We start from the raw sequence: 72,089 nt of genomic DNA, 5'->3' as shown, positions 1-72,089 counted from the left end.
TAACGGGGAGAAAAGAGGGAGAGACCTGTGGGAGAGCAACAGAGGAGGGATCCCTCTCCCAGGATGGACAGAAGTGCAATAGATGTCATGTGTAGAACAGCATAACAGAATTACAAGACATTCAATGTATGACAGAGCCACGGCAGGAGGAAAGACCAGGTTCCAGGTATAACCTGGATCCAGAGGAACGTGCGAGGCGAGAGAGCACAGAGACTGAAGAAGCAGGTCAATAATGTGCATTAATGGTACCGGTAATATGAATAGTAATGTAAGTAATAATAAGTTATTTATTAGTGGGAGTCAGCAGTGTCAGTGCATTAATGGTTTCGGTAATAGGGGTAGTGATGTTAATAACATAAATTGGTAGTAGGTGTCAGCAGGGCCATGGCGGGTGGAAGGACCAGTGTCCAGATAAAACTGCGATCCATGAGAACCTGTGAGGCGAGAAAGCACAAGGACTTCGGGGAAGAAGTGAAGTTAGTAGTGAGCATTAATAGGACATCAATTCATACAGACAGAGATGAAGTCTTAGGGAATCTTAGGGATTCCCCCTGTAGTCTAAGCCTATACCAGCTTGTCTAAGGGCTGGTCCAAGGCAAACCTGAGCCAGCCCTAACTATAAGCACTGTCAAAAAGGAAAGTCTTAAGCCTACTCTTAAATGTGGTGAGTGTGTCTGCCCCCCGGACTGAAACGGGAAGCTTGTTCCACAGAAGAGGAGCTTGATAACTGAAGGCTCTGGCTCCCATCCTACTTTTTAAGACTCTAGGAACCACAAGTAATCCTGAATTAATAGAGCGCAGCTTTCTAGTAGGATATTATTGTACTATAAGCTCTTTAAGATATGAAGGTGCCTGAGTTCGGGCTTTGTAGGTTAGTAAAAGGATTTTAAATTATATTCTAGATGTTACAGGGAGCCAGTGCAGAGAAGCTAATCCAGGAGTAATATGATCTATTTTCTTAGTTTTTGTTAGTACACGAGCTGCAGCATTCTGAATCAGCTGGAGAGATTTAAGAGACTTATTAGAGCAGCCTGAAAATAAGGAATTGCAGTAATCTAGTCTAGAGGTAACAAATGCATGAACTAATTTCTCTGCATCGCTTTGAGACAGGATGTGCCTGATTTTTGAAATATTACGTAGGTGAAAAAAGGCAGTCCTAGAAATGTGTTTTATCTGAGAGTCAAAAGACAAATCCTGATCAAAAGTTACTCCAAGATTCTTTACGGTGCTGCTGGATGCCAGCGCGATGCCATCTAGAGAAACTATATCATTAGATAACTGATGTCGGAGGTGTTCTGGGCCGAGTAGAATAACTTCAGTTTTGTTTGAGTTTAACATCAGGAAGTTGCAGGTCATCCAGGTTTTTATGTCCTTAAGACATGCTTGCAGTTTAGCGAGCTGGTTGGTTTCATCTGGTTTGATCGATAGATATAATTGAGTATCATCTGCATAGCAATGAAAGTTCATAGAGTGTTTCCTGATAGTATTGCCTAAAGGACGCATACATAAGGTGAACAAAATTGGTCCGAGCACAGAACCTTGTGGAACTCCATGACTAACGTCGGTCGTCAGCGAGGCTTCATCGTTTACGTATACAATCTGAGATCGATCCGATAACTAAGATCCAAACCAGTTTAGTGCGGTTCCTTTAATGCCGATATAATGTTCTAGTCTCTGCAGCAGGATGTGGTGGTCTATGGTGTCGAACGCAGCACTACGGTCTAAACAAGACCAGAACAGAGACGAGTCCTTTGTCTGATGCAATTAGAAGGTCATTAGTCTCTGTGCTGTGATGCTTTCTAAATCCTGACTGAAAATCCTCAAATAAGCTATTGTTTCGCAGAAAGTCACACAACTGATTTGCAACTGCTTTCTCAAGGATCTTGAAGAGGAAGGGAGGTTAGAGATCGGTCTATAGTTGGCCAACACCTCTGGAACGAGAGTGGGCTTCTTAAGAGGTTTAATTACAGCTACACTGAAGGACTGCGGTACATGGCCTGTTAGTACAGACAGGTTGATCATATCTAGCAAAGACGTGCTAATCAATGGTAACACTTCTTTAAGCAGCCTAGCCGGTATAGGGTCCAAAAGACAGGTACAAGGTGTAGACCCAGAAACCACCGAAGTCAACTGGCCAAGGTTGACGGGTGCAAAGCCATCTAAGCATACATCAGGGTCTACAGCTGTTTCTAAGGTCACTCCACTCGGGCAAAGATCAGCACGAGTCGAGGGCAGGACATTGTTAATGTTCTCTCTAATAGTTATGATCTTATCATTAAAGAAGTTCATGAAGTCATTACTACTGAGGTCTATAGGAATACACGGCTCGACAGAGCTGTGACTCAGCATGCGTGCATTGTGGCCCCCCTTGCTTCTTATTATGGCGCTCTTGGTAACAAGTTAGAGCGGCAACAATGCCCGCGTGAGCAGCGTGGCTCAGGCGCGGAGGTCTCGTCTATTTTTCTTCCACGTATGAAAAGTGAAAATATTTTTTTCAACAGTATATAGACATCATGCCAGCAAAGCCAGTTTCAATGTCCATATCTGTAGAGCATATCTCAGACATCAAAAAACACTTTGTGTTCTGTTTAAAAAATAAAACCCCTCTTGAGATTCAGATAGAATCCCTTCATTTATCAACATAAAGGCTTTTTGAATGTGTGCATGGCTACATAAATCTTTTTAATTGCTAATTGTTACGATCATCATTATTAACAAAGCACATGCTTTTATCATAAATTGAAAGGAAAGATTCTGACCAATATGGAAGGCAAACTGTAGAAAGAAAGCAACGTTGTTTGTGTGGACACGACTCGCTGGAGAGACGAGTCCAGTTCAGCGAGGCGGCAGGCACACGCTGCTCACACAGGCAGGGTGGCCCCGGGGCCACAGAACTACCGGGTTACAGTTGGTAAAAACATTGGGTTGTAATAGTAACATACCAATGTATCAAAGTAACGTAACAATGATAAGTAACAATGTAACGGAACGAAATGTAACAACGGAAAGCTAATGTAACAACGTAGCTAAAATAAAAAACAACCTGCTGTAGCGAGTTTCTTACTCAACGCAACAGATGTAACAACGTTACGAGCGGAAACACTCCACGTTCACACTTAATTTCATGCAGCACTCGTTATTTTACCACGCAACTTTCATTAACGGCCGTTCCATATACGACGTCACCCGAATTGCAAAAAAACCCTCAAAAACATTCCACATTCAACAAATCTGTGGTTTGCAGTCACGTACAAGGCCGACCATTTCTCCTGTCCATATCTTTGCATTGGTTTTCAATGAGCCAATGTTGTGGACAGGGATAAAGGTTTTATTCCTTTAATAAATGATTGTTTTGTCCAAAGAAATAGAGAGAAGAAGAGAGAGAGTTCTATATCAATAACTCACCTGCTCATATAATACTGAATCATTTGAAAATTGAGTAAAATATGCGTCATAGCAAGCCTGATAATAATGCAATGCTAAATGAAGCGGGTTTAAATGAAGTCTGAACACTGGTTTCTTTTTTTTGCCTTTAAAATATTCAGTCATAATGTATTGGCAAACACAAACAGCTGACGCAAGTGTTTGCTCGGGGATATCGGGCTGGAATGGGAGCAGCAGCTTCCCCTCGCGGGAGGGAGAAATTCAATTGAAGGATTTGGAGAAAATCCTGCCGGGTGAACTGTGTCTGCTCCAGTTGCAAATGCAGTGTTCTCTGGCTTCCTATTGTTTCCCTCTGGGCTCTGTGTGTGTGTCGGTGTGTGTGCGTCTGTTTCTCAGACACTGTGAGGTGAGGGGGCGGGTTATAAAACCAACTTCCCAAGACCTTCAGAACCGTAAAGAGAAGTGAAAGTACCAACTGCTCCGTTTCTCATGGAAATAAGGGCTAGTGTTGTTTTCCTCTATTGTTGTGCACCAATCGATGACCACAAAGCTGTTGTTGTATTTGCGGTTGAATATTACCACTTTAGTCAGACATGTACTTGTACATGTAAAAAAAAGAAAAAAATCATATAATATATGAGCAGCATGGAATTATAATAGACTCTTTGCTTGGCTCACAAGCTCTTGAATACACCTATGAGCCACAATAAATACAACCGTATCAGTATGCTTGTGACCAGAGATGGGCAAAAATACATAAGTAAGTAAGACAAGTCAACGTATTTCCACCTCTTCCCTAAGCGGACTTTCTATCTCTTTATTCTACGTCGGCTGCTGTAACTCCCTGATACTACAGATGGTTTAGATTGGAGTTAGTTGAAAGCCTGGTGTGTCTCATACAGATGAGAATGGTGCCACTGTGTGTTGGTATTTGATGAGTTGGGAGTGAGAATATGTTAAAAAAATGTATTCATAAAAAAACAATTGCCGACATCCAAGTCCTAATTCTGACCAGAAAAGTCATAGTTTTGCTTCCCCAATATTCATTTCATTTAGTCCAGAACAGAGGCAGTGAATAAAACCCTTCATCTGTGTCGTTGTAGATCATAAAAACACAGTTCAAACTGTAATAATAAGTGCTGAGGTAGACACTTAATTATCTCTGAAAATACGTTAAAACAGCATGTCAGGCCTACGAAAGAAACTCAATGAGAAGGATCGCATTGAGTCGCAGGAGCCACTGGACCAGCAGGTAGCCCGGGTGTAACATCCGAACCTCCGCTATCTGAACAACCAGCGGAAATCAAACAACCGTTGACGACCAGCTGGCTTTAGTGCACAACTGAAAACACCTGTGTATTATTGCAGGGCTTTTAACGAGCCTCATGACAGTGACTCTGGACCCACAGTGTGGCGCAGACCCAGTGTGAACTTCAATGCAAAGACCATCAAAAATGAAAAGCCTTTGTACAACTCTTCTTAAGTACAGCATGGTTCATTCACCGAACTCTGGGTAAAAGGATGTTCATCCTTAAAGGCTTAAATGAGGATTTGGATGAGCCATTTGGGCTTTGAAATTAGTAAGGGTTCTTCTCAAATGTTCAATGGTGGAAAGGATTTGATTGTAGAGTGTTTTGAAAAGCTAGTCTGCCTTGTGAGGTTGAAAGGATACAGAATATGTTTCCTTCTGTTGAGAGGTGGACATTCATATTGTTTTACCCAAAATAATGAAAAGATTGTATTTACTAAAGAATATTCTGAGAAGATTATCGTGATTCTGTGTTTATGGTCGTTCATATTTCTTTTACGTTTATATCAGCTAAGAGTACGTGTTATTTTTACAGAAAGGGATGTAAAGAATGTCGTTTTGAGCACATGGTATCCATGGTGATTTATCAGTCACATGAGCAATGGATTGCGTATAAGGAAACCAGAAACGACCTCAGACATGATGAGGGCAAGATGGGCCAACATGTTTTTCTATAAACCCAACAATGTTTTTTTACATTTTTTAGTTTTAGTTTCGACTTTACAATTTCATTTAAATCTAGTTTCACCATGAGATTTCAGAGTGTTTGGTTTCAAAATGCAGCACCCAGTTTGCAACAGTTAAAAATGTCCTTCTGTGTTGAACACAAAGCGAGAAATTCAGCTCAAGAGATGTAGCCGCAATGTTCACAATCCTGCCTACATCAATGCACCTGTGAACCGTTTCACGCATGCAACATGGCAGCAAGCAACAGACACGGGTTTGTGCACATTTCAGCCTCAGATTCTGGGATCACGAACTCTCATGCTGCCAGTACCAACAACATCTAGACTAGCTGTGACTAGTGTTGCGTGTACCACTCCACATATAACCCTAGATACACTGTACGCTGGCGAGGGGTTTAGTGCTGTTTTGTGAATAAATATTTTTACATATGATTGAAGCCCCACAGCGTGACACACTGTGTGCTGCTGCGGCGCTGTCCGTGGTGCTGAAACTAGCTCGACACAGACAGACGGAACACACTGTGGGTTCCCATTGAAGCAACCCACAGCTGTCTGTGGATTCTGTCCGTCCGCTGTAATCTAGCCATGCATATTGATGCAAACCTCTTTGTTGAAACTTCTCTGCTGATTCCCAAATGGCCTTGCAGGGTGTTTTTTGAAGGAGTCTTTGGGATGATTGCTTATGTCTGCAATGCTAGAATCCTCAGCAGCAAATGCGGCGGACAGGTCCCTTTCCTCATCTCCTGGGTGTGACCACTAGCTTCCTGACACCCATTAACCCATCACCTGTATTAATCCTGTCAGATTCACAATACCCCTTTGTTCAAGGTGTTGATTGAGTCTCCACACGTTTGTAGAATTGATCCATTATTGATCCTCCGGTTTTGAAAAATGGAGCCAATACGGAAGTGTCTTAAACCTGCCTTCCCTCTACTGGCCAGCAGGGGGAGACTCTTCTCGTTACAAAGTCAGATTGTATAGAAGTCTATGAGAAAATGACTATTTCTCTCTTGATGTATTACCTCAGTAAACATTGTAAACATGAGTTTATGGTTTCAATCTCTAGATTGAAGTCTTCTTCCATACATGATGTTCATTTAGTAAATGATGGTCCATTTAGAGTCAATAGGGGGGGGGGCAACTAGCTCACTGGGCTAAGAGGGTTGTCTGGTAACCGGAGGGTTGACGTGTTCTGAGTCGATTTTGGCCGTTACAGTTCTGGTAACGGCCAAAATGCCAAAGTCATGGCTTCAAAACGTAAGAACTTTGCCAATGCTTTCGCCGCTCAGGCTAACAGGAAGTGGAAGTAAGTTCTCTGCCCATTGGCCTCTTGCAATTTACCTGTGTTGACTTTGTTTTTTTTGTCTGAAAATAAGGGGTTTGTTTAATGTATTTATTCATTTTTCAATTAATAAATTATAGCATTAATACTGAAAATAGAAATAAACCACAGAAAGTCCCTCACCCATAGACCCAAAACAGACCATTCTAACCCGTAACTTACATCTTCAGCATTTACAGCATCTCTGACTGTGACGGTAGAAAAAGATCAAAGTCTTCAACACGAATCCAAGAAGCAGACACACTCTGTTTCAATGTTGGACCTGGAAATACAAGGTATTCTTTAGATCCTGGAATTGTGTATGTGTGGTTTAGCTGCAGAGGAAAGCAGGAGGTACAGTGCCTGTCTTTGTTGTTTGTCTTAGATGAAGTAGAAGAGGAAGATGTGAGGGGGCGGTTCAAGGGTTTAGACAAGGACGTGGGGGATTTTGTAGAAATGGATTCCCTTATGTGCACTGTATAAAAGAGACAGTATTTGATGTTCCTTATGGAATATTTTATAAGGCATTTAGCTGTTCCACAGTTGCTTTATTCTTTAGAAAACCACACAGCGCTCGGACTGGAGTTGTCAGCCCGAATGAGGAAGCATGGCTAAAAAGATTGCCTGATCGCTGCACAACAGAGACAACAACGTTAGCTCTTTTTACTCTTCATCTGCTCACTTCGATACATCAAGCACAGAGTAAGGTTGTGTGGATTTTACCGACATAATGTAACATTATATCTTTTGATGTAGTATCCCCTTGTAAGAGTAATGTAAGAGTTTTGAAGTTGTTTGAGTTGTGAAAAATCAAAATACAAACTCACTGGAATGTGATTGAATCAAAAAGGCTGCTGACATTTGGCTTCCATTGGTGCTATCATCTTTGTGATCCTTTTCTGACTGTGTCTCAGAGCTGGTCTTCAGTGAACTAAGACAAGCTCAGGGCTCTACGGCCACAACGGTGTCCATAGGAATTATTTCCTTATCGGTCAATTCCGCACCAATTAATGTCCCTTGCGGCGAGGTAGAAAGTCAAGGTGTGGAGGTCGGGGTGTTGGATGGGTGTGACGCAACTATGGCTTTCATTAAAGTGAGCGTATGTTCTAACACAGACCTGACATATCTCTTTAAACTGTACGCACATCAATCCCCAGCCTGAACCGCGGGTTTTAGTTGTGTAACTCTGCCCGTTCAATAACCAGTTTATTTCCCTTGAACGCTTTATTTTTCCTCATCTTAACCATACTGCAGTTGCCATTTGCAGATATTATCAACCCAGTTGCAAGAAAAAAAAGTTGTCAACTCTGCAAAATGTCGGCTTTTTTTTTAACCAAAAATACGTTTCATGAATATGATTCATATCACTCTTGTATCAAGCTTACAGTAACGCACAATGCCACGTGGTTAACGTTGTGAAATGATTGGTTCGGTTTAGACAACAAAACTACTTGGTTACGGTCAGTAAACACATTATATATTGTGTTCAAATGATGAACTCAACAACATCATGTTACAACCATATCGACGCAACTAGTGTAAAAATATAATTATCGCCCCGAGCAGACTTTATTACGTAGCGTTATATTACAACAGAGATGTCAGCATTTGCTTTTGGTTTTACACGGTACACAAACGGTGGTCTTCCGGGTGAAAGTCCTGTGTTTGTTTGACCTACTCTTCCTCAGAAGACTTCTTAATACTTGTTATTATGCAACGTAACTTTCAATAACAGTCGCTCAATATACTTTGTCACTTGCTCTGACCGACTGCAAAAATGTTGACATTCAACGTGTCCGTGGTCTGCAGAAATGTACAATGCCACCACTATTTTCCTGGCGACTGGGCTGATATTATGGAACGTGACCATTTTAAAAAACGTGAGCATATGGTGTTATCGTTGTCATTGCGGGGAACAAAGGCGTTAATGTGCTGCTGGGACTTGGGACGTGATAGTGAGAACAGAATGGGTGTGTTTTTGGAAGATACTCACTTGATTTGTGTGACTCAGACTGCTGAATCCTCATAGTAGCTTCAAATCATTTTTGAAATGTATTTTTAATCTAAACGAGCTTGGTCGATCTTGTCACTTTCAAAAAGGGCTCTCTTTATGGCTAGTAGGAACAGGAGGAACGATTACAGCAAGAAAACCGTGTTTCAATGCAAATTTGGACACCTGACTTGAAAATGTATGGACCATCCTTTAATCTAACCCGACATATAGATTGCATACCTTGTTTTTTAAGAAAGTGCAAGGAGCCAAATTGCTTCAGGTTGCTGGTCCGTGGGTTTGAAGACTCATCAGATACCAAACACTGCACAGTGGTTTGAAATACTGCGAGTAATACTCCAACTGTCCAGTCTGCTCAAAGTCCTCTGCTTCTACCATTGAAGCAGCTTCTTTCTCATTTCTGGCTGTTATGTCTGCTCGAAAAAAATCATTGACTGGCTTTGGAAGAGACACGGAATGCCAACAATTATACTCAAACCCCCCTCTTCTCAACAAACAGACAGCGAGGTGCCAACACAAGGCTTTCGCAGTCTGTTTCCTTCTAACACTTGTGTTCAAAGTAAACTGTTTCACAGGAACTCCGGAAAATGCCTGCGGTCGTGCCGTAGCTCCCCGTGAAATCAACAGAGAGGAGGTGCTGCTGCTGCTGGTCTCGGTCGGCGTGAACACAAGGAACAGGTGGAGGCTGGCTGCCACCCAGTGGCTTAACCACGGCATCACCTCAGCCATCTTTTCCTATGCATCTTACCCACACACACACACACTAAACGTCTTGAGCAGTTTGACTGATAACACCCTGTCATCTTCGTTCACCCCTTGTTGGACCGACAGGCTTCTAGTGATGCATTACGGGACACACAATGTCCATTCCAGAGGCCACAGTGATTGTTTGAAAGAAATCTTGATGGCTAAATCATTATTTTATTACTTTTCCTCGTTAACTATGATTCATTTATCCGTAGTGAGGTTTAAAGGTGCTGGGAGGTGGATTTGATCACCTATGGACAGAGACTAGGCGAACTGTTTCCCGAAGCTTCCAGTTTTTAAGCGAAGCTAAGCTAACCCATGTGTGCTGTACAAACATCAGATCAGCATCGATTTTCTCTCGCACTCTCTGCGAGAAAACAGTAAAACCTGTTTCCCCAAATGACCAACGATTCCTTTAATGGAAAAAGCTATGATGTGCTTGCAATAACGCCTGGCCTCTTGTTGTTTCTCACACAAGATAGCGGCATATAATTCCCAAACAAACCATTTTCTGAAAGGTATCATTTTAAAATCAAGTTTTACTCGAATAAATGTAACAGTAAAAGGTGAGAAACCCACAATACACACAGCCCACCGTGGTTAGCAGCCCGCAGTAAATCCACAGATCAATCACTGGAGTTATTGCCCGTCCCGGCTTGAATTAGCTCTGTCAACTCCTCTTCCCAAGGAAGCATGGAGTGTGTAATTTGTGTTGCTAATAAACTCACTGGCCACCAGTTGACCTCCACCAAGGACCTGCCTGACACTGGAGCACATCATTGCTGACCCTGCATCTGCAGATGAACAGCCCTATTTCATTAAAGTGGCCCCGTGGCACCGCCTGTCAAAACTACGTGAACCATTACTGGCTCTGTTTAGATTTCCATTGCCACTCCGACAAAACACGTTGTGTGTACATAGCCGGTAGCTACATCATTAATGAGAACATTAGAGTTGTAAATGAGTCCCAAGGCTGTTGAAGGTCAATTTGAAATTGCCTGTGGGGCAACAATCCAATATCTGCATATCGTTCAGGCTCCTTAGCAATTTAGACGAACATTTGGCAGAAAGTTTGTGTGCTCATTCAGTGTGATGAGCGTGTAGAAGTGTAGGAACCAGCCAAATATAACAAACATAAGGAAAGTGCATCGTAAAAGGGACAATGTTAACATTATCTTTAAGAAACAACAGCCATGTACAGGTGTTGGGCTCTAAAAAATGCCAGCAGGAAAATAGGAACCCAACGCGCCAGATGGTTTGTTACTCCACACCGTCTGAGAAGCCGTCATTGGAAACAGTTTGGAAAAGGGCAAGAACTCAGAAAAAAAGACTTTGGATGAACCACATGTCTGTCAAAGTCAGTCAGGAGAATAGTGAAAACGTCTTTTCCATGGAGAAAAGCCTTCAGTGTCGTTCTTTGCTCTTCTTCAGATGAGGAGAAACTCACCAGTTCTGATTGGACTGATGCTATTGAAGCTACGCTAAGCCGCCATTGTTGTTTAGAATGAACCTCTCCAAAAACGCCAAAACCATGCCCTGCCAGGAGCATAACGTACATTTCTTTTGACAAGGACTTCTTATATTTATCGAATGCAGAGTTTTGACCGCGGTGCACTGAGGGGGACGCAAAGCAGCTGAAAAACAAACAGGTTTTTGCTGTAGAAACGTAACTTGAACAGCAATTTCAACCATCAACTTCACTGGAAATCAAAGTCATATTAATACTCACATTCCTCGAGGGCACTGGCCGAGAAGCCAGAACCAGGTCGAGGGTGTGGTTAAAACAGTGAGCGGGTTTCTGTACACTCTGACAGAAGCCAATCGAATCTCGTAATGAGATTAATAATATTAATAATTACTTTATCTGTGTAACATGTCCCTGTTACCATGGGTGTACTTAGAGGCACAATGACGCCAGCACAGTCAGAAAGCGGTTCGTAATGTCTTTTTATTTATTCACCGCTCACGCTGGTCTCGGCCGCGCGCTCTGCCGCCGTGGGTTCCAGCGCCCAGCTGTGAGCGATCCTGACCGTCGGTCTCTCGCTCCCAGCGTCGCTCGGCCCGCCTGTGTGTCTCTCGCGCCTCCGTCCCTACTGATGATTTTAACGGGGAAAGATACAATTAGTAATTGCCTACAGCTGAGGCTGATTACGCCTCTCACCGGCACCGTTCCCTGAACCACTCCGTCCCCTCTGCAGCTGAGCCCAACCACGCCCACGCCACCACAGTCTGTTTTAAGGACTAGATTTGATAAGAACTCTGAAAATTCCGTTAAGAATTCAGAATACGCACCTGGGGCCCGGTGCACTATAACAAATATAACTGGCTGTATTGTTTTCCAGGTTGGGTGTGAAAGACTAAGAACCAGGCTTTCAAATGAATTATAGTCTAGTTTAGGTTTAGGGTTTAATAATAGGCTTGAGTCAAAGATGGCTGCTACTCCACCTCCACGGCCAGGGCCTCGAGGAATGTGAGTATTGATATGACTTGGAGGAGTTGATTCATTTAGGCTGACATATCCTTCATTACACAGCCAGGTTTCAGTAACACAAAATAAATCAATATGATCGCGTCCGCTCGTTACACGCGGTACGGTCTTTTGAAAATGAACTTCCGTCTTCACAGGAAACTCAGTTCGGTTGAGTCAACAGAACTACGTGGATAGGTTTCGGAATAGATTGTGAAATACTTAGGTTAGGTTTAGGCAACAAAACCATTTTGTAAAGTTTAGGAATAGATCGTTGTTTGGGTTAAAATAACCACGTTAAGTTCCATTACTGAAGAACACAAGTAACGTGACCAAAACATCAACATTGACTCGTCGTTTCACACGGGGACCGAACTGTGGTCTCCTGGCTTAAAGATTTCTGTTGTGGTGTTGGCGGACTGGTTATATCAGTGGGAGGAGAGGCGTGGTAGAAGGCGTGGCGATGTCAATGAAGCAGCACACTGTAATCTTGATGCCAAGAATGAGTGCGTCCGTCGCGGTCCATCACCAGCCTGCACAAAGTGAGTCGACAGCTCAGCGCATTTGTGTTTCGTGACTCTTTGGTCCCTTTATTTGGCCTGTTGTCAATGTTGTGCTGAAGACTTTCCACTTTATTATTCTGTTTTTTAACCAGTTGACATGTCAAACTGACAAAATAAAGCTTTATTTCTGATTATAGTATGAAGACTATTTTAATCAACTAAAATATTGTGGGACATCATGTGCCCAATAATAGCAAGACGTATCAAGCAATCCCACAGTAGCGGCAGTGCCATTCCAAAAACGTAGAGCACCTTGAAGATACGATTGCCTCTCTGCATGTTTCATTCGTGTGTGTGTGCTGCGGCTGTAGAGTGTCCATGCTGCATGTTAATTATCACCGTTTCACATACGCCTGACATTAAAAGGCCAACTCTATTATCCCTTCTAATTGCTAATGTCTGAAGTTTCTCTCACAGCCAGCGCACAATTCTAATTCCCATACATATTTTGACTATAATCTCGAGGACTCCGGGAGAGATCCAACGCTGCTTCAATTTTACAGTCACTTAAATATTCATTCACTTCATTAATAAGCATTATGAATACATCAGCTGCAGCTCTGTATTTGAATTGTGTTTCTGGTGAGCAAGAAACCCACCATTGTATTCGTGTGTTTAGTGCCATTCATTATTAATGTGAAATGGATTCTAACAGGATGTCTTTTGAACTGTTTTCCAAGATGGGGGCACTTGAAACACATTTCCTTTTTTTTATTAGTTGTAGAATGTTCACTTAGATTTTAAAGTGGATATCCACACTAATAACAGTAAATACTGCTCTTGGACCTCTAATAATCTGGTTTGAATAACTTCTTGAGTCACACCGAGAATATAGAATTGTCTCACCACACACACCTAAACACCATCTCTAGGGGCGAAAAAGCAAAGAATGACACCAAATCAAACACCAATAAAATAAAAGGTATATTGGTGTCAAAATTGTTCTAATTAAGATATAATAATCTATATTAATCCAATACTCGTTCAATCATATTTGGCCTTATTGTTTGTACCAGTCCCAGAAGGTCCCATAGTAAAGCTACTCTACCTTCCACTTTCAGAGGTGTGGAAGTGAGTCGTTATCCTTGAAGTCTTACCTCTTGTAAAATCCCAAAATAAATAATAAATCTAATCTTGTGTTACATGTCCAAGTGAGTTTTCATGCGTTTTTGCCTCATTACGGTGCGCCAAGCCGTATTGTGCTCATTACTGACGGTGGACAGCCGAAAACACCAAGTGGTACTTGACGGTTGGCGATCCAGGAAAACATAAGACCTCTTAGGTTTTCCTTGTCTGAGTCATTCAGATCTGTTGTGATTCTTGGTTCAAACATAACAAAGAAGCCATGGATAGACCCCAGTTTCAATTCCTGCCATGATTAGCCAACCGTATTTAGATATAGAACAAGCCTTTTCTGACCAGGGGCAAATCGGGAGGCAGTGAAGTAGAATTTCTAATTTCTGCAGGGTTCGACTCAGAGATATGGGGATGGTGGACGCTGCCGTCTTTTCCGCTTTTCCTTTTAATGTTTGAGTGTGGCTTTAGACCATAGACTCTATATAAGAAGTGAACGTATTCATCGTGACATCAACCATTCGTTTGTGGACTGTCGTTTTGAAGCCTTAAGTACGCCGATTTCGCCGTCGCCATCTTCGAATTCGGCCTTCGTTATGTTTTATTTTTTTGCAGCCAGTGAACGTAAGTTACCATATTTGGAATGCGGAGGAGTTGCGTAGACGTCTCTGGTAGCAGCACGGACCTGTCAATCACAGTAAGCCCGCCCTACAGCATACTCTGCTTTATGGTCTGTTTGACTCTAAATGGACCATCATTTACTAAATGAACATCATGCTGTATTGAAGAAGACTTGAAACTAGAGATTGAGACCATAAACTCATGTTTACAATGTTTACTGAGGTAATAAATCAAGAGAGAAGTAGAGTCATTTTCTTATAGACTTCTATACAACCAGAGGAGTCGCCCCCTGCTGGTCAGTAGAGACGGCACTTTCATATGGCAGAACCAGAGGTTGCCGCCTGCTTTAGACACAGCATTGCTGGTTTTGAATCTGGTGTTGGTCATTACATTAAATTCCGTTAATACCGGAAATACCTTTTAGGCTGGCAATGCTGTTCTGCCCCCCTGCCCTGGTGAACAGCCCAGCGGCATAAATCCTCTAAGGGGTCTCAGTCAGAACATCAATGGTGTAGTTTTCATCCCCTATTTAATTTCACTCTCCAGGTGTTGACTCCTTGTGGAGTCTCTCATTTTTCAGTTTCTCAGGTTATTATATTCTCCAAATTGGTTAAAAGAAATGTTGAGGTCACTTATTTTGTCAACCTGTTGCAATAAATTGTAAACGGATGCTTTGACTGCGTCCCTAGGGCCATGTTTGCTCATTTTAAATACAGTTTAACTGGAACTACTTGGGTGTTTATTATTAGAAATGAATGGACCCCCAATAGCCAATCAGAATTGAGTACTCACCCAGGCCACGGTATAATTCTTTCTTTCTTTCTTTCTTCTTTGGTAATATGTTTTATTGCGTGAAAGTAGCCATTTAGATTACCAACATGTGCTCAGTCTATCCAGTTTTGGAAACTTGTGTCAGTTTTGAAATTTGCTGCAACTATTTTGGAGGCTGGAGGGTTTGTCTTGAAACCGGCCCGACCGTCGCTTGAGCATACCGCAGTGTGAGCTGCTGGTAAAAAAAAAAAAATCACACGTAATCGTTCATTTAGTAGTCAGTCAGCAGTACACACTGCACACACTATTATGTAGTGCTCAGTAAGTTAGTATGTAATTTGGAACACAGCCCAAGTGTCTTTGGTTTCTCAAGGGAAAAGACTGACCGACTGTGTTGCCAAATCTTTCTAAACACAGTTTAACTGTAAAAAGCATCAGGTTTACCTACCTGAACATGTGTACATTGTACTGGTTGTCTCCACTGTTGCTGGACTGAACAGCTCTTGTAAAAGTAAACACTGTCCTCTGCTGGACACCTGGGGGACAGGCCTCCTGTTTTACATTCAGCTGTCATGTCTATTGGAAAGACACCTTCTGTGGTTTCCTGGGAATAAAAGCCTCCTGCAAAACAGTGATTATATGCTTTTGCCAATTTAAATAGAAAAACATCTACTACTGCCACTAAACAATAATTGGGATCGCATTAACTCTGCACATCGTAGCTCGAAGTGTAACTCATTTCGGGTCCACATGTAACCTCGGTTAGTTGTGGTCCCTTGTTTCAGGTCCTGTCCTCAGGAGAAATACTGATTACAGGCCAGTGCACTACAGTCAGTGAATCCCTACAGAAGATAACTTCCACTCTACTGAACCTGGTTGTGAAGCACTGAAAGCTTGGATTGCCTTTAATTGATTTCACTTCAACTCGTAGACAAAGACGAATCCCTTGATGGTCAGCCAGTATTATTCATCTCTTCACAGGAGAGCGTCAGCTCGGTTCTCTGTGATCGCAGAAAGCAATCTAGGGGCTAATCAAGGATGCCTCAGTTTATCCTTTTCATCTGCTTTGTATACCAATGACTGTGTCCGCTCCCAATCCAATCAGTGTGTAGTGAGATGTTTAGATGGCAACGCATTATGTGCCAGTAGCTCTGATGGTAGCCGCTATGAAGCTGAGGTCAACAGGTTTGTGGACGGGTGTGAAGACCATCATCTGCAAGAAGGCGTCCTTAGTAAACAACAAAGTAGGTCAGGTGTGTGGAAACATTATAAGCGCCATTAAGGTTTTATTGAGGTTGTCATAGTTACAATAATAAACACACTGTTAAGGTTAGGGAACGATTGTGGTCATCAATCAAACTAGAATAACCGGCTGTATGCCTCTGTCAACCATCCATGTCTGTCCAAAATGTCATCGTTTTATCATTTTTATCCTATTAGACATTTGAGGGAAATTGTCATAATGAGCACATGAAGTTTCAATCAGTTCATCTTTGATTCCTATTGGACTTCCTCCAGGTGTTCCTGAGATATCGCGTTGGCGAGAACGGACTAGACGTATGTACGGACGTATGTACGGACGTACCAACGGACCGATCCCCAAACATAGTGCCACCTGCCATGGCTGCCCCCCCCCCCCAAAATAAATAAACCTTGACCTTGATGACATCATACAGAGGGAATCTATCATCAGGTGGACCGTGCACGTATGACTTATCAAAATGAATAATATTGGACGTTATTGGACTTGATTGACAAAGATAATGGAACCGACAACATTCTCATTGCAATACGAACTTGTGCGCTCACCCGCTGCATGACGAGTGCAGACGAGTGGAGCGGCTGGCAGGAGCTGAAAGTGGCAAGAGGAGTAAAGACCTGAAAGAGTTACTGTGTGTGGAGGTTAATTCTACTTCAGCTGGAGCGATGTGGGAGTGTTAAAGTCATGCAAAAAAATTTAAAAAAATGCACAAACACCTGATGCAGCAGGAAACGGGCAATTTAATCAGCTGCTCTTTAGAAAGACATTTGTCTCCATTTCCCGTATATTACACCTCTACGGCACTGATTTATCACGATACTTCAGAACACATTTGTCACACATACCAAATGCAATTATAACAGCTTGTTGTTGTCAAATTGGTGTTACACCAGTGTATTGATTCATCTAGCAGAGATGTGAACTGGGGGACTTTGAGGGAAGGTGTAGGAAATGAGGATACAGATCCTCAGGTCCTGTGTACGAGTAGTAGCCTCACAGCCTCAATCTTTGTTCTCACTGGCAACTTGTTTTAAACCTGCAACCTCACAGAAGAAAGACTGTACCCCTTAGCAAATTAATCATCACATGTTTTACACTTCCCTCTCTTGAAATAAATGTACCCATAAAATGAAAAGTTGACTGGGATTTTTTGGCTGAAAAGTCTTTATTCAAACAATTTGAGTTCAATCATTTTCTTCAGATGTTTCAATATGTTAATGTGAAAGCAGCAGCAGCAGCAGTCAGATTGTACAATGCAGAACCGAATGGAACAAAAGATGTCTTTTGCCTTTGTTCTGTTAGTTTCTTTCTCTTTTTCGTGGGTTGTATTGTGTTGTTTGAACTCTCTGAACCTGAAGTAGTTTGGGATTTTTGGCAGCTTTTTCTAACGGAAGCGTTTGTCACACATGACGTGTTCATGGAATGTTGGAAAGATGACGATGATGATGTTTTTTTACAGCTTCTTGCTGTGATTGAGGGTGTAGTTCTCTGCTTTTCAGTCCCGCCGGCTGGTTTTGGGGTTCAGAGGGTTAATTGCGTTTTTTAAACATATCTTGTATGTGTGAGTATCAATGTATGAGTGTTTGGTGTAAATAGATGTGTACAGATGATGTATATAGATCTATACATGTATAGCATAGATTTTTTATTATGTACGATCATGAATAGATGCAATTAAATGTTTTTATTATAAATGTCAATTCTGCTTCTATTCCCGTGTTTACTGTGAGCATGAATGCTAATAAACTCAAACCCCCCCCCCCCCCCCCCCCCCCCCCCCCCCCCCCCCAGAGTCCATAGCGGCCCAACAGACGTCCAGAGAGTTCTCTTTAGTAATTAGCATCAGCTAGCCTAATTAACGTCAAATCTGCTGGACGAGGAAGAGCCCTGAGCAAACCACAGTCTTACTCCTACGTCGGCCGGCACACAGCAGACACTTAGCAGAATATTTATTGACTTCAGCTTCCTGTGACAAAAGAAAATGTAAAAAAAAAAAAGGTGTGAATTATTATCAACACGATTCCTGAAGAATTGTTACATAAAAGCAGATCCTAGCCAGCTTATGTTTGCAGAGAGAAAGAAAGAAAACTCTGTCTTTTAAATCTCAAATACAATGTTTGTCTGATTTTGCAGAAACACTCATTTTCTGTACATATGTGTACATATTTTCAAAATATGACATCATAGTACATGAGCGTCTAAAGAAAGTGAGTAGAGATGTTTTAGTGAGCTAGCCGCTAACACGCTGAGGACATACTAGTGCAAGCAAGTTTGTTTTTCATCAAGGTTCCTTGAAGGAGCTTGATGCAACACTAGGGACGGAGGTCGGACCAACCCTTTCCATTTCATCCTTTCACGAGCAGGAAATGGCAAACACCATAAACCGTCAAAGAAACCCCAAAATGTAAATTGTTTGATGTAATAACAATTGCAGCCTGTAGTGGGTGCCAACAGTGGCCACCTCAACAATACATGCTATGCAATTTCCAGCACTGCAGATAAGTAGTGTGTGTGTGTGTGTGTGTGTGTGTGTGTGTGTGTGTGTGTGTGTGTGTGTGTGTGTGTGTGTGTGTGTGTGTGTGTGTGTGTGTGTGTGTGTGTGTGTGTGTGTCTCTGCGGAGCACAGATAATTATCTGTACTTGATGTGCTGTCTGACAGTGAGAAGGGAACATTTCTATAATAAACCCACTTGCAACTGTAATTACAGAAGTTGCACTGAGAGAAGAACTCCTCTGAGAGGCGCTCACCCTGTATCACCTCTGTCATTCTGGTTGATTGCGCGGTGGCAGCATGCAATGTGTGCAAATTACACGTCGCCGCCACGCAAGCAATGCCAATGGGAAGACATTAAATATCTGTTTACGTGGTGGACACAAATTTAAAAGCACCCACGTGATGTAGACAATGAGAAAGACAACGTCTGACAGGAGGGGGAAAGAAACAAACACAGGACTTTCAACCACGAGACCGGCGTTCTTGTCCCAACGTGTTGTGAAGTTTGTGACTTTATTCCTGTACCTAACATTCGTTCTGTTGTCTGTACCTAACGTTAAATTGTTTCTGTGGTGCTGAAACTTCATTTTAACACCCAACACGTAATGCGCCGTTAAGAGGTCACGGTCAATTTCACGTATTACAAATCACATTGGAAGGGCCACTGACCGAGCATCGCTATTTGACGAGTCAGGAGTGAGAACGTGTCGGCTTTTCTGGCTGTCCGTCCGTCCATCCGTCCGTTTCTCCCCTTTCATGGAGCTGTCAGATTAAACTCCTCAAATAAGATTTTTTTTATTGCATTTTATTTGACCATACAGCGACTTTTTAGCTTAATTTAGAACTCATCAAACTAGGCCTCCAACCAAACGGGTGAGGTACATGAATGCTTGGTGTGCTGTGTGGCATTGTTGCCTCTATCTATCTATCCATCTGTCAGTCCGTCTGGAATTCACTGAGGCAGACTTTGCTGCAATCAAACTGTTCCCAAACTCTGATCCCTAACTCAGTGTACTGGAACTGTTAACATATGAAAACAGTGAAAACAAGCCACTGGCCTTCTTTTAGCTATTTATCAACCAACCTCTCTTTTCTGTCTCTCTTTGCAACCATCTGTCTGAGCCCCAACACTCAAGTCTTCTTTCATCTCTGTGTGTCCGCAGCCAGGACTGCATTATTCATCATGAAAATTGACTTGAAATCAATGACGTGGGCTTTCACGCAAACACACATACACAGACCTGCCCAATTAGAGAGTGATTACAGATCCTTTGTTGAAGGAACGACAGCAATGTTTCAAGGATGGTTACATTTTGACATATTGCGAGATAATACAGAATCTTGTATTGGTCCAGCTGTAAGATGACACTGATTATAGCACTTGCCCAATCCCTACTTGAGCATCAATTGTCCGATCATAGCAACTGTAACACACAGCTGGCCCGTAGGACGTACCAATTCCTAAAATCCAACTCAAGGACCGAGGAGACTTACCAGAGGAGCTACAAGCGAGGATACTCCGGTGTATCCGTTGCGGAAGTGTTTTCGACAGCTGATATCATGATTGACAGCCCCAAACAATAACAGCAAGGAAATAATGAGTGTGCATGTGTGAGGAGTGACTGGCAGATGTATGGGAAAGAAGCTACGGGCTTAGGCATGCAAGAGTAGAGTCTCCCTGTCTGAACTTATGCAAGAACTTCATTTACAAGTGCAAACAGCTGCTGTCATCAAATTATTAGATCAATAAAAACATGATCTCGCATTCAGCACTAATTTGCTGTCATGCATGTTTTCATATAGACAGGACTATGTTTGTGTGTACATATATATATATATATATATATATATACATATGTATATGTTGTATCCACGTTGTGAATTGAACAAAAAGTTAATATTTACATATATTGTCATGAACACTATTCTGCTTATCTGACAGAGAACATAAAATAAAGCAGTACAACAAATCAATGGACAGCTGATGCAGCTGTGACATGTCATATTTAGTTGACGTCTCTTTAAAATGACAGCAGATTAACGTAACCGGTTGCGGATTTCTCCTGCTTTCATTCCTTCAATCAAATGCTTGGAAAGGTTGGCGTGTTTGGGCATTGTCCAAATATCCTGTATCCAAGTCTTCATAATAAGTTAAAAGAAGGTGTGTTGCTCCTCCCAACCAGAAATTTGAGTTTTACATTTGTGGTTGTTTGTTGGTTCGTGTATAACTACTGTAAAACGCACAGACTGGTCGTAAACGGGCAAGAGGCCGTATGTCGCAAGCTACGCTGAAAACCCCAATTGAGACACATATTCTGAAATCACTGTACACGTCCAACCAATGCTTCTAAAACCTGAATAATATCAACATATTCCACATGTCTTAATCAGACAATGCTACATTCGGAATAAGGCCTAATTCAGGATATCTGATTGGTATATGCTGTTAACATGACCTGTTTCAAATTCGAAATATTGTGTATTTTAGTGGAATATTAATGTGCAGGTAAATGTAGTCATGGTGTCATGCTGCTCTGATTAACGGAAGTCAAGCAAACCTGCAATGTGAGCGATCAATCAATCATTTTCCCCTGCTGAGCTGAATTGTGATCAGTTTAGTTCCCAGACTTACATAACGGCACCACTTACTAAACAGGTGGCCCTTTGCTGCGTGATGTAGCGCCACTGCTCGTTTTCCGTGAGGCTAAATGTTGGTTCACAAGAGTAATTCCGATGTTTGGACTGAGGTTATGTTGCAAAATATCAGGCTGTGTTCACAAATGTGATCTGTGCTCTATTGTGAGAAAAAAACTGATCCGAGTTCCATATGCATGATTTAATAGACGGCGAACGTCGTGCGGATGATTTTATTGCAGTAGTAAATACAGGAGATAAATGCACAGCGGTATAACCTTAACATTTGCCACTTTATCAGATATCTCGAGCCAAAGCAAACACAAGAGATGCAGGAGAGAGAGACGCTGTTACTGAAAATATCCCCGCTGGTCTGTATCGGAGGTGGTGCAGCTGTTGAGAGAGAATAAAGGTCTCAGCAGTGCTGAGAGGCAGGAGGTGAATATATCCTCCGGCTGAGAGCCGAGCTGTTCTGCGGCGCTCCACCTCTCACTGCGCCGCTCAATCTAGAGGGGGGGACCCCCCCCCCCATCTGTCTCGCCGCAGGGAAAATCTCATTTGGCCTATCGAGACACCCACCGGTGATCCTGGAAGCCTGTGAGCTCCTGTGTGATGGTGGTGGGTATATTTTGGTGCTCTCTCATAGAGACGGTTGTGTAAGAACCATGAAAGGCACTTACTCTGCCCATGCAGTAGCAAGCCGCTGGGAAGATTCTGACAGCTGCTAAAGTTCTACTGTGTGAATTGTGTGCGTGTTTTGGTGTTGTTAGCAGCGGCCAGTCTCTAAAGAATAAGGCAGGTAATAATCCATCGTATTATCGTCAACGAATCCCATTAAAAATTAACAAGAAAAGAAAATGAATCTACCAAATATTGTCTCTGTAGCCGAAGCCTGATAGAGATTTGTTGACCTTCATTGTTTTCTAAAACCTTTTGTTGCACATGGAGCGCCTTGGTAGCCAATTGGTTGCAGCGCAGGACATATAAACCCAATATCTCGTGTCGATTCTTTCTTTGGAATAGATCTATGTTTTGGTGGCTCAGTAGATGAAGTGGGTTGTCCTTTAATAAGGTTGTCTGTTTGGTCCACGGCTCCCACTGTCTGCATGGCGAAGTGTCCTTGAACGAGACGCTGAACCCAAAAGTCATCGCTTCCTTTAAATGCTTCGGACGGGTTGAATGCAGAGGTCAAATTTTGTATGACGACTGCGACAATGTTTGAGGGTGACATGTTCACCGTTACCAAATCCCACGTCACAAATGAGTGAGAGCTTTGCTTGAGGACCTCCGTTGCGTCGTGTTGCACGCTGTTTGTTTGTGCTTTTGTTCTCTCTTCCCCCTCTCTCTTTCTGGTGCTCTCCCTCCCCTCGACCTGCCTTCTTCTATAGGACTGGAGCACCTGAACTCAACGGCTCATCAAAGAGAAGGCTGGGATGAGCAGTGTGTGGGGGAAAGACACACAGGCCGGCCAGCCGGCAGCACAGTGTTTGAGGACTTCTGTCTCCTTTATAAGTTCAACATGGGTTAGGGTGTAGCGTCTGTTTTTTGTTGTTTTTGGCTGGGATATCCAACCCCTTTGTTTGTATTCTTACTTTGAAGTTACTTTTCTTGAAAATAAAGCTTATACCTGACCGGTTTATTGGCGGCGGGGCTTCCATCGGTAAGGGCTTCAGTCAGAGGTTGAGCCTCAACTCATCATAACACAGGTTCTGTATTAAACACCAACACCCGTGCTTGCGTTGCACTCTTTAAGACTTTATGTTTTAGGATTTCAGATTAAAGACATCCAAGTACATTTTGACATAAACTCAAAAAGAGAGTCTCTGTTAGGTTGCAAACTCAGTGCATTTATCCATGTGTTGACAGAATGGTGTTATATGTGCAATGCTGTTTGGACAGCACCTTTTTATTTGATGATGTTGTTATTTCTTGTGCTTGTACTGTGATATTTAGGTCAATCACATCATTTAACACTGTTATCCCCGAGTGAAAAAGTAAATATTTCTGTACAAAAGTACAGAAGTATTTACCCGTGTTTTAAGTAATGTTTGCTCAAACCTTCAGGGCCAGTGTGCAGCATCATTGTTTCATAAGTGAATTTACACAAGCGGTGACGTGAGCTGAAGAGGCACGACAGATATTTGCAACACAGACAGCCGTACTGTGAAAATGACACATTGTTCAACAGACTCTTGTTGACTCAATGTCAACATAACCAAACAGAATCCTCTGTGACATCTTATAGACATTCAACAGGAAGTGGTAATCTCCACACAATTTACTGTTGATCACACACTTTAATTCACACTTCATTCAGAAGGAATGAATAAAGCGCTAAACGTGAGTTCCCAGCGTTGATCAACTTTAGAGGCTCTAACCATGAAGCTGATCCCAAAGTGGTCTCCTTCCAGTACCAGGAGCTACGGGGTGAGTTGGTTATTGGTTTGATGTTCACATCCACAAAAGAAGAACATGGGAAGTATAAATCCTCTTTATTAGTCATCAAATATTCTTCTTCTCGTATCCATACAGTCATTTTTCACCAATCGCATCACCATCACTTTTGCTGCATTGAATAATTAACACGTCTGGAATATTTGGTGATCAATTATTTAGTGATGTTGAATCCGGTATAAACGCTCTAATGATCTTGAACGTTCTTTAACTTCTGTTACTCTACACATACATCTACATCTACACATTACATCTACACATACAAAAATCAAGCTTTCACAGACTTTGTAAAACCAAATGTAGCAAATAAATACATAGATATCAATTTGCGGAATTGCTGTTATAACAATAATAAATACACGAGCAACTTGGTAAAAAAAAGTCTGACCCGGATCTACAATTCCATTGTAAACCTTTCTAATGATTTTGAGTTCGATTTTTTTTAATTAATATATACATTTATAAAATGATAAATATTGTAAATCTAATTCTAATTTGTCTATTGCGTAAACACATATGTCACTAGTATTTATATATTTATTTATTTTCCGGTCCCTAAAGGTTGGCTTCTCCACCAACATAATTATGTGAATGGCAAACACACCAATTACTGCCAGCAAGAAATAATGATCGCCATATTGAACCATGTTGAACCTGAGGCACACGATTCTCCAATATCAGGATGTTAGTTACCTGCTGTTTGTCTGTCAAATCATTTTCAAACACAAATTAGTTGGATCTGTTTCAGAGTAGCAGTTATAGACAACATGCATTCTATAAACCCAATTCCCAGTGATGTCATTTCCCATGTGTCACTGAATCTTTCATTTATCAATAAAGCTTTTTCAGAATCATTGCCAGTGCATTGCATTCTGGGGATTGTGTTTGTTCTGTGCAGATGTCTTTTGTAAAAACGTTGTGATGTTTATTCCCACCGTGTGCCTGGAACTGTGAGGGTTCAACCAGCTTTGGACGGAAGGAAAAGGAATTAGAGAGGTAAAGAGAGAGAGAGAGAGAGAGAGAGAGAGAGAGAGAGAGAGAGAGAGAGAGAGAGAGAGAGAGAGAGAGAGAGAGAGAGAGAGAGAGAGAGAGAGAGAGAGAGAGAGAGAGAGAGAGAGCGCTCCATGTTTGCTCATCAAATATGAAACAGCTCCCCTGTAGATTTGAATTTTCGGTAAGGCTACGTGTGTGTGTGTGTGTGTGTGTGTGTGTGTGTGTGTGTGTGTGTGTGTGTGTGTGAGTGTGTGTGAGAGAGAGAGAGAGAGAGAGAGAGACTTGCTGTGTACTGGACAAGGACAAGGGCAATCTAATCACACTGAAGAATGTTCTTGGCCAGGCTGTACCCTGTTCATTGTTGTGTGTGTGTGTGTGTGTGTGTAGGTGTGTAGGTGTGTGTGTGTGTGTGGGGGTGGGGGGGGGGGCTAGTACTCATTTTGTAGGTACATAAATCTGTTTAGACAGTCACACTGTGGGGTGCTTGCCTTACTTTTGGGAACAAATGCACATCCCCATAATATAAATCATTACATTTTAGGGTGAAGACTTGGTTTAAAGGGACAGCTCACCCCAACATTGTAAATACATTATAGTCCCCTTACTTCTAGTGCTACTTGTCAATCTATAAGTTTTAGGTGGGAGTTGAAGAGTTTTGAAGATATCAGCAGTAGAGATTTCTGCCTTCACTCCAATACAATGGGACTATGTGGCAGTCGGCTAGTGGTGCTCAAAGCGCCAACAAACACATTTGAAAAAACTCAACAGTAATGTGTCTTTCTAGAAATCATGACCCGGTTCCTAAAGGTAATCCGCAGACCTCGTTCCGAGCATGTAGGATCTATTTTCTTTCTACCAAACTACACCCGCCAGCTGTATCATTTTAATTAGGATTAGGGCAAGTATCCAGGAAATGTATCTAAATCAATGTAATGTCCTTTAATGTGATGGGAACCTGTGTGTGTGTGTGTGTGTGTGTGTGTGTGTGTGTGTGTGTGTGTGTGTGTGTGTGTGTGTGTGTGTGTGTGTGTGTGTGTGTGTGTGTGTGTGTGTGTGTGTGTGTGTGTGTGTGTGTGTGTGTGTGTAGGTGTGTAGGTGTGTGTGTGTGTGTGGGGGTGGGGGGGGGGGCTAGTACTCATTTTGTAGGTACATAAATCTGTTTAGACAGTCACACTGTGGGGTGCTTGCCTTACTTTTGGGAACAAATGCACATCCCCATAATATAAATCATTACATTTTAGGGTGAAGACTTGGTTTAAAGGGACAGCTCACCCCAACATTGTAAATACATTATAGTCCCCTTACTTCTAGTGCTACTTGTCAATCTATAAGTTTTAGGTGGGAGTTGAAGAGTTTTGAAGATATCAGCAGTAGAGATTTCTGCCTTCACTCCAATACAATGGGACTATGTGGCAGTCGGCTAGTGGTGCTCAAAGCGCCAACAAACACATTTGAAAAAACTCAACAGTAATGTGTCTTTCTAGAAATCATGACCCGGTTCCTAAAGGTAATCCGCAGACCTCGTTCCGAGCATGTAGGATCTATTTTCTTTCTACCAAACTACACCCGCCAGCTGTATCATTTTAATTAGGATTAGGGCAAGTATCCAGGAAATGTATCTAAATCAATGTAATGTCCTTTAATGTGATGGGAACCTGTGTGTGTGTGTGTGTGTGTGTGTGTGTGTGTGTGTGTGTGTGTGTGTGTGTGTGTGTGTGTGTGTGTGTGTGTGTGTGTGTGTGTGTGTGTGTGTGTGACTTGGGCCAGTTTCGGGGATACATTTCAGACTAGAGACCAGTTACCCAAATCAGTTGGGAAAAAGCCAAATTTTGTGGCAACCACTAATGGACACTGGGCATTGTTGTAGACTTATTGTTCATGATGATTTCAGCACGGTGCAGTATTATTAAAGCAGTGGCAATGTAGTCGAACAGTAACTCCAGCAGCTCCGACAAGCTTGCTGGGTTGAGGCCAATCAGATCGCTGTTCATATCTAAACAGACTGATGAGAATTGATCATTGTTATAGGTTGGAGAACATATGATGTATCTCCCGCGTTTAAACAACCAGTCAGCTACGTTTTGGTAGTAGACGATGACGACTAAAATGCAGCCTTGAATGCCCTGCCAGCAATCAGGCAGTGACTTCACACAGACTTTATTGTGAGCTGACATTATTATTTTTGACAGATGTGGCCTATTTGTTTCTTCAATTAGTATTTTTTTACTATTTACTATTACTATTTTTTGTGAGTTCTGTGGGATCATCATGGCCACCAGATAAGGTGAATAAGCCTTCATGTGCAGTATTGTGCAGCATGGCTTTGTTAGTCACCACATTAGAAACTTGGTTTAGATTTTTTTTCCTGTGCGTTTGTGCAGCATGATGCAGGATGGCAGGTTTACAAACGCGGTCCAGTAAATGTCTTACATGTGAGCCCATGCGACTATTCGTGACTGGTTTAGTGTCAACAATGGCCAGGTCAACTCAAACCCCCCCCCCCCCCCCCCCCCCTTTGCCTCGAGCTTTGTGTGCCATGGTGACGGCTAACCATTCTCACCTTGTTAGCTCTGTTGCCAGTTGGCCCGGCAATTATCCCTCCGGTCAATTTCAGAAGGTATTCAAAGTATTCGCTCCTTTCACAATCACCAGATAACTAAACATCCACCGGCACACCTGCTCCCAATACCCTCATCAACTCTGGATGCGGTGCACGGCAGCAGGCAGCAACCTCCAGTTCCAGCATGATGCTCATGTTGAATTGAACCGAGAATTTTGTGAACCGTTACACCCCTATCTATGGTATATTGCAAATATCATTTTTTTTATAACCGTTAGCGTACTGACAAATTTGTTAAAAAACAAATCAGACAAATCAGTGTTGGGTTCGGACACCTTGTGCATTGTTGTTTTTGATTTAATATTGGTACTAATGAGTGATTCAGACCATGATGAACATTTTTATATCATTTGTATAGCACCGGGCCATTTTAGTGTTTTACAGATATTTCTCGGGACTCTGACTTTGATCCTGGACAAACTGGGACGTCTGGTTACCGTAGACTGACAGGTGTGATGATTTATGGTAACAGCAGCCCTGCTGTTGTGACAGCAACACACATCTGTTCATCAGTGAATAAGACAGTCTCATCTCATTCAGTATCTCTACTGCATACATGTGACCTCAATGGACTCCTAATGTTTTATTCAGCAAACAGATGTACTGAATTACCAAACAGCTTTTTTTCTTACCTTCACTCCCAACCTGCTCTTTAACACACAGAGTTGTATGCATCTGACAAAACAAATCAAAATGATGGGACGAACTAGACATTTTATTTCTTTTAATTGATTTGTTTCCTTGTTTGATGTTGTTTGGATTATGTAACAATGTAAGGGAACATACACAACGCACATGTGAATACACGGCAAATATGCACACACCCATAAGCAATCTGCATGACCATGAAAACCGCATTACCATCATTTCATGTTGACAGCGATGAAGAGGAGGAATGTTGAACGTAGGCCGCAGCAAAGAGCGCCAAAGGGATTTCTCTTAATTCTGTAGCACGCCAACTAATCGGTTTCATCTTTTTTTTCCCCTTTCCTGCTCTCATTCTAGTGTGCATGAGTGAGTATGTGTGTGTGTGTGTGTGTGTGTCGTACAGAACCACAAGAGAGCCTGTATCACTATTCCTGCACAATAGGTCATTTTCTCATGGTAGTGCTGCCGTTAATCATCACTTTACTGAACACACGTTCAGTGACCTGTCACAACTGCTCTTTATGTAACTCAGTCTATTTGAAATGGACTGTGATAGTTGATGACTCACATGCTGCAAGAGGGCCTCCAAACGGTTTCCTCTGTCTCTGTCTTTGTGACAGCGAAAGAGGGGTTTGAAATAAAAAAAGATCTTTGAGTGCAGCCACGTTCAACAAAAATTGCACTATTGGAGTTAGTGCAATAGTTAAAACTATTGCTAATATTTTCAAGGAAATGACTGATTAGCGCTGAGCAATATGGCCTCATGCTACTGTAAATCTTTGTACTATACTTCAATCCATAATACTACATACAGAACCTACAAGGAGCTATTTTTGTTCAGGCTTGTGGGTGAAAACCATAGACTGTATATAAGAAATGGACGTAATCGTCATGACGTCACCCATTGGTTTGTGGACTGCCGTTTTGAAGCCTGGAGTTTGGCATTTTGGCCACTGCCATCTTGGCTTTTTACAACCAGTGAACATAAGTGACCATATTTGGACGCCGAGATACGGCTCTGGAAGCCACCTGTTAATCACAAGGTAGCCACGCCCCTAAAGCACACCCTGCTTTATGGTCTATTTGACTCTAAATGGACCATAACTTACGAAATGAACATCATGCTGAATGGAAGACTTCTATACAATCAGACCTCTTAATAATGCAACCGAAGAGTCGGTATCTGACGGTGTTGTCCTCGCTGACGTGTGTCTGTGGTTGGACAACTGAACTAATCAGAACTTTGAAGGTTTTGGGCCCCCTGAGAACAAACAGTTTGGGGTACGCGTTATCAAATTGTGATGGCCCAAGGTATAGGCTAACAAGAAACACTCGTGAGAGAGAAAGGTAGCAGAAAAAATCCTGAGGGCTTGACTTGGCGTCATTAGTAAATCAATTCTTAATAGTAGCAATAGGTACAATTTATAATCCCGCTATAGGGGTGCCTTATTTAAAAGAGGCACTTTCTTTCAAGCATGTTGTTTTATGAAAGAATAAAACCAAACAGAACTTCTTGGCGATAAATCATAATTATATACTGAAGTAAGCCGAGCATAACTGATGGGCCCTGCTTTATGAAACACATACACCTCTTTTGTTCCATTTGTTCATGGTGACTATCCATACATTTTATGCGCCACCTCTCACGTCTTTGCCATGATGCTCAAACTGCAGAGCCCTCGCTGTCACCTCACACCAATAAAAAAAAGCAAAGAACGGCTCGAATGTGTCAAATTGCGGTGCAAAAAGAATTCCCGTTGCTGTGAGGTGTGACTCTCAAAGACAGGTACAGTATGTTATACTCGCGACTCGGAACGTATGCGATAAAACACCCTTTGCGTGAGATCGGCTGCACGTCTTAACCCTGCAAATATGACTTATTTCATTAGTATTTCATGCTATCAGTGGCTGCTCTCTTTGGCTTTCTGACTGTCACACTGTTGTGCTTGGGCTACTCGTTGCTAATGCAATGACCAACAGGAACACTCATAGATACAACAAATAAAAATGCTTTATTGCTGATAAGGGCGCGCAAAAACAAAACACAAACTCGACACATGCGCTGGTGTTTTTGCACAAACACATGCAAGCAAACACAGAAATGTACATGCATCCACTCGCAGGTACACATGTGCATGGTTCACACATTCACATATGTGCATGAATACAAATATACTGTTTGTATGCACATACACAGTACATGGTTTCAGGCTCCACACACACACACACACACATTAACACTTTTGCATACATGCTTTCATATATGCAAATGTATACACACGATTTCATAGTTCTTGCTGGTGTGTGACAATCCTGTCAGAGGAGGAGGCGGAGGAGGAGGAGGCGGAGGAGGCTTGAGCCATGCCGAGTGGTGATTGGCCGTTGCCATACCAACGAGGGAGGGCCTGGTAGGGGGAGGAGCCAGGGTCTGATTATAAAACACTTGTGAGCAGCAGTTTCTCCTCTCCGGAGTAGTCCCCACTGTATGTCTGTCTATGTTTACTCTTCCCCGTCATCTGGCCAGTGAGGCAGCTCGCAGTGCTTCTGCTACAGAGGACAGAGAGTGAGCCATCGCAGGGACTCGTGGACACACCCCCCCCCATCTTGTGGATTTTACCTCAGCGTGAGTGACACCTGCAGGAGAGGGAAACCTGAGTGGAGAGGCCCCGGAATCTGCTCCCCGGTGCTGCCCCCCCCACCCCAGTCCCCATCCTCTGTCCCTCCTGGATGACCTGTTCTCCTCTGTAAGTAGCCCTGCTGCAGCCACATCCACTCACACGTTGTCATGAAGACTTAAGAGCATGGGATCAGGGATCGGCAGGGGAGTCACAGACACGGGGTACATAGTGCTGTACTTTATTCATTATTTGTACTATGTTCATTATTTTCTTTTTCAGGATTCCTCGGGGGCTTCCTGCCTGGTTGCTTTACTCTCTTTTTATGGCCTGAAGATCTATTAATGGCGCTCGGCATGTAATGACATCGCGGTGCAAAATATGAAACGGGTGTAAATTGGATTACACTGTAACCTGAGAAAAGCACATATTGTTCCGTACCAAACTATTGGCCACATTAGTTCTGTGACTGATGGGAATCACCAAGATAAAGTCATGCTGTTACTTATGATAACAATGTGATACATTATGAGAATAGATGAGGCCTCTTTTTTCTGTCTTAAATTGGAAGTGAATGTTGCTTCTGTGTCCACCGCTGCCATAAGAACATCTTAAGATATGTGGAAGCACAACACCCACGAGCCCACTCACTCGTCCACCTCTCTCCTCTCTGATAAGCCTCATGCATTAGTACTCGCATGTAAACTGACACTGGACCAGTAGTAATGCAGGAAGGCACACTCAAATACACAGAGGTCTGTCCATAGCCACTGTACACACAGCACTGTTTACCTTTAAGTGCCTGTGTGTGTGTGTGTGTGTGTGTGTGTGTGTGTGTGTGTGTGTGTGTGTGTGTGTGTGTGTGTGTGTGTGTGTGTGTGTGTGTGTGTGTGTGTGTGTGTGTGTGTGTGTGTGTGTGTGTGTGTGTGTGTGTGTGTGTGTGTGTGTGTGTGTGTGTGTGTGCACAACTAGTTCCCTTTTCATGTCATGGTCATGCGTTGCTGAATCATGCAGAGTTCAGACTGCAGCGTTGTTGACGCCATCACCAAAATAAACAGCCTGTTAGTGAGAATTTGCTCATGTGTTGCATGTTGAACACACTAAGAACTCTGAAGTAATGTGTTAAGTCATTACTGTAATGATGTTTAAGGGTCTTCAAAAGCATCAAAATGCCCCATTAGAGATTTTTCTTTTCCATGTTACAGCATGTATGTTTGTTTTAAATTAGGTTTTTTATCATGCAGCTATGACATTTGATAATAAACTTGACAACCTGATAAACCTCTCTTCCAAGCAGCAATCGCCCAATGAATGAACTAAGCACGGCATGTTCGTCCAGCTTCAGCTTTTATCAATATGCTGTAGCAGTGTGCATGCATGGAGCTTTATAGGAGTAATGTCCAGTACAGCCTAAGGGTTCACAAGGTCGTGCAATTTTTTTCTTCTTTTTAAATAGTCAAAACACAAGAGCAAAGGTATCAGGAATGGATTAATCGGTGTGTTGTATCTGCTCTGGCGTAAGCCGTTGGTGTTAGCGTGCCTTGCTAACTAGCTTACCGCCTACATTTTTATTATGTCCGGAGCCACAGAGTTCTATATCATTAGCTAACTATTATTTTGTGTGATCACGAGTGACGTTACAAAAAAATTCCCATTTAAGAGCAACATGTTTACCGCGTGGTTTGCCAGTATGGCTGCAACTACATCGCAGTTGAAGCTAACATCGGTAGCTCTGTCCTGCTCTTTGTCGGGTTTGGGAACGTTTTGCTCTTAACGCCAACCTGAGCAAAACTCATAGTGTTACGTTACCCAAACTTGTTGATTTGTCCTTATTCTGAAATCTTTTTCTTTTGTAAAAGTGGAACACAAACAAAAAAAGCATAAATCTAACACCTGTGTTGCTTGTACTAGGCTGTTTTTTTTTAAATGGTAAACAAAACAATAAAACCGTCTTGAATCATGAAGCTTGATATCATGAGTGTATTTGGAAAAGAGTCAGTAAAACCAAAGTAAACGTTAATTAACTCACTAGCTAGAGTTGATTTAATCGACCAGCGACAGTTGTCAGCTGGCAAAATAGAATAGAAATAGTTTTTGTCTACTCCGTCTAAAATCATAACCACTATGTAAATGTTCAAGATGAATAGTTTTACAGTTATAGTGATAGTAATTGGAATCTTGCTTGTAGGTTGAATTAATTAAATGTAGTAAAGCATAATTTGTTAATAAATCAAATGAAATTAGACAAACTGAATTGTAGAGTTTCAAAAATAAAAGCGTGACTGGAACAGTGTTACGTACGTCACAAGTTAAATATAGAGCACTGAATTTAGACCCCCAACTACACTGAATATACACTGAATTGATGCCAAACATAGCTATCATAATAATGAACATGTCATTCTTTCTGTCCTTTTTTTAGTATTCTGTCTTTGCCAGCTTTCAGTCTGTAGTGTGCTTTTCAAAGTGGTCCTAATCTTAATTCCAGTAACAGCACAATTACCTTCTTGAACAGCCTGGCACTGTCATTTTGAATCCAAAGTTGCAATCTTTTACCTTGACACGCTCCCCCGGCTGAAGCACAATTGTAATGTTTACACAAACAGATTATTATTGAGGACCGGATTCCTCGCACGGCCCTGGGGCCCACTCAGCCATGATAACGCAAAGACAGACCCTACCATATTTAACAAGCCCCCTCTCACAGATGAACAAACGCATGCAAACATTTGGTCAAACGCAGCAAATGGAAGGCCGTTTGTGGTTTACACAGCGCCGAGTTCTACTGGCTACTGTAATGAAACACTGACAGGTTAAATGCTTCAGCAAGCAAGCGTCTTTTGTGAAAATAAAACCATCATTTCACAACCTGAGACTCCATGCGTTCTCATTGTGTGTCTAAATTACACTGCGATGGCTGTATTCTAGTGGTGGAGCCTGTTTCCCCAACAACAACACAAAGATAACTAACACAAGATATCTTCAGTGGTTTTGTGTGAAGATGGAACTGTGTGGGCAGTGTGTTTTTATGCAGGTCAGTGACACTATAATTACTAGGTAAAGCAGTTTACCTCTTATTGTTGCCATTTGGAGATGCTAGCATGCAAAATTGCCAGTAGCACTGAGGAACATTGTGTTCCTGTGTCTTCTTGTTACATTCCATTCTCTACTCTTTTTTTTCTCTCACTCTTTGCAGGAATGCTCTACTGAGTATTCTTATAAATATACAAAAATTGTGTTTATATTCAGTGTTACTCTCCAAAACCCAATGTGTGAATGCACTTCCTTTCTCCTAAAACAATTGCTAAGCCGATCTTTGATGGTGTGTTTGTTAATAGTAGCGCAAGTTGGATGCTGTCTTTGTGTGCATGAGCTGCCAGGGTCGCATGGAATTCCTAAAAAAAGACCTAAAGGACCCAAGTGTTGCTGGGCATGCTTTCCTCACTCACGCCTAATATGCTTGAAAAGCTCTTCACAGGTGGGCGGGTGGTGCATTCACAGCCGAGACATCCAGCTCATTTAAAAATGTCCACCCTATCTGTGGCTGCCAACGCTTTAGAATGAACTACGTTGTTTTCAAGGAATGCTGGACAAACAAAAATTGTGTTCAGCACTGTCTGATGGAGAGAAGCTGATTGATGAGCGGTTGGGCATCCTGGCATCCAGGGTTCGCTCCTCTGGGCAGGAGGGTAGAGCCAGTGTGTTCTTTGCGCTTTGCATAATTGCAGGCTTCTGTCTCCCAAGTTGCTAGTATAGTGCTGTAGCTGTGATAGCTTATTAGAGGTTGGCTCGCACACCGACAGAGACAGACGCCACCTTGGGAAATCTAAATAATGTGTTGTGTGCGAGTGGTGTGAGGAAAGCTGTGAGTCATGGAACCGCTCCTGTCAGATACGGGACCACAAGCCAGAACCCGAGGGAAAACGTCCCATCAGTAAAATCACATGCACATAATGTGACGTAAAGCCGTCTGACAGATGTAAAGGTCTAAAACTCTGATGCACGTTTTTGACATTAAACTGAAATATATTTCTATCTAAAGTCATGTGTAGCTAATTTAATGGTCATGGTTCAAAAGTAATTCTGAAGTAAATAACAATGTAAGACAGACCTAATGATCACGATTGGGTTTGGCAAATAAAGATACAATTTGTCAGCAGCCAGGTGATGAATACTTCACTGGTATATTCAGCTGTGACTTACCACTAAATATATCTATATAAATACACAACCACCTGATTCAAGCCACCCACCTACTAAGAAAATTACTACACTATGAGAAATTACCCACTCTAATTTAAGAAGCTGAAGTGCTCGCTGTTGGTAAAGTCACTAAGTAATGCTAACAGTAGCTGCTAACACCTCTTCCGAAGCCCAAAGTCCAACCAGCCAAAGGCAATAACTGAGGCCTTGAGATGGTTTATTTACGAGGAAATGCAACCGTTTAGAGTTGTTTTTAAAATACCACTTTAACTCATTATCACTCCCAACTCCTCAAATACTGTTCTTTGGTCAGAGGCCCGTCAGGTTTGGACGTGTCAGCAACAGCGTGTCAGTTTTGCCCTCGTTACATGCATACAGTGTCTTTTCAAAATAAACTTCCAACATAGGTTTAGGTTTGGAGAAGATTGTAATCTGGAAAATAAGTAATTGTTACATAACTCACAAATGCGGCATTAGTTACATAACATAAGCAAGTTGAAATAAGTCAACGTTGTCATGGCTTCAAACGGGACACAAACAGTGGTCTCCTAGATGTAAGTCCATATGTGTTTGACCCAAGCACCAATTCCAACATCCTCCTAAGGTGGACTTTCTTGTTCTTTCTACTACATTAGATGCTCTGGTACTTCTGATACTGACATGGATGGGTTTAGATCCGGGTCAATTGATTAGTTGGTTACAGATGCCTCGGTACATCGATATCAAACACAGACTGAGCGCGGCATTTAATGAGTTAGGAGCGAGACCTGGTTGTTCTGGAAGTCACTGATGGGGGAACAGATCTAAGTCTGACTGCTAAGCCCTTAGTTAGTTATGTCCACAAACACAGATGCTTCCAGAATTCAGTGTTTACAAGACTGAAAACATCTGTAGAATAAGATGTGGACACATCGCATTTCAGAAAGCTCCAGCTGAACTTGTTATTTCTTCCTGTCAGCAGGAAGTTTACCAAATACAATTTTACAGTTTGCCATGTTGGCCTCGCTGAATTCAGTTCATGCTTTCAGTCACAACAGACGTCGATTAGACTGAGCCCGTCTGGGGATTATAACTGTCTGCGTCACTGCTTTCTCCTCTTTATCTTTCAATCTCCAGACTCTTCCTTTTGGATTCTCTTTCTTCTTTTCTCCTTTACCCCTGGACCTTTTTCCCTCCATGCTGTCCTCATCCCCCATGAGCATAATACGCTGTTTTGTTTTCAGTTTTATTTGTGGCAGCTCATCCGCAGAGACATTTTTTAATTTGAGACACATTGTGTGGCAACTCACCTCAGCGTCTGCATTCCGTCTCGTCTCTGATGCCGCTCTGATGTTGGCAATCTGTGTCCATGTGCATGTTTTGGAAGGGTTGGGTTCAGGTGTTGAAAGCCTACAGAGAGAGAGAAGAGACACTGTCGGAAGGAGTGAACCAAAGCCTCGTCAAACAGTCAAACACACTGCATGTTCTTTCTCTCGATTAGACCACTCATCCTGTTAATATGGGACTGCCTGAACATGTATAGTCAGATCAGATTCGCCATCATGCAGCTTTGACCTTTTGCAGGTGCTCTACTGTAAGATGGCTTCAACTGTGAGCAGAATACCTGAGGCTAAGGCTGGGACATCATGAATTTAACATGCGAACATGGACTCCTACTATGTGGACCTACATGCAAGAGTGTGTGTGTAGAAGCAACAGGTGAAGATATGTGTGTGGCCACACCCAAAAGATGCTAATTCATAGCGACTTGTTCGATTCTTTTTCTACTTCATCATTGGTGCTAAGTGCTTAGCAAGCTGTTCAAACTATGCATAGGGAGGAAGATGAATGGGTTATACAAACACATGACTTTCACCCAGGAGACTGCTGTTCGCGGGGCGTGTGAAACCAAACGTAAACCTAACCGAGTTGTTTTGTTGCCTAAACAACAGCTTCTGCACAGCGGATGCTTGGAGACTGATCACTGTGTCGACGGCCCATTATTCTGAAACACCAATAGTTAAACAAATGTCCCAAAACCCCATTTGTCCCGTTATCCCGAAAACACACACACAGTTATGGCTAATTATGACGCTTATTATGTATCAAATGTTAGTCAGACTTTTTGTGGCGACTGGACTGCGTCGCGTCCTTTGAGGATTATCAGTTACCTAGAGACTACTTTACTTCCTGCCTTTGAGTGGCTGCCCCGCCCCCTAATTGTTTTCACATGTCCTTCTTTGGCTCTGCTGTCACCTGTTTGTTTTTTATTTACTGCTTTAACTTGCCTGCTTTTGGACCCTGCGAGTCATCTGCTCAATAAATAATTGAACTTTTCCCGCTACCTCAATCAATCCATCTGCGTTTTGGATCCAACTTCTGACACTGTCGCATACAGATAACTGTGAATCTCCAAACAAAAGAAACCACCGCGACATGTGTGGCCTGCTGCGCAAACCATGCTGGTGCCCTGTGACACAATAGGCCAGTCTGATCTTGACCTCCAGCACTGTTGTTGTCCACTCACAGCCACTGGACACAGTAGGCCAACTGTTCACATGGGGACAGGGGGGGGGTGACATGTAGACAGACACGGGAGAGGACAACAGAGGGTTTAATTGTTAACTGTTGTGAACTTTTCTGAGCAAAATCCTGAAAAGTGAGATTGACGAGGAGCCAAGGAAAGTGAGAGATAAACAAGTGAAGGAAAAAGATAACTGTGTCAAGCAGAGAAATGGAGGATCTGTTGTACGGCCATATACCAGAGCAAATAAGGCAGCGATTGTTGTCTCGTGAGGCCCAACTCCAAAAAAAGATGGGATGGAAGGAAACAAAAGGTCATCTTTATTACGTCTACAGCCCGGACACAAAGAGAACAAGAGGAGAATGTGACGTGTTTTGACCATGTGCTTTGCTTAACGTTCATAAAGATGTCAGACAACAGTATGCTGGATGTTTCATAATAGATAAGAAGGATATGGACTCAAGGTCTAGGCTTAACGTTTTTCTCCACAACACTGCACAGGGGGATGTCTGGCAGGATTGATTATCAGTGTGGGACGAGACAGGAAGAAAACCCTATTGGGTTTTTCTTCTATCTCTTAAAGAATCACCCTTTTCGCAGACAGGACTTAAGCCAAGTCTCTCTAACGTGCCCATTTAAGAATAGCGTTCGGGGTGAAAATGGCGTTCACTGCAGCCTGGAGGAAGTGAAGGGCAGGAGTTCCTATTTAGTCAGACAGTGTTGTTTAAGGCAACGATCATGCTGTTTGGCGTTCATGAGAATATTATTATATTATTATTGTTTCACCAACCATGTTCTCGTCAAGCTTGTTTCCAGCAGCAGGCAGCTATTATCAGAGAAATAAAAGCTCTGATGAACTCACTGTACACTACCATCTTAGCACTAAAAACAGCAGACGAGTGTAGTTAGAGACTAGCTAGTGAACACAGTGGGGCATTCAGCACCTAAAATAGACGGGAGATGTTTTTCTCAAGATTGGTGGAGACCAAAACCGAGCTAAAAGTAATGTGAACTGACCCGTTCTCACTGCAAACTTATCAAATACGGATGATGTGGGCATGCACCAACGCACCCTTTAATGTCCGTGTAAGACGCACCCCGGGCTTTTAAATAACTCCAATCTTAACCCATCCGCATCCTTATTAGATGGTCAGAGCAACTGATGTAGCGTACAAAGAGCGAGGAGACCAATGTTTGTGTACCGTGTGAAATGTTTACTTATTTTGCTGTGGTTTCGTTACATGACTTACAAACTTAAGTCAAGCCAGTTACGTAACAAACGTAGGCCCCTTATTTTACGTAACAAACCTACTTATCTTAACCCAAACTATGATTTTTTCCAAACTCTAACCAAGTACTTTGGTGCCTAAACCTAAACAAGTACTGTAGTTCTGTTGCTTTAGCAAACCCAAAAACTATGTAAACGTACTTTGAAAGTTTATTTTGAAAAGAAACCAAATGCATGTCACGTTTCATGTAAACATGGACATTTATTTTGAAAAGACACTTTGTATACCATAAGCGGACTTGAATTCATCAGGTGGCCAGACACCATATGAATAGTCTGCTAACGTGTGTTTCAAGTCTGTTAGAGGTTGAATAAATAGTTTCCTCACATGTTAGTCATACAATTTTAGTTAATAAGCCAATGTCGTGTTTTCACCTTGTGGCCAAAACATCAATCAACGCAGCTACAACTTTTGTTTTCAAACTGTTCTCAAATCTTTCTCCTAGATTACACAAGCGTAAACCAACATCCTTACTACAGCCTCTACTTGTTCTGCTTGCCTGTTTCCAGCCCGACTGGCTGAAGTTTGTCTGTGAATCACTTATTCAGTTTTTGTTAAACAAAATTGAAATGTTGTGTTGATAAAACACTTATAATTGTTAAGTGTCAACGCTGCAGTTAACTTTTATAAAATAAATTGTATATATCCTATTTGCTAAAACTGTCACTATATTATGACAGCAGAACATGAGACATACTTTGTGGAAAGAAAATCTGGTTCCTCTGCCTCCCTTTATAATGGGCTGTAAGATTCCACACGTCCAAAGAAAAACAACCAATCGGAGCCGAGGACTCTCTAATGCAGCTGTCAATCACTGCTGGTTAAACTTGAGAACTCAGACAGCTCTGATCAAATATGAATCAAGATCCTATTACTGCATTGACTATTTCTCTTCTCAAATGTTTAACTGTGAAATTAGAAAGTTTGCTTGGTTTTTGGCATGACTGGTCACAAAAAGAACCCCAAACTCAACCTCTTACTTTACGACAATAGATTGTATGTAAGAAGTGGACGTAGTAACCGCTACGTCACCCATTGGTTCGTGTGGACTACGGTTTTGAAGCCTCGAGGTCGGCTTTTTGACCGTTGACATCTTGGTTTTTGGCTGCCACCATCTTGGTTTGTTGGAACCAGAAGTGACACGAGAGGGTGGAGCTAAGTAGGCCTGACACTACATTTTTATGCGACCACATTGTTGCAATTAACTGTCAGTCAGAAACTGAAAACACAAAGTGAAAGAGTTAAAAAGGTGTGACATGAAAACATGGGCAATGCAGTGGTAGCGACCTGTCAATCACAAGGTAGCCCCGCCCTAAGCATACCCTGCTGTATGGTTTATGTTACCTTAAATGGACCATAAATGTACTAAATGAACATCATGCTGTATTGAAGAAGACTTGAAACTAGAGATTGAGACCATAAACTCATGTTTACAATGTTTACTGAGGTAATAAATCAAGAGAGAAGTAGAGTCATTTTCTCATAGACTTCTATACAATCTGACTAATTTTTGCAGCCACCAGACTCACCCCAGGTGGTCTTCAAACGGAATGCAGGTTTAACATACTTTCCTATTGGGTTCACGTTTCGTACCTTTGTTCACGACTCAAACTCAAACTTTATTTCTGTTACCTACAGACACTGCTGGACGGTCGTTCTAGTTCACCTGATGTCATAATGTGTGTATGAATTCAGGCTGTGTTGATTTGAGTTCCAAATACGCAGTTGATTTCACTAAACACTGCCCTGCTGCAAAAACATGCTTTATCTCAATTACCTGTGTGTCTTGTAGTTGGACGGCTGGATATCGGCACAATCGCAAATTGGATTAGTTGCATTACGGACTAAACACACCAGCTGTTTAACAGTGATTCTCTCTTACCACTTCTGTGAGGCAGCACTCTGTTGTACAAGATAAGCTGTACTTTCAGTCCGTATGAACTACTGGAGCACACAGTAATGTCACCTCAGGCCCAAGGTCAGTTCTAGCGCATATGACCCAACACATACACAGATTACACAGACAGATGTGCTCTCTTGCACACACACACACACACACACACACACACACACACACACACACACACACACACACACACACACACACACACAATGACTTAACAACATGGAAAAAGGAGGGTATGAGAAAAAAATTAAAAGAACAAAGCAACGTTTGGGAAATTTCCTCCCATTATTTGTTACTGAATTTATCTTCTGAGCGATATAACTGAAGCAATGTTTGTGTCGTCAGTCGGGTGCTTGGCCTCGGTCATGGAGTGCTAAGAAGCACATCTTCTTTTCTTATTGGAATTCTGAAACGCCTTGCATCCATTCGGATACATTGCCTCCTGGCTGTAGGCACAGTGTAACCTATCCATTTCTCTTGTGAAAACGTTGCTTCATAGTTTGTGTTGCTGTGATTCTATAGGTGTCCTTTTATCGACACAAGTGGTTGCCACCATTAATGTGACTTTGAAAGCAAGATATCTGAAGTTTGGTAACCGTTTCAGACTGACACAGAGAAAGTCTGAGCGAGTCTTCTCCTCTGTCTCCCTCGCTGCCCCTCCCCCTCCAACCTCTTGCCTCTCCCAGAGATCACAGCTTGTGTTGGCAGCCCTGTCAGAAGCAGGAAGCGGTCGGGCTAATGGTCTGCCCTGACGGCCGCTCATTCATTCATTCATTCATTTACTCAGTTTCGACAAGCTGGACTGAGAAAACAAAGTGAAAGAGAGTCAGAAATATATTTGCCTGAGGTTTTCGTCATCGCCCAGAGTGAGTCACAGTTGTGTATCTCCGTGCCGTACATGTAGATAGATTGTTGTATGTGTGTCATATTTTGCTGATGACGGTGCCCATTGACCTGTATACAACAATGAAGCCCATGTAAACAAGCCCTGCATCTCTTCCCATCAGCTGGCCCCATTGTACATGAGCACACACGAGGGGACTTGTGAATATTCATTTAGCCGGAGCGGATGGCTCACTGGACCGCTGACATAGGGCTTTTTTGCTGAATAAAACACACTCGTCCTCATCCCCCCCACCCACCTCTGCCCAACCCCTTTACCACTGACTTCCTGTTTTGATGCCGGTGGCCGTAGTTAGAATGGATATTGATATCATCAGCTGCTTTGCCCAACGTTTTTTAAAGCGGCTGCGCCTGTTGCGAAGCATCTCGGTGTGATCGGCCCCTTAGTCTTTCATAGCCAGACCACAGTGGTGTGGCAGCGCTAAATAAAGGTCTGGCTGCACACATTGTCCTTCTCCCATCTGTAATGTTACAGACGCTGGCTTATGAATGGCCCATCGTCGACTTGGCTGTACTTTGAAAGGGTTGTCATCTGAAAGTTCCGAGAAAAAGAATGAAGGTTGCATCCAAAACCACAAGGAGAAAAGATGCAACCCCCTATGATGATGCATTAGCCGGTGTAGTCAGACGGTGCCACACAATGTACAACTTCCTCCATTTGACAGAGTAGCTCTGAGAATGATGCCAAATACTCCTGATTGGCTGCAAGCGTTCTGATTCTAAAATGGTACCCTTCTCCAAACAGAGGAGTCTGTTGTCTACGAAATAAATGAGGCGCAACCGCCAGTTTGACACACAGCGTCCGTCGCAATCAGGAATTTTCTCACTCACGACCCGTGCAATTAAGTTGTTCGAGAGGGCAAACAAGAGCGCAAAGGGAATAAAGAGGGGCTCCCAATCAGAATGGGGGGCAGATGCATTCATCCGTTAGATAAGAAACCCTTTACAGATTCTATTTCACACACCAGAGCAGAGCAACAGATGAGAGGCGAGGAGAGAAAAGAAAGCGAGTGAGGACACGGTCAGTGTATAAAGAGAGTTCAGGCTCTCTCCTGTGTGAGACTCTGCAAACAGCAAACGTGTTGCAGGCCCACTTGCGGCTGTCTGAACAGAAACGAGTGCGTTCTTTTTTGTCCAAGACCATATTAGTGATTTTCAGCCTGTGAGTACAGTTGGGGCTGCTCTATAAGAAAAGAAAGAAATAGGTGTCTGTGTATCATTGGCCATGATTGTAAACGGGAAGGGATGTCTGCACACTGCAAGTCGTTACATTTTGAGTGATGCTTGACAAATAGTTGGGAATGAAGCTATTTTAGATATGCATGTAGACCCTGAGTTGTTATCGCACCCATCCAGCTTTATTATCATTATATACCCATATTTATGGCCCGAGCACGAAGGTACCAAGGGCCCAGTCGTCCCCTGGAATTGAAAGTATCAGAAACCTGTTGTTTTTGAAGACATTATTGTTATTATTATTATTGGTTTATTTCTCATCTTTAGTTTTCTTCATTTTTTCCGCTCAAGATGCATAAAGTCTTTTTTGTATCTTTTCAATGTCATTGCTGCTCTCTCACTGGTTTGGAATTTGAAAAGAATTACAGCACTTCATTAAACCGACCCCCAAATGTATTTTATTTAAAGCTACTAAATGCGTGCTTGTTTGGTAGAGGACAGTAAATTATTTCCTGAAAATGTCCATTTCGCCCATCTCTAAGCTTATTGTTTTGTTACTATTTCTTGGCAAAAATGGCATTAAATGTTATCAGTTTTTATTTAAGAAGTTCAATTTTATAAATTCATTACATTTAAAAATAATGTATTCATGTGTCCACTTAACGTTAGCTATTGATACCAAATAAAGTTAAAGTACATCACTATTCAAACTGCTACAGATACAGCTTCTTATTTTGCTGCCTTAATGAGCTTCGTATAATATTGTGTTACCGCTAACAGCAATTCCATCATTTTCTTTATTGTTTGTTGGGGTAAATGCACCGTCTAAATAATTGGTGATCGCTGAGTGCACATGGTCACAGGAGTTTGAGAAAATGGTGTCCCAACTGGCACACAATCATGTTCATGAGCATCCATGTTTAATTATTTAGGGCGTACTTTATCTGCCATAGTTTAGGATTCCTTAAAAATCATTACATTGATATATTTGATTATAATCAAACTGGTATCCAAAAAGAACCCAAAGCTAGGTAAGAAAAAAGATCTACACCAAGCAAAATGCAAAACATTTCAAAACTTCTTACATATCTTTCAACCTGAACTCTTACTACTACTACTACTACTGATTTCTGCTCGCTAGCTTTCTGCTTCACAACAGCCCACTGACCAATCACGGCGCACGTTAATGCTGAGCTGCAGGTTAAGGCTGACATACTTGTAGCAGGCTACCTAGGATGCTCTGACATGTCAAAGAATACGCCTAACATGTCAAACTAAAGATCTGATTGGTCGAAGACTATGACAATCAACAATATCGTCCCCATTTACTTAATCTGCAAAATCTACCTAGTGGGCCTGGGGCCTCTCTTCTTACCTAGAGACACAGAGGTGAAATCTGATTGGATAAAAGCTCTCCTTAAAACAAGCTGCACTGGAAGCAGAGCAACTCAGGAAGACAGTAGTTATAAGCTAATAATTCAAATACATATAGTGTATTTATGAAAAATTATAAAATAGCTATAACTTTGTGATTCTGTTTAGGCCAGCAGAGAAGGCTTTGCTGGCCCTGACGGCCCACCACTGAGAGGAAGATATGTGACCTGAAAGCCCAGCTGGATGAGGTTCAGGCTAAACCCCCTCAGGTAATAGATAGTCGTCTCCAGGCTGTCTATAACCCCTGCAGCGGAGTCCTTTTTAGCACTGAGCTCTAACTTGATTCTTTTTTTTGTCTGCTGATCTTTCTGTGCTTTCCGCAGCATCGGGCAGATCATTCATATAGAGCTTTGTTCCTATCTTTATTCAAGAGCATGGTATTTCAATTTGAGAGCATGATTTATACAGAGGTAACAATATACCTACGGGCAAGCATACAGTTTGAGCAGAAGCAGAGCAAATCCAAACGCAAGCAGGGGCTATTTGAGAGTACGGATAGGGTTTTGAGGGAAAGCATTACAAAATCTGAATGTGGAATCAATAAGACATGCTCTCAAATTGAAAGCCCACGCTCAGATAGGAAAATGGCTCCATAGGACAGATCTGCCCAATGCTGCGAAAAGCAAAGAACGATCTTTAACAACAGATTTCAAAAACATCAAAGATCAATTGGAGCAGATGAAGGCAACCCAGCAAAACGGGGTGACGGGAATCAAGTTAAAGCTACGTGCTGAAAAGGACTCTGGTACAGGCGTTATAGACAAACATATATTATCTAAGGGTGCAGCTGAAAGAAAGAAGAGTTTAAGGCCTCAAGCAGTAAAAAAGTAGAGGAGTGGAAGAAGACCAATAGCTCCATGAAGTTCCAGCTGGAAGATCTCGACAGCTATATTCCCAATACTCAAGTGGGACAACATGCTCTTCCAAATGCCTGGCTCCAGAATTCCATGCGCCAGGAAAATAAAATGCACACACATATACATTTTCGCAAACACACGCATTTGTCCTTATATACTTGTGAGAATGAATCAGTCTTAACCCCTAAACAGACCTTTGAAAAGGTCTTTGACTAATGCTAACACACACAGCCAGCTGTCCAAGGAGAGGGGACCTTCCTTTGAATTGCCGTTCCCGAGGTTTATTCCCATGTCCATCAGGTGGTTCTTCTTAGAGAGCTTGGGCTGGGCACTTTGCTGATCTGGGTCTGTACTCGGTCTGTAAGGCACATTGAAAAACCTTCAGCTACACAAATAAAAGATCTTAAAATAAGATAAGTAATATTATTGTCTTTGGTTGATATATAAATCAGGGGACAAGCACTGATGGCAACGCTAGATGCGGCAGCAATCTCCTGGCTAATAGGTAGAGGCTAGCTTGGCTAAAAAGCTCTTGGGGAATAAATTCAACATATACGTTAAGGCCTACTTAGACATAGAAACTATTGCTATGACGTGAGCTGTTGAATGTTGTGTCTTGCTTCACTGATCTCAGAACCAGAAATTGTGACAGCATAATAGTTTTACTGTACACTGATTGGTCATCAAGTAATTTGCACCCGATGGGTATTTGTGCCGTTGTTTCTTCGTACGGTTCGGCACTTCTTACAGATGCATAACTATACATATCTACTTTTCCACTATATGTGACATATTCAGATGAAACCTGTGAACCATCCCTAAATCCCAGAGAAGAATGACCAAGACATGTTTGCAGTAGTCAGTTAGCGCTATACTCATCTCATGGTCGAATAATCTTTCAAGATATAGGTATGCATTTAGTTTGTGGAGAGATTAGCTGTTCTTGTCAATCATTTGATGTACTAACGTTTGTGAAATCCCTAAAATGGGGGTTTCAGGAGAACTCACCCTGACATTCCATAGGCCTCTCCTGCTCCTTCCATCACCTGTTTGCAAAGTGCAACGTTGTTAACTTATTAACGGCAATAAACCGACAAAAAGGGACTCCGAAATAACTATGTAATGATGCCGATTTGTACTTGTTTTCTCAATGGAGCTCGGATTGACCGGTGCTAGGCTATGCTAACATTGTAGCAGCTCCATCAACACTCACAATAACGTCAGATAGACGTAAATACGGCAGCGTTCATTTCATTGTTTGCACCATATGGTTTACACACACACATTTATACACATGGTTCGGTCCGGTCTCTACTGATGTGAGGTATTGTAGAGCTCTGGGTGAACACAGACGGCTACAGTATTTGTTTCCTGATTCAACAACGGCAGGACGTCAGTGATGACAGGAGAAACATCTCAACGCTGATAGGCTATCGCGCCACAGCGTCACGCAATTTTTTCGCAGAAGTTGAAATATTTCAACTTCTGCGTTTGGGGCGATTCGGCGTTTGACGCAAATTTGCGTCACTTGAGTTTCATCGTGCTGCGTTTGGTGTGAACACGGCATTAGACGCATTGGTCGGCCATGCTAGTCGTTAGTGCTTTGTGTGTAGCCTTCGCACGCCGACTCACGGCCAAAAATACGTGATATTGTGGACAATCTTCTTAGTTAGTTAGTATAATGGTGTATAATTGTGTTTGCAGTGTGTAAAATGGTTTACATGATTAAGTTGCTCAGAATTTCTTGGTTAATTTGGTATATAGCATGTATGGAGCATTAATAATATTTATTTATGAAAAGTCCATTCTACAACATTCGGAACCGAATCTCGGAACCGAGCGAACCCCAAATGGGGCTCGTTCGGGAGATAAAATCGGCAGTCATCTTGGTATACTATGAAGAGTTTTGTGACTCAGCAGAGCAGTGTCGGGGCTCAGCAGACTGAGTCGGGCATGTCAACCCGCAGTGGGCATATACAGGCCGCCGCTCATTGACTGCAGTTCACTTTTGCTACTGGATCCTGAAAATACGAAAGTTACAACCAAACTCTCCTTCGTTCCCTGGATTCTATCAACGATAACGGCACTAGTTATAACTAATAACCCAACTTCTCTTAGTCATTTAATCTAAGCATCATTTGTAATTTGAGATATGTTGTGAATTTATTTGTAAAATTGAATTTGTAATCTTTCCACTTTGCACAGTTTTGATCAGGACTGATGCGTCGACTGTATTAGCAGTCAATTAGTATCATATATTAGCAAGCTAACGTATGTTTTTCCAGTTGGTTCACTCAAACAGCTACAAAAGTTACAGCTGGCAGTTACTGGGTGTAAATATTCTGTGACAACTATTCTCTACTAAAGAACCAGTTAGTTTGGTGAAACCGATCATCATTTAGTGATATGTTAATCCCCGCATACGTAAACACTAACCTTATAATGAGGCTAAGTCTGATGTGGCCGTGTTCCAGAATAATAACTCATAGAAATGATGGCCAAAATGGAATTGCAAACTTTCTATGAAACTAACAATTTTCTCATGTTGTCCTGATGATCTTTTTCAAGAAGTGTTGATGTTTCTGTAATTTACACCCAATGCATCAAAGACTTCATATGAAATATTACCACTGTTTCGACACACAGACACACACACACACATTTCACAGTAGAAATACAGATTTCTCTCCCACTAGACAGCCGTCACACAACCATCCACCCTTCCAAAGTGAACCGTCAGTAAGCTTGGAAATCAGTTTTGAATGCCCAGTTTTTTGTGTTAAACTGTATTTGATATGTTGTGTTTATATACAGATCACTTGACAACCACAGTCAGTGTGTGCTGTGCAAAGGTGTATTTGTCCTTGAATTATTTGTTCATGAAGTTTATGTCAGAAGTAATGTTTTCATTGTGTACAGCCATGGTTCACTCTCTTTACTCAAAACTTTCAGGTTCCTAATCTGTTAACTCCGAACAAAGAGATACATTTCAAACTTCAGACACAGTTGACCCTTTGCTAAGTCCCACCCTCGAACACAGATTGGCCAATCATAGTGTAGCATTGGCCAGTTCTGATCCGCGTCGGACAGCTATCCGACTCTGCTCCATAGACTCTCACGCAATCATTTCACATTGTCTTCATCAGGCTGTGTTGGTGGATTTGGAGCTAGTCATTGTTGTACGTTGTGTATTAGTGATACTCGTTACCCGGAGAGCTTGAAAGGCGGTATACGTTTCTAAAACGTTATGTTTTTACCTAATTTAGTTTCTAGGATTAGAATGATCAAATCATGAAATAGATTGAGAGCATGATGTGGCAATTGAAACATCTACAACTGTCTATGTCTAGATAAAATAACATGTATTTGACTGAGAGCACTTCATAGATAATACTGCTTAACACCAGTGAAGAGATGCAGCAGCAGAAGAGCAAAGGTCTTTTTAATCCACATCTTATCAATAAACACAGTCCTCCTCCTCTTCAGAAAGTTCACAGCAAACCAAATTAGTATAAAGACCCACCACTGTTACTCAGCTCGTGACACAAAGATGTCTTTGTGCTGTTGTTTTTCAATGCAGATGTCAATTTGCTTGAGTAGATGACATGTCTGTTTCAGACCACAGTGCCAACTACAGTGTACTTTTGTTCATTTGAACTGTGTGTGTGAGGTACCCCCCTTCCTTCAGTATATAGCTCTACCCTGCTGAGAAACAGGGGAAGTCTGCCTTCGTAAAGGCCGCCTGACCAATTCTCAACGGGAAAAACAGCCACAACTACGAACACGCCGGCACTTTGGCCGGCCTAGTTGTATTGATTTCTGTCGGCACAGTAAGCCTCTTTCCTCCCCCTTCATCTGATATATGTGATCTCTTTTTATTATACCAGTTTCCTAAACTTATAGGCTCCTCTAATGTCACATATTTCGTCTGACATTTAACTGATTGTCAGGTTTTTATGTTCATTCTAGCCAATTTGTATCCTGTAGTATAACTGTCAGAAGATCCACCGTGAGCTGGAGGAAGACTCCTGCCACCCTGCAGTAAATTACTGCTGCTAAGGTCAGTTTGAAATCGATGTTAAGTGCACCTTTAATGTCTTGATGGATGGAATTGTGCGCTACTGGGCCAGAAGTGTTTTCCAGGTCTAGAAATATGAAGCTGAGGACTCTGTGGCTGCTTCAGCTGCTCATTGAACATGATTGTGTGTTAACAACATAAAAAGGTCGACAATGCTGCTTTTACTAACACTTGCTTTGGACTTTTGTTCTACCAAGAGTGTGTTACCCATCCATCTGAGGAGTCACTTTGATTGATTTCTGAAGGCTTCTCCATTTCAAAATTGGAAATCCTCCTTTTCTCTGTACTGATCTGGATTTGCTTATTAGGATTATTTGCTTCCACCGTTGCCTTTTGAGCTGCTTCCTTCACACGCTGTTCAATTTATGGCTGCCACCCACACTTCTCTGGCTCTGACAATGCCTCAGACATTTTCATTGAACTCCCAGGCCTTTGTCCTTTGTGCATTTCTTACACCTTTTATATTATATAGCTTTCACCTCTGAAAGTCAATCCCAGTCGGCAGAATTTTTTTTTTGCCATTGTATGTTTCTGCAAACCATGGAATACGTTGAACGACGTTTCTGATTAGTTAGGTTAAGGCAACAAAACTCCTACGGTTAGAAAAAAATCATGGTTTGGTTTCAAACAATAATGTAACGCGGTAATCTCGCAAAAGGTCTGCATCAGGAAGAGGAGTTAGTGGCTCAAACAAACACAGTACTTTCCATTGTTCCGTGTCCCATGTGAAACCAAAAGCAACGTCATTTATTTGAAGTCGCAAATTTATTTTAAGTCACATGTAACTACATTAGTACGTGGTCACGTACATACATTGCATAACAAACGTAATACAAACCTTTTCCCCAAGACTTAATTCTAGTTTCACTGCCGTGAAAACAGTAATTTAATAAATCACATCAATAAATAAATGTGTTTTTCATCCAGATTTTGTCAGGGCCCGTGCTCGACTCTCTCCTTGACTCCAGCCCGTGTTAATCATTCACTCGTTTTGTGTGACTGGAGGGGAAGCTAAATGCTGTAATGCTGTAGCACGCAATGAAGAAATAATGAGGGGGGGGGGGGTTTGTGTTTTTACTGGTGTCTTTATTTGATGCCTGGTTTCATACAAACATTGTGGATGTGCCTGAGACACAACGCTACAATGTAGTAGGGGACCGGTTTCACAAATATATTTTTGACTGGACTGCCAGTCTTTATTTTGATACTCCGTTGATTGTGGGATTAATTATAAACCACGGCAGCTTGTGGCTGGTGTTGTTTTCACATTGTGAGTCTGTGTGTGTTCTGGAGACACCTCTTTTCTCTATTTTAATTGCAAATTAGTCCTCCTTAAAATAGTCAAAAACTGGACAGCAAAGGATCAATTTTCTATTATCAGCATCTATCTGAAGTTTGACTACTTGTTAAACATAAGTCACAGTCAGAATCTTTGTGAAACCTACATCGATATTTTTGTACTCTGAGTCAACGGGGAGGTTTACAATCTATGCAGTTTGTCACACAAATAGCCCTCTTGAACTCTTCTTTATTTTGGTTTGTCTGACACCTTGTTATAATCCAATTGCTTGATCGTTGTGTTGCGTTTTAGTTGTATTGTGGCGTGGGTTAGAGGTTCACTGCTGCTAGTTGCTGCTGGATACACCCAGGCACCTTGTGTGTATATTTCATTACGTGTGTGTGTGTGTGTGTGTGTGTGTGTGTGTGGGGGGGGGGGGGGGGGGGGGTCATCTCTCACGACCCTGGGATCGCTCACACATAGCCGTATCTTGATTGAGGCCTAAAAATAGCAGGAGCGAATGTGGAGTCTTGTTGTAATTAGACCACAGCCTCCCAACACACATCTCTTAGCCTTCCACAGTAATGAGCACGAATCCATGTCAGTAAAGGAGTCATGAAGACCCCATGACACCAATCTCTGCAGCACACAAACGCAGAGAAAAAGAAGAGAACGCAAACATGAGTCGTGAAAAAAAGAAAAGGGGGGAATAACTAACTGGTCGGGCTGGCTGTGGTTGTGTAACCTACTGGATGGGAGACAATCTATTGGTCAGCTGCTTTCCTGCTGTTTTCTGCCTCATTATCAGATGACACAGACAACTTTGGTCGAGCTGCACATAAAGATCCTTCACAGCTGCACAACGCGCTCTGTGTCCTGAAGGCACGACACCAGGGAGTGTTTTCACTTTAGTTTATTTGATTTATGCAGTACTGTATATTCTGTACATAGTACAAAATAGCCCGCATTTGTTTTTCCTAAATGCTTTTTCTCTGAGAAAAGCATCCGAGATCGCGTTGATGCATGTGCCGTATTGATTGATGGATTGGAGTATTGGTTGTACATCTCAATCTCTCTCTCCATGTGTCTATTTCTTCTCCCAGAGTCGGTCCTCCCCAGCACCATGAACAAGATGAAGAACTTTAAGAGGCGTTTCTCCCTTTCTGTTCCTCGTACCGAGACCATCGAGGAGAACGAGTTCACAGAGCAGATAAACCAGCTCAACATACGCCACACTCAAGGTAGGATCCCTCACTTTTCTGACCCTTTCCTCTCTTGTCATTGCCTTCGGGAGGTTTGGATGAAAGTGGCACATTTGGACTTTGCCACATGGATAATTGCAATCAAACGCAATATCTTTTTCTTTTTTTTTCTTTAGTGCAATGTCTTTTGGTTTAATTTATGGTGGTATCAGCGGCTGCAATCCATTCTTTGTGAATCCCAAGAGTTGACATTGGATTTAAATTGTGCCCCGCGACATCGTCCACGCATAATTGTAGGAATCGTGGGCTACTATTCTGTACGATAAATTCAGGGAGTGTCACTTTAGAGAATCGTTTGCACAAATGTCCTTGCGAAGCCAGACAGATCTCTCTACTGTGTGTGTTGGTTGTGTGGGTTACCACACAAAGATGTCTTTTTGTAACTCCACTCTTATCTGAGGGATTTCAGTTTGTTTTTTTCCACGCTGGCAACAGTTGGCCAACAAAACCATTTTACAGCCAATAAACCGTGGGTTAATTAAGCGCGTTTCAAGTCCTGAAGCCTGAGCTCCTCTACTTCCTTGTGTCTTTTATTCCCCGCGTGTGAATGAACAGCTTGTGTCTAATAATAGAGCACAAACTGCAATCTCATTCTGGTTTTAATACCAAATACAAAAGCCTTTCCTTCCTCCCTGTGTCTGTAACGGACCCTCACAGATTAACCTGGTTTTTTTTAGTGGTGGGGGGGGGCAGTTCTGGCTACACAACTGGTAACACTTCAAAGGAGAACAAGGGTTGTGGTGGTGAGTAGGGGGGTGGATGATGCACGGGAACCGAATGCATCCAGTATGAGTCTTATCGAGTGTCTCTGCAGTTTGATTACACAAAGAGATGGAATAACAATGAGTTGCGTGAACACACAGGGCTAATAGGATGGTTAAGACTTTCATTCTACACGATGTGCAGTAGTATTGTTTATGGAAATAAAGCGGATAGGTTTGTTGCTTCATATTTATATTTAATGCAAAAAATAAAACGTCAATAGACGAAGAGAAGCTGTACGTGCGGGATGCGAGGCGTTGAAATTGTTGAAGTACGCATGATGTACTGTGATCAAGCGATCTCATCGGACCTGATTCCGATCCAACTGCCTGGCAGAGAGAAGCAGCTGGATATGTAGTTAACCCCCCCCCCCCCCCGAGAACATCTGCCTGCATCACTGTCTGCTCCTGAAGGTCAGTAAAGAGGTAACCAGACGGAAAGAGAAGAGAGAGAGGACGAGGACGAGGACAAGAAGAAAGGGACACAAAGAGAGAGCAGACGTTTAACTCTTTTCTATCCTCTCTCCCCACGTGAGGGATGCCATCATGCTCCCTCAGCGTAATGCGCTGCATATGCTGCTGTTTGGACATCACCTGACAAGGATACACTGTATTCCAGCGAACATAGAGAGTAATGCAGTGTATGTCACAGGCATTGCTCGCTGTTAGTCTACGAAAAGCAATGCACTGTAATTTCTATACAATCATGGATGCCGAGGAAGTCTAATGTGACGTAGTAGAAGGACCCCAAGACACTTAACCCAAAGCTGCTCCCGTAGCTGTGCCTACGGTGTGTGACTGGTGTGTGAATGTTAGTTAGTCGTGATGGGCAGGTGGCACCTTGCATGGTAGCTCCTGCCATCAGTGGGTGAATGGGTGAATGATGATATCTAGTGTTAAAGCGCTTTGAGTGGTCGGAAGACTAGCAAAGCTCTATAAAAGTACAGTCCATTTTGCATTTAGTTTCGTCGCCGTTGAACATAGCTATCGGAGTGCTAAATGGATTTTGAGCTCATGAACGATTCTTTAAAATCAGCCGAGGGGAGGCTCCGTCTATCGTTCTCTCTCTCGTTGACTTCACGTTGTTTTCCTCCTGTCTACAATGGGGGGAAATGGAAAGTTACAACAAAGAAGCAAGTGAGCTAAGAAACCGCGTCTGTCGCTCTGCTTCAGTACTTTGGACAGCACCACACCTACACACACACACCTCACACACACCTACACACACACACCTCACGCACAACAAATAGTGTTTTCCATTATTCTGTAACTAAAGCTAAGCGATAGTCGCATGTATCTTGGCCGATAGATGTGTGGTTTTTACTATTTTCTATAGATTTTATAGCAACATACAGCTTAAACAAAGGGAAGTCAATGGGCAAAAAAGAAATCGGTGGACGATAGGCAAGACTTGAGTAATCAGATTTGATATGTAAAGTCTTAGTGAGGGCCACCCCTAGTTTAACCAAAAGCAGACTTTGCTTTGATAGAGGTGTTTAGCCTCAATAGGCTCTCCTCATGGTAACCATGTACGGAGGAAACTTTGTTCATAATGTATAATTTGCGTTTGCAAATCTTATTAAATATGCAGCTCATGCTCAAGTGATTTCAAGTCCTTCAGTCTTAACGGATTATTGGATTCTCTCATATCATTTCTAATATTGAAAAAAACAAGAGTGGCCGGATCAAACTGACAAAGAAAGTCAATAAGTCTCAGATCAGTGAGCTCGATGAACTGATTAACATCCCCCTAAGGCTGCACACACACATAAGATACGGCAACGCATGAACACAAAAATACACACGTACAATTTCACAACCGTTGATCTAGTCAGACGTGGTTGTTTTATTCATACAAACACAGGTGTACTCTTCAGAGCTTCAAAAGTCTGCGTGTGTGTGTGTCTGTGATTAGTGGTAGCCAGGACTTACTGCCTGACTGTCCAATAATATTTCATTAGGCAGAATCCCCTTATTCACTTTCCAGCTATTAGTCCGTCAAAAGCTGTTTTGCCGAGCTCCCATGCTAACGTGAGAGTAATCACATGAGCCCCCGTGACCCATCAACGCTCTGACGAGAGCTTCTTCCTCCACACAGTGTCCCTGCAGAGAATGTGCTGCACGAAACAAGTCCTGAAGTCAGTTGATTTCATAAAATATTTAATTATGACAACCTCAGTCAGGATGAGTGTTTTTATTTATTATATATTTGTAAGTTTTTTTTCCACATGTCCACCTGGGTGAACAGCATGCGTTTTAGTTTTCAAAAGAGGAAATGCATGAACCACTGAATAAATGATATATTATGTGAAAACTATATGATAACATGTATTTTTAATGCTGTTACTGGGTGACACAACAGGTGAATAGGTTAATATAGGTCTCACCATGAAACCTACCCAGTTACTCAGTATTGAGATTAAGTTAGTTTTTGTACGAGAAGTTTTCGGAATTTTAAATATGCAAATGTAACAATATTTAACTATGTGCTAGTTAGATTTTGTTGACATATTAGAGTCAAAGTTTTTTACAGAGAGAAATGTGGATATCTCTTTGTATCACTTCATATATCAGAAAATACTGTCAACAGCTATACAACAAATTCAAAATACACCATGTTTGTAGTAATAAAATGTTGTATGAACTAACCCCTCTGTAAAGACCTTCAGAATATAGAGAGGAATGAAACGGTAAAGTTTGGTGTATGTAAGTGTTACTGAAGTGAAGATTTCTGGCTCAGAGTCTGAGAAATATACTTGTTTTGAGGAAAAATATCAAACCCTCTTGCACACAGTTGCACACAGTTGCACAAAGTCACAAAGCCTTTATTGCCAAGCAGGTGAGATTTACTTATACTTGGTTATGTTGACTGTAACCTCAGTTTCAGATGGAAACGCTACAAAATCATCATGTGGCGTACCATATTTGGATTGTGTTTTCCCTTAGATGTCTGGCAGGCATCCATCTGTATCTCTCAGCAATCACACACAGTGTGTCATGTCAGCGTCGCCTTCACTGACTCTAATGAGCATCGGGAGATCAAAGGAGCGGTGTAGCTGTGATATTCAAATGACTAGCAAACAGGTTGTCATTTCATCCCCCCAGCCCATTGAGACTGCCAAGCAATCTGACAAAGACGTAGTATTGTCATTGATACACCAGCAGCTTCTTTTATTAGGTGTGTGTGTGTGTGTGTGTGTGTGTGTGTGTGTGTGTGTGTGTGTGTGTGTGTGTGTGTGTGTGTGTGTGTGTGTGTGTGTGTGTGTGTGTGTGTTTAATTGATACAACTCTGTTGAATTTCCTCTAGTATGAGAGAGTAGGTCATGCACGTTATATAAATGTTTGTGTGTATACATATAAATCGGTGTGTGTTGAGGGGGAGGCTGTAAGGGGACATATGAGACTTTCTCCTTCGCATCGACACCTGCTTCCCTTGTTAGCCATTATCCCCATGAAAACAAGGGGTTGAAGTGCTTCGTGCCTCACCCAAATAGGGAACGCCCAGAAGACACCCGATAAAATAGAGACACATGTACATTTCACAACCCACACTTGGCCATACCGGCGAGGCCGGCCGTCGCTCGCTATTGAAACGGCAGATCAAACGGCAGCTGAAACCACCACGGCGGGTAGCGTTCAAAAGACACCGACCAGGCATCAAACGCACACATCGCACACACAATGTTGTGTGGTGAGGATCAAAAGGCCATTCTTCCCAACACGGTGGCTGGATAGCTGTAACACTGCAGTGCTGGTGTGCTCCAAGTATATCGTTCGCCTCAGCTGCCTTTATCTCCTCTGTAGTCTTGATGAGACTCGTCTCTGAAAACAAGAGGCTGAGAGTTCATTTCATCGATCAGCCATCTCAAGCAGCATTTTGTAGTCGCATTTCTGACACACGGCATGTTAGCTATGGCGTAGCAACGGAGGCTAACCCTTAACACAGAACTATAAATCTTTCTTATGTTTGAGGCCATTCAGAAACAGTGGCTCTATTGCCCACCAGAGAACACTTCACCTGTAAAAAGTCACACCTATATCATGGTCTTTGAGGATTGATAAGAAAGAGGCTAAAATGCTCTGTACAGCTGAAGGAGTGCAGAGTTTACTGACAATTCTCTGTATCCGCCACTAAGTGTGACCTCATTCACACTGCACATTGTTAGACATTTGGAGCCAGTAGCCAGTTAGCTTAGCTCATTTTAGCATAAATACTGGAAACAGCTGGCTCTGTACAAAGGTAACACAACTCACCAACACACCTGTTTTTGTATTTTTTCTCAGAATCTCGTCATTAAGTAGGTATACAGCATGTGGGTATTATATTCGTTTCGGAAAAGTGATTTATCTGACGCTCTTCTTCGCAAAACACTCTCGCTCGGGATTAATGACACACATACCTTTGGATTTTCAATATATAATTCTTGTGTGTTTTATTGAGCAAAGGTATTGATGCAATCTTTGCTTTGTTGTCTGTATTTAACTGTCTGTGAACATATTCCTTGACATTATTATTTCCAGAGGTACATGTGATAAGGCAGAAGCCTAAATTATCACTAGATCTAGAAATCAACCAACTAAAATTATTTTGCAGTCATTTTTCATACAACCATCCCAAAAACTAAATGTATTATAATTATTACCAACATGGTTGTACTTTATTCTACATCAGGTAGTGGCGGTGATGGAGGCTGTTGGAAGTACTGGGGCAAAAAGGTATTTCACAGAAGGAAACCAGCTGCATGCATCCTAGAGGGAACATTTGCTGCGTTTCTTTCGTAGCCCCATAGGGGCGGTCGCCCACCTTGAAACCACCAGTGTGTGGGGTTACTCAACTTTTTGGGGCCTTAGTTCCTCTACTATATGTAAAGACATTCAACACCCCCATATAGCCAGAATTGAATGATCCTTTGCTTCATAAGCAGATTTTCCCACCACTGCGATGGTTCAACTGTCAAGATTGGCAGCTGAAGCAAGCTCCTAAAACACTAGATTTGAGGTCATCCCTAAATAATAATTAAATCGATTGCTTTCATATGTAACCAGTTCTAAAACGCAGCTGAATGACGCGTTTGCTTCCAGAGAAGCTTGCAGTGGCCGGACGCACCATTGCTCTTTCTGTCCTTTGTCGTCCATCTGTACATCTGCAAATGTTGAGTGCTTACGTCTCTCCTCTGCCAGGCCTGACTCCAGACAGGCTGGGTCCGCCATCTTATGATGCCAGTCCTTTAAGTCCAGAACCAACAACACCGGGGGGCGAGTCTCCGTCACATCACCACTTCCATGACAAGGCCCAGCACAGACGTTTCTCCATGGAGGTAGGTAGCAAAAGCTCAAAGGGGCTGCTGTAGGAGGACACAGGTTAATATGGCGGGTGAGGGGTTAACAGGCGAAGTGTTTAATTTGGTTTCCCGTCATGCTGTAGTCACATGCCGCCACAGTGATTCTGGATTTATGTGTTGCCCATCGAGCACTGATTGGAAACTGTCAAGGTTCAAGTGCGCGTTAAAAGCATTAAAAGCATTAAAAATCAGCCCGACATAGATACCAACAGTGGTGCATGCAGTTTGTTCTCCTGTTGAAACTCTTCCCCGGGAGTCATTTTTTTCATTTCCACCTCTGCCAGCTCAATTTGGATGAGTCACCTCGGAAGATTTTATCCCTCCCCAAAGGACCAGACTTTTTCTTTATTGGAAATGTGAGGGAGTTCACAGTTCCACCTTTTCATAAAAAGTCCCCGTGGAGCGAGTGTGATTCACTTGGAGTCTGTCTCATGCTCCACAGCAGACAGTGGAGTGAAGCGATGCCAGAGGGGAGTGAGCGCTCAGGAGGGACGCAAGACAAACAGAAATAATGTTGTGACAGTAACAGGGGAGCTTAGACAATCTGGATGGCTTCCATCAACAAGCGTAGGAAACATACATTAAGTTCCTCTTTCTAAGCAAAGGGTTTACAAGTTGTAACTAATGGCTGGTTAATGGTTAATTAATGCATTATAGATCAGTAAGCCATGACTAAGGGCAATTTTATGGTTGCCAGGCTGGGAAAAAAAGTCTTTAGCTGGTGTATAACGTCTTCTTAGCTATCGCTTTTCCTAATTGATCAGGACGACCTTTCCAGTGGACAGTTCAACCGCTTACCCTCCTTGGAAAAGAGCTACAGAGCAAAATTGATTTAACACGTTAACATTTACAAGCCCAGACTTGACTTACTGCCGTAGTGGAAGAGCCCCTCATTAATTAATGACTTCTTAGCATTTAAAAGCCTTGGACATCCATGGCACACCCACGCAGGTGATATCACTTTTGACCAATTGACGACTAAGTAGGTGAGAACAAACTGCGACATACAGTTCTCAGCATTGTGCCGCTCACCTTCACCCTAAGCAAAGGTCCAATCAATCAAACCATGAAAAAACCCTGTGTGGGGGGTATTGTGGGCCTTTATTAGTGCAGACGTGATGGCTTATCAAATGAGAATGCCATGGCACTTCATCACTTTCTAGATAGTCATCGCGTTTGTTATAGGGAGGGATGTGACCCGTCCAAACCCAAGAACCGCCCACGGACCGGAGCAAACCATTGGCGTATAAAGAGAACTGGATACAGTGTTAGAGGTGGGGACCAGTTCAGTTCCTATGAAAGTTGCTCAGTGGCGCATGAAGCTACAAAAGTCTTCCAAGTAAAAAATCCCCCCTTCAGGCAATCTTCCACATCCATGGAGCCCAAATAGCAAGCGCACTAGTGATTCCTTTTAACCCCACCTCCCAGTCCTCGGTCCTGCCTCGTTCTCTGGTTCATTCAAATGAAAAGAGGAAGTAAATAACTCTAGATTCGGCTAGTAGTCCATTTTACAGCCTTAAGGACCTAATCATTTAAATAAGGGCTATTCAAGTGATGCTACCAGGGAAGTTGATTTACCTCAAAATAAACTATCCGCTCATTTCCAGATCTCTTTTCCAATCCCGAACTCTTTCAATATCAGTCTCTGGGAAGAAGTCTTTTGGGCCCAATGGCATTATGTGACGAATCCGAAAGTTCTAACTCCACTGTTAGGCCACTTTGTCAAATTTGCTTAAAGCCCGGCAATCTTCATGGGTGCTTGGAGCAAACCCGCCCCAATCGGGGGCTTTCCGTTTGTTTGCTGGAGACGGTGTATCTCCACCGTTTTGGTTTGTTAGTAGGAGGACCCAAATGCAGGACACATACCAGGATGCAGATGAAGGTTTATTGCAATGATTAGGCCTATTGTTGATGGAGATGGGTTGAAGAAAGGGGACGTGAGAATGGGGAATGGCTGGACGTGACCCCACACACACACACACACACACACACACACACACATTTACACATATTTACACAGATTGCACCTGTACCATCTCCTCTGTAGACAAAATGCCAGTTTGTATGTGTGCACATCCTGAGAAAATCCTCTTCTTCCTTCTCTGCATATAACAATTGCCCTCCTTTTTCATTCATGTTATAACTGATGTTTGAATACATGAATATGTGCGCATCAGTAATAAAGCCATTATTTACACCTTCCATAAGGTATGCTCAATAAGAATGTGGGACCATGTACAGAAAAGGGTATTCATGATAGCGCAAGGGCAGCTTAAGATAGCTGGCGGCCATATGTCCAACTGTTTGTAGTAAAAGATTCACGATCTGTAAACGTCGGCTGAACTCTTCCCCCTACCAACCTACAGGACGTCAGTAAACGCATGTCTCTGCCCATGGACATCCGCCTGCCTCCGGAGTTTCTCAAGAAGCTGCAGCTGGAGGAGAGTGAGGACCCGCCGCTCTGCAAACCTCTCAGCCGCATGTCTCGACGTGCTTCGCTGGTAAGTGCTTTACATCACTACGTATTTGTATAGCCATCATATATAATCATGTTGACGGTGGTTATACTTCACCTCATATTCACCTCTGTAAGGCCGGTTTGTTTATCTCATCTTACTGAATATACATCTTGTTGCAGCAACCATTCTTGGCTTCTTGTTTGTTTCACAATCCATTTGATAGATTACCCTTGAACCAGTGAATATCCCGGCTCATATTACAGAGCAAATTTCCTCTCCGCAAATGACTTGTGTTCTTATCTTGCCTTCCTGCTATTATTATATCCTCCTGTATTAATATTATTATGAGGCATCAATCAGGTTGATTCAGTGAAGGAGGATTTGCGCAATCAACTAATGTTTGCCAATATGATGCTTTGACTGTTCTATGGTTTAGAGGAGAGAATCGTAACAAATCGATCTGCCTTTTTTTCTCCATGCCTCTAGTCCGATATAGGCTTTGGGAAACTGGAGACATACGTGAAGCTCGGCAAACTGGGTGAGGTACGTCTCCACCGATTACTCACACATTCACCTTTTAACACGCGGTCGATGCCGATGGAAACTTGAAGATAGAGGCCACTTCATCGGGCACAGCTAAGGCATCTCTCTGGTGCATAATGCCGACCGTATGATAAAGACTCGCAGACAACTTGTGGTCAGCAAGTTGTCTGTGAGTCTTTATCATACTCATGAGGCTTATTGTGAGTCAAGACACATTTGGGTTTGTTTACATGCTAAAACGAGACTAACAACAGTATACCCATGGGTCTTGCGTTAGTTGGGATGCAGCACGAATAAAAACACTGCATTCACACTGTGTGCTTTTTTTTTCTCCTTCGAGGGCTTTAAAGATTGCACGACACAGCACCTAAAAACCCACAGGATTTATCTGAGAACAGCTGTTGCCTCAAGGAGTGAGGAAGGATTAGTGATAGAAGCTGTGTGCCTTAGTCCCAGTCACAAGGCTCAGCAGCAGATAACAGCGGTGGCAAGTGGAAAAAGGAGAGAATAGAGCTGCTTTTGTAATCGATTGTCACGAATGGTTCACAAAGGCACAGTATGGTTGATATGCGGTGGAAGACACATGTGGCCATTATAAAAGTACCTTGTTTACCACTGTTCCTTTTATTAATATCCGGAGGGTTTTTCCTCTATTTTCATCTTGCAACACCTACAGTCAACATAATGACTGAGGAACTGTCAGCAGTTCAATACCAGGATAAATAAAGGATAATTATGAGCTGGGATAAATCGATAATCAGAAATAATCCCTGAGGAAATAAATAAGCATTGAATGAATGGATTAAATCCAAGCCTGTTTGAGAAGCTTGCATTATGTCATGTTTTGAGGCTACTCGTGTATCGCAGAGGTCAAAACTTCAAACCTCATTCAGTCAGCTGGAAATAAATAATGTATTGCAATTTATGCTTATTTGCTATCAATGATGAGAGGATTTAAATCAAATTAACTTGATTATTCTGTGGCTAGTAATAGAAAACAATGACATACCTGCGGGTATTTGAGTAGCAGCTTGTTAGAATATATTATTATCAAAATGTCACGTGTGTGTGTGTGTGTGTGTGTGTGTGTGTGTGTGTGTGTGTGTGTGTGTGTGTGTGTGTGTGTGTGTGTGTGTGTGTGTGTGTGTGTGTGTGTGTGTGTGTGTGTGTGTGTGTGTGTGTGTGTGTGTTCATAGGGGACGTATGCCACAGTGTTCAAAGGGCGAAGCAAGCTAACAGAGAACGTGGTGGCGTTAAAGGAGATCCGGCTGGAGCACGAGGAGGGAGCACCTTGCACTGCTATCAGAGAGGGTACACACACTCACTCACTTACCGCAAGCTAGTATTGCCCATGTAATCATTCATCATAATGTACATAGTGAAAGATTTTACCTTTTTAGAAATGAATTATTCTGAGTTGTAGAAATCTCCCCTTATTCCGACCTGTATTCATTTAAACTTCTGTATCCAAAATCCATACCTCATAGTGGAAAAGTGACAACATTAAGTATACTCCAAACAGTCAGTATGCAAAACAAAACGCTGCTGATGGACACTTTTGTCCCACAATGCAATGCGCAAATGAAATGGCTGGGAATATTTAAAAGTAAATGTAGATGGTGGTGAAACAGCTCCAGGAACAGCTCATAAAACAACTAAATATTAGATTTTCAGGAAAACATTTTGCTGTATCTTTATTAAGTCATCTTTATTAAAAGTTGCAAGGTATTCCTGGCTAAAACACTGCAGCTCCTATCCACAACAGCCAGCTACTGAGGCCAGTGTATTATTATGTCAAGTGTTTGGACATCGTTATGATGAAAATGGATCATTTTGTAACTCGACCAAAAAACATGAATCTGTCCATTATTTTAATAGTTCAGTATTGTATGCAAGATAACAGGTATGTTTCTGCATGGCAGTGGCACTAATAGGCCATCACTCATTTTCGTTTCCACATTTATGTTTAAAATAAAAACGTCAATTTGAATAGCTTGTATGCATGATTATCATGCAATTAAGACAATGTTGATATCGGCATTGGTATCAGCTGACAAGGTATATTTCTAAATGGCAGTGACACGGCCCCCCTACTCACTGTACCTTCACATGTTTAAAATAAAAACATGAATATATCAACCTGTGTTGAATAGCTTAGTATTGAATGCACAATAAAGAGGTATGTTTATACATGGCACTAGGCCCAGCGTAAAATAAAACACAATTGTATACAATATATATATATATATATATATATATATATATATATATATAGTATGGAGTCCATCTCTCTATCAGTTTGGGGGTCCTTGGCCTGAAAAACGTTGAAGACCCCTGTTCTTGAGGTATTTACAGGATTTCCCAAAGATGCAGCAGCCGAGTTTAGACTTGAAATGCAACAACTCCTCTCTCTTCCTGTCCACCCAGTGTCCCTACTGAAGAACCTGAAACACGCCAACATTGTCACGCTGCACGACATCATCCACACCGACCGCTGCCTCACTCTGGTGTTCGAGTATCTTGTGAGTACAGCATCGGCGGCTCGGCACGCAGGTGTTTTCGAAAAGGTGTTGACCACACATAAATGGACTATGGGTAGATTTTGATGAGTGTGGACACTGTGGCTGTTGTGTCTAACAGGACAGCGACCTGAAACAGTACTTGGACAACTGCGGGAATCTCATGAGCATGCATAATGTCAAGGTGAGCAACCCGCATGATTCAGGTGTCAAACACTACTGACTGTGTACCAGAGAAATTGACTCGTATTGGTTTACATCTCTGCAAATACATCAACCCAACACGTACCTCATACCTAAAGGACCATAAGGACAGAAAAGGTTGTTTGCCAATGACTCCCAAAACGACGTCTAAGACCGCTCTATCTAACGTTTTAAACACGTGGTTAAAGTTGTTGAACGGAAGTACTAGGATAGGTTTACGAAAAAGAGCGTGGTTTGGGTGTAAATAAGTATGTATGCTACATAGTTCATGTCATGGTTACATACTAACGATGTGAAGTACATTTTGGTTTCACATGGCACAGGAACAGCAGTATGGGTAAAAGACCTGTGTTTCTTTGAGCCATCCTACTACTCCAACCTCTTCCTTCTGTGGACCTCGTTGCTCTTTATACTACATTCCCTCACTTCCTCCTTTGCTCCCGTCATAATTACTACTGCAGCTGGAGGTAATGCAAGTTTTAAGACACTCCTGCATTGGCTTCACTGGGCAGAACCGGAGGTTGCCACCTGGCCGAAACGCAAACGTTTAAGCAGAATTCTTTTCAGGGCCTTTTGTGTAGTGACGATGGAGGCCTGGAATCACATTTTTAGAAGATTTACTTTGGGTTTCAGATTCAGTTACAGGCTTTCACAGGCAGAAGGAGTTAAACCAGATGAGGGTAGACTTGTATTTTTTAAAATACATATTCCATTGTAATCATAAAGATGTTTAATTTTTGATCCTCGTCATTTTCTTTTTTTACCCGACAGATCTTTATGTACCAGCTGCTGCGTGGTCTGTCCTACTGTCACAAGAGGAAAATCCTCCACAGAGACCTGAAGCCTCAGAACCTGCTCATCAACGACAAGGGCGAGCTCAAACTGGCCGACTTTGGTAGGAAAACAGCCCATTCATATAAAACATACATGAACATCAATAAATGCAAAGGTGGTTGTAAAGACGCAGACACTTGGCAATGAGAGAGCAGATTTCACGCCACAAACGCTTTTCTATTATATTTTACTGCCACTCGCCGATCTTCTGTCCCCACTACTTTTGCACCCTTACTTGCTGTATCCTAGCAACTGTGCCCCTCTCTCTGAGTTTTCTCAATTTTGAGCAGGAAGTGGGTAGATAAACCCACCAGCATTCCATGACTAATTAAGTGATAGTTTTGACTCAACAGCATATGAGCTGATAGAGGGACTAATCCAACAGTTTTCATGATTAACACAATGTGTACATTTTTGGGCGATTATTATGAGCTGTGACTGACCACACCTCATGAATGTTAGCATATTTACAGTTTTACCCCACTATATGAGAGATGTGGAGACACACAATACGTGTCATTGTGAAGGAATTTTGGTACAAAGGTAGTACCAAAGTGAGTAACACTTTGCTGGAAGGAGAGAATACAGCAGCTCAAGGAGACGGACCTTCAGTTAGTGGTGCTGTAGCAACACAAAATCAGACCTGATCCCAAGGGGACTGCCCTCTGGGACCAGACACTGGCTTGACCTGCTGTGACTCCCGGTGGTGGGGTTTAAACTGGTGGAATGCTAGGTGCTACAGCTAACCGAAGGTCCGTCTACTGGAGCTGCCACCTGCTCTCCCACCGGGGAAGTGTTATCCTGGTGGCGGGGAGGATGGCACAAAAATACTAGTTGTTTCCATGTAGGACAGACAGACAGGACGCTACAGTTACTCGCTATCGTCTCTTAAGGTACAAGTGGTATCACACGACAGGACAGGCTGGGACTAGCTTAGTAGTCATAGCCATTTCAGTATATATATCTCTGCAACACAATGCATTAATGTCTTTGACATAACACTGTCACCTCTTCCCGTGCAGTTGATAATGTTCACTTTGATGTTTTAAATTAAAGTTCTGGCCGGATCTCATTGCACCTTCAAATCCTAACCAAGTTGTGTTCTTCAGGTTTGGCGAGGGCCAAGTCCGTCCCCACCAAGACCTACTCCAATGAGGTAGTCACTCTATGGTATCGACCCCCTGACGTGTTGCTGGGCTCTACAGAATACTCCACACCCATCGACATGTGGTGAGTAGATCAATATGGATATTTGATGATTAGTAGTCTAACATGTACTTGCCTACCAACACAGTGCCGCCAGCAAATGATAACTCAGGCCTTGAGATATTGGTTAGCATCAGGTATCGAACTCGGTAAGATGGATAGCATCTTTCTGAGATTATTACCAAACATGAAAGCTGCAGGAAACTCTACAACTAATCAAACTGCCAATGCATACAAACAGGGAATTAAGCAGTACAGCAAATTGTGCAAAAATAAAGGTATTGACCCAGTCAGAATATCACCAGTGTTAAACTTGTTTTGCAAATGCAAAAATCATGTAAATTACGGTTATTAATTGTATAATTTCCTGCTCAAAGCGGCTGCTGCCCCACCATTTCTTTCCCACCTCGGTCATCACTGAGCGTATTGTTGAGCAGCACTTCAGTCAGGAGTGAGGAAACATCCTTGCCATCTTTGATATAACATGATTTACTTTAATGGAAGAGAACTCTGTTGGTTGGAGAGTATCATTTTTAAAGTCTGCTGAGTTTATAATTTTAATATTTTTAACATTTCTAAATTACGGGACGTGTTTTTTTGCAGGCCTGTGATACGTAGTATGTGGCTAATTGTTTGCGATGTAGGCTATATAATGTTATAATTTATCATTTTTTGTTAGCCATACCATGTCATATTGCTGTTTTTGTACAAGCATATTCATTTGCAAGTTAAGAATTAATATCTAAAAATCCATATGTGCAGAAGTTTGCCATCTCTGATTAGCCTTCTGGTCGTTTTAACCCTCTCATCTGACCTGGGGAAACTGACAACCAACAGGCTCAACAGGTTGAGTTTTACTTGGTAATCAGATGAATGTCTTACAACTTGAGGATCATCCAGGACGCCCATGAATCATTCATGCAAAATCTCACAGGTTATTAGCAGGGAGGTGAGTCACTAGTCGTACAATGGAGCCTATCTCATTCGAATCTTTCCCTCTGTATTTATGCTCATTAGCAGTCTGCCATGGCTAGAAACTCGCACAGCTCTGGCGAACCACCGAGGATTAAATGTGGCTCTCTAGCTGCACGACGGCCCTTTTATGAGCTCACCGAGCTACACGTCCTCTTATCAGACCACAGGGAGCCTTTTTAACACGCCGTCCTGCACGGAACAAAAGGCTGCCCACTCACGCCGCACATGTTTGCACTTATGATCAGCGCTCTTTGAAGTGTGTGTGTGTGTTCTGTGTGTGCTCTTGTTGTTTTGGTCCTCCTCCCTGCATGTTCACCTCCTCCCTGCTCTTTCAGGGGCGTGGGCTGTATCATGTACGAGATGGCAACGGGTCGTCCCATGTTTCCTGGTGCAACAGTGAAGGAAGAGCTACACTTAGTGTTTAGGCTCATGGGTAAGATGGCAGTACATTATGATAATGTTCTACAGGCCTGGCTATGGAGTAAGAACAAGTGGTAAAAAGGACCGTGTCAGTGACAGCAGACAATTGTACATTTATTTGTCTTCCAGGCACTCCAACAGAAGAGACCTGGCCTGGGATCAGTAGTAATGAGGAGTTCAGGTCTTATCTCTTTCCTCAATACAGACCACAAGCTCTCATCAACCATGTGCCCAGGTAACACAAACAAGTTTTATACCATGGTCTGGGTGAATACTCGATTCTAATTGGCTGCAGGGTGTCCATTGATTCCTGATAAAGGACACCTACTAAGCAGTTCCAGTGAAGCAGTACTTTATCTTTTTATGTAATGTCTTGTGCTTCAGGCTTGTCTCATCCAACATTCGTAGCAATACCTTTAAAAAATGATGCGCCGTAATCCGTATATACATTTTGTGGGATATCCCGTAATCTTGAAACAGACAGTAAGTAAAGTAAAAAGACAGTTAAAGCAGAAACTGGGCGGGCTGGATTGGAGGTGGATCATTCAGCCTGGAGACCGCTGTTAGTTGCCCATGAAACGAGAAGTCAGCGACGATCTTTACCTCAACCTAACTAAGTCGTTTTGTTGCCTAAACCTAACTAAGTCGTTTTGTTGCCTAAACCTAACTAAGTAGGTTAGTTGTCGAAACCTAACTTAAGTCATTTCACAATCTAATCTTAAACCTAACCGAATAGTTTTGTTGCTAAACCTAACTGAGTAGGAAACGCACAAAAAATGAGGAGTAACCTTTCAAACGAACCGTTGTATGAGGATACGTTACGTTGCTTTGTTTGGTCGTATTTCTTATTTTTTTACAAGTGTACTGCTTTTATACTATCTATGGTGTTTCTGTTTTCTTACCATATTTGTTGTATATGTTACATGTTTCAATGTTGCTTTTATGTTTCAGTGAGCTAAACACAAATTTCTATTCTGGTGGATAATTAAGTTGTATTCTAAAGAGCCGAGAAGGGAGAAGGGTATTCGTTTCTCCATTTAGGTCCATCATGAAACTGATGTTGCTTTTAACAAAAAAAAAATCAGCCAGAGCATTTTGGGCATCATTTTGGGGTATTTTCAGCGTGTAATCGTTCCCCAATTAGTGATAACTGAACTTTTTTCTTTGTCTCCGTCAGGTTGGACACAGAGGGGATCGACCTGCTGTCTGCTCTGCTAATGGTATGAGACGAGAGCACAATGACCTTCACTCCCCCGGATACGGGGCAGAACTGAACTGTGACTTCAGGGACGGTCTAATCAGCCACTTTTGTATTGTGATTGCAGTATGACACCAGAAGGAGAATGTCCTCTGAAGACTCTCTACGACACTCCTACTTCCTGAGTCTGGGGAATAACATACTTAATTTGGCAGACAGTAAGACATAAACACACACACACACATACACACACACACACATACACACACACACACACACACACACATACAATGTGAACACATCTTTAAAACCTCTTGGGTGGATTTGAAGTCCAAAAGCTTTTGGCAACTCTGACTGTGAACAGCAAACTTTAATTTTACTGAAAATGTGCTACTTTTCCATTTCAGCTGTGGCCTTTCTAAAAGCCATAGTTGAACCGTGTTTTGTTAGGTCAATTTGCATATTCTGATCAGAAATTGCACAGAAAGTGCACATTCCTAGCACAGGAAAAAAAGGTAAATAAAAGGTCTGACAGAACACAAGGTTTGTTTTAAAAGCTCTGGGTTGTAGTCGGTATACAAAATTTTCGACCTATTTTCTCCTCCTCTCCTCTTTACAAGAGGGTTCCCCGTTGTAACACAGATAAACCCATACATGAATACAGAGGAGAATGTACAAATATAAAGACAATTTTAATCTGTTCTTAAAACACAGTGCTCTTTATTATTCAACATTTTGAAAATAGATGTTTTTTGCCAAGTTTTGCACAACAGAACCCTCGCTAAAATGTACACCACTTATCAAGGGAGAGGCTTCAGCTGAATGCTGCAGGGGGTGCAGTGGGACACGCAGCTTGCAAACTAAATAAATACAACGGGAATTACAGCTACAATGCCTAAAATAACCAGAATGGAGAAGAGCACATAGTTTGGCGAAAACAGTGACAATAACTAACAGTCTAGGACAGCTTGCTCAAGCGGCCATAGACGAGACCAAACTGCAGTGAAAGGCAGACAAATGGCAAAAAAAATAATGAGCAAACTGCAACTAAAAGTAGGGCAACTAAATAGGAAATAACTAGAGGCAGGATAATAAGGCAACATCAATCGAGACAAGACAAAAGTCTTGGCTGACTCCCCACACCCAGTAAAACAGCCAGGAATATCCCTGCACTCAATGGCTCAATCTCCAAGCCTGATACTTTGACATGTCCGACACACAACCCCAAGAACAAACCTTGAGACGGGATGAGATAAACCTGTGAACAACCTTCTCCAGATCAAGGAATGACACAAACCGTTTTCATTTTGGTGATATTACATAATTGGTACAAACAGGAGTGGAAAACCTAATTTACGTTGATGTACTGTCTTTTTTTTTCTGTGCTCCTAAGTCATTCTCTGTCCCCTCTTTGTTTTAGCCGCTTCAGTGTTTTCCCTCAGAGAGCTCCAGCTCCAGAAGGACCCAGGCCACCGCAGCTCAGTGTTTCAGCCTCTAGGTAAGGTTCCTGCCACGCCATCGCAACGCAAGACATAGTATATGACCTTACTACGAGTCACCGTTATTGCAAGCCACTCATTTCTTCACATAATGGGCAACTGGAACAGCTCTGTGCACTGTGTTCTGCGCATCAATTGGGTACAGCATTAGACTTGGTAATGAGAATGTGGTGCACAAAATGCATCATGGGTGCATGCACGTTTGTTTTTCCTTATGTTATCATAGTCGATAGTTTCATATTACACATGATAAGCCTGACAAATTAAAAGGTGTTTAGTCTATAATTATGGGATACAAACTTTGTAAGTGTGCTGAACTGCCTGGGATGTAACAGATTTAAAAGCAGCTCTGTTTTTGTTCCGGACCACAACATCTGAAATGTTGACGAGTTTGCAGATGTACTTTGCTAATTAGCAAACCTGACCTTGTTTACTGTGACACAATACCACAGATAAGAGTCTGTCACGGGGTGTGGTGGCAGACCCAAAAGCAGGTAGAGACCAGGGAGTACGAGAGTGTAACGGTTTTATTGCAGGGAAGACAAAAAGGGAAAACAGTCAGGGAACAGCAGGGAAATCCAAAGAGGGCGAGGGTGGGATCCAGGCAGGACAGGCAGACAAGGGAAGCGGGAGGATGAACCAAACAGCAGGAACAGGAAGTCAGGGTCAATGCAATGAAAAAACACTTGGGAAAAACCTCTGAACTAGTCTCTAAAGAGAGCAGCCAAGAATGCGCAAACTACCACGTAAGTTGTAACAACAATCTGGTGAAGCGTGGATGAAGAACCGGGGTAGATATACTGTTGAGTGATGAGTTGATGGAAGGCAGCTGGGTTGACTGGGCAGGTGAGGTGAATTGTAATCAGGAGGAAGCCGGGAGGAGACCAGGTGGGAGCCACGCCCATACCACACACACAAACACACACACACACAAACACAGGACAAGCAGGGAAGAGGAGGAGGCATGGCCTAGCTGTGACAGCCTCAGAGGAACTGAAAAGAAAAATAAAATAAACAAGGAGTTGTCTCAGTGCAAATTACTATCACCCATTTATATACTCTAATATCCCTTCATATACTTAATAATTCTAGCTATATCTTTATTTTTAATCTGGTTAGGCTCATGTAAAGCTTTAACACCTAACCAATAAAAATGACATGGGGAAAAAAGGTTTCAATTGGTACCTGTTAACACTGAGTAATCATCATTTTCAATAAGTGTTTCAACTGAAATTTGCCCCTCTGCAGGTCGAGGAAAGAACCGAAGGCAAAGCATCTTCTAGAAGTCACAAGGGAGGATTAGAGCCGCGCAGTGACAAGACCACAGCACAAAGGCCAACACAGCTCAGCACATTTGCAAGCATGCTCACCTGCATGTACACACAAACTCATTTGCACTCACTCATTTCCAAGGCAGCTGACCATGGAGACACACGTGGTTTCTGGAAATATACTTGTACTGCATTTGACTGAGCTGAGATACACTCTCCCTTCCACACACATAGCCTACAGTACATATTTGCACACATTTGCACACATTTGCACAATCAGCGACACTGAACACGCTGCCATCACTTAGTTGCACACACCAGAGATTTTTTTATCCTGCTGACCCACACACATGCATTTCAGCCCAAGATCTCAACGTTTAAGGCCCTAAATAAAGCCGTTCTGCATACACATATACGCAAGCTTGTGTAATTCCCATCCAGAGCACACCAAGGGCTCTAGCCATTTAACGTAGCTACCACATCTGGAGCCATCGTCCAGTCTCAGTTGTAGAGACAGAAGGGTTGTGGTGCAAGTGGAGATCAGTTCAGTTAAAAGTGAAGACTAATGGGGACAGTTTGTTTCCAAAATGTGCTCAATGTTTGTCGTACTAAAGTTTAGGCTTGTTTCTACACAACCCAATTGCCAGATAAAGATGTAGGCACTGTACGTTTCTACAAACCAGGGGATACGTTGAACGTCGTCATTTCGAGACCAAAAATACATTTCATGAATTTGTTTCATATCAGCCTCATATCACTCTTGCAGAAATGCATAATGCCACGTTGTTCACGTTGTGAAATGATTGGTTAGGTTCAGGTAACAAAACTACCTGGTTAAGGATAGAAAAAGATCATCAATAATAATGTAACGACGTAACAACGAAACCTAACAACGAAACCTAACAACGTAAGCTAGCAACGTAACGTAATGACGTAAATGACATAACGTAATGACATAACTAAACATAATAACAACTAACGTAACAACCTTAACAACATAACTACCGTAAAGAAATAATAACCGCCCTTAGCAGACTTTCTTACGTAACTTTTCTTAGCAACCGTTACGTTACATAATAAGTGTAAAGTCAACGTTTTCTTTTGGTTTCAGGACACAGGACACAAACAGTTATCTCCTGAATGAAAGTATTGTGATTGTAATGTAGTAACAACATAACAACATAACGACATAAGGTAACGACGTAATGTAACAATGTAAAATGAAGAAACTTAACGACGTAACAAACTTAACAACATAACTACCGTAAATAGATGAACATCCGCCCTTAGCAGAC

General features: G+C 42.2%; 1 protein-coding gene across 1 annotated transcript; it reads left to right on the top strand.

Moving 5' to 3' along the window:
- Positions 1–30,695: 30,695 nt before the first annotated feature.
- Positions 30,696–70,806, top strand: cdk18 (cyclin dependent kinase 18; the record flags this gene model as incomplete). Its single annotated transcript, XM_079156820.1, has 16 exons — positions 30,696–30,802; positions 51,405–51,542; positions 57,506–57,642; positions 60,033–60,167; positions 60,612–60,668; positions 61,865–61,979; positions 63,096–63,190; positions 63,309–63,371; positions 64,163–64,286; positions 65,335–65,455; positions 66,742–66,839; positions 66,956–67,061; positions 68,004–68,046; positions 68,152–68,242; positions 69,445–69,522; positions 70,772–70,806. The coding sequence occupies exons 2-16, from the start codon at positions 51,425–51,427 to the stop codon at positions 70,804–70,806; spliced, it is 1,416 nt and encodes a 471-aa protein (XP_079012946.1). The 5' UTR covers positions 30,696–30,802; positions 51,405–51,424.
- Between the last annotated feature and the right edge of the window lie 1,283 nt (positions 70,807–72,089).

The sequence above is a fragment of the Pholis gunnellus genome, assembly GCF_910591455.1.
Source record: "Pholis gunnellus genome assembly, chromosome: 3".
NCBI lineage: Eukaryota > Metazoa > Chordata > Actinopteri > Perciformes > Pholidae > Pholis > Pholis gunnellus.
Note: the sequence above shows the minus strand (reverse complement) of the source record. Positions and strands in the feature narration are given on the sequence as shown.